Genomic DNA, 72,089 nt, shown 5'->3' on the forward strand with positions numbered 1-72,089 from the left:
TCCTATTGGACCATCAGTGTTTACAAATATTAAACACGAGTAGTGTGCTCTTATCATGTCGCTAATGTCAATGAGAGTTACATGGACCCGCGGAATTATAAAAAGTGATGGACTACTTGTACAATTGTTGATGCTCTATGACGAGTGGTGTTTTTTGGTGACATTATAATATCTCATTTGTTCTTTCACCGGTGATAATGCGAAGGAGAGGATGGGGGGCGGGGTTATTCTTGCAAAAGTCCCGTAACTCCTTGTGTAATCCTATTGGACCTTCAATGTTCATAGATATTAAACACGGGTAGTGTACTTTTGTCATTCGTGATAATGGAAGAGTATTAGAAGGGCTACTTGCATGATTGGTTTACACCATGATTACGTGATATGGTGAGTAGTGTCTTCTTCTTTTAGATGACCTTATGATATATTATTGGTTCTTTCGCGTGTGATATTGCTAAGGGTTGTTCTTGCAATGGTTATCGATGTTTTCAAAATGCACATCTACGCGGTTATTTTCTGGGATCTTTTCTTTTTCCTTAAGGGTCTATGCAAAGATGTCGATCTTTATTTATTAATGGCGTTTATCTACATTGAACCTTTGGCAGGTTGAGAGCTCGTTCTCTCTCATGTTATTCAATATGGTTGTCGACATTCCCCAAGGACATTCCTGGGTAACTTTCATTGGGTTGATTTTGCTCATTCATAGAGTGCACAGTACGATCTCTATTTTCTTGCCACTGAGAGCCAGGGTATGTTGTCATTCAGCCCCTCTGTGTCTGTCTTCAGTCTATGGACCCACCTCTGCTCCTTCTCAAAAAGAATTCGTTCCGCATTGTGGTCTTTGTTTTGTAAAGTTTCCAAGATCACCCATTGTAAATCAAGTGTCGTGTGGCCCTTTTCCAAGTAATGGGTGGCCATCTTTGTGGTGCTCTTTTTGCACTTCACGTTGCTCTTGTGCTCGCAGAGTCTCTGTTTTGCTTTCCTGCACGTCATCCCAATGTAGTTCATCTTGCACGGACATGTAATCATGTAGATCACGTGTGTGGTATTACAGTTCGTGTGACTGTTCAGGGTCCATCTGAAATTTGGCAGGAGTTGCAGTTCTTTTGTTGCTGTTGTTAGGTTGCAAACTGAGCATGAGCCACATGGATAGTGTCCTTTTACTTGTGGATTTCCCCATGGGTTGAGATTTTCTCTCAGTTTTTTTGGGGGAGGTCTTGTATGGACCAGGATATCCTTCAGGTTCCTGCTCCTTTTATTTGCAAATCGTGGTTTTTGCCAAGTGAGATCGCCAGATGTCAATATGCGCCAATTCTGGTTGATTATTTTCTTAAGATTGTTAGTCATTGGGCTGTACGTGGTGACACATGTAAGTACTTCTTCCACGGGTTCTCTTGGTGTAATCTCTAGGAGGGCTTCTCTGTTTTGGTTTATAGCACGTTTTTTACACTTGTTGATGATCTTTTTTGGGTAGTCTCTCCTCTCTAATTTTTTGCAGAGGTCACTTGCTTGTTCTTTATACTCTCTAGGGTTGCTGCAATTGCGCCGAAGCCTGAGGAACTGGCTGTAAGGTAAGTTCTCTCGTAGCGGGCGTGGATGGAAGCTGTTGTAAGATAACAGGCTGTTCTTTGAAGTTGTTTTGAAAAATGTTCGGGTATGGAGAGTGTTTTCTGCAGCATAGACAGTTATATCCAGGAAGTCGATGCTCCTATTGTTGGCACAGTGGGTAAACTGTAGGCATTCGTCCTTTTGATTCAGCCAGGTGTGAAATGATGTTAGAGTCTGGTGGTCTCCTTCCCAGATTACAAAGATGTCATCAATGTATCGTTTCCAAAAACGTATACAATGATGGTAGGGGTTGTTGCTTGCATTCAGAATGTGAGTCTCCTCAAAGGAGCTCACGTACAGCCCTGCCACGCTCGGGGCGAAGGTACTGCCCATCGATGTCCCATGACACTGTAGGTATAGTGTCTCTCTGTATTGGAAATTTTTTTCCATTAGGGCCAAACGGCAGCATTCTAGAACGAAGTGCCTGGGGGTTTTGTGTGGCCATGTAATGTTAAACAGAGTATCTTCAAGGGTGGCCATGGTCTTCTCTTGGGGGAGGCTAGTATAAAGGCTTTCCACATCGAAACCCACCAGGAGCATAGTCTCAGGTGAGTATTCGATGTTTTTTAGTTGGTTCAAGAGATCCCTTGTGTCCCGTAAGTAAGTTGGAGTGTTTTGAACCAGTGGCCGCAGGTATTGGTCGGCGAACTGGGAAAGGGGCTCAAGGATCGAACCAATCCCCGATACTATCGGGCGTCCTGGTGGTGGAGTTCGTCCTTTGTGTGTCTTGGGAAGGGAATAGAAGTAGGGGGTTCTCGGTGTTGTGGTTCTCAGGTAATCCCCCTCTTTTTTGGAGATCCAGTTGTTGGTCTCCCCTTCTTCTATCATCATGGCTATTGTGGTTTGTAGTCTTGGTGTTGGGTCTGTGGATAGAATTTTGTAGAATTTGTCGTTTGACAGTAGGTCCATACACTGTTGGTTATATCCTGTACTGGTTAGTAGGACTATCCCTCCGCCTTTGTCGGCTGGCTTGATGACTATGTTGTTGTCACTTGTCAATGAATTCAAGGCTATTTGTTCGGATCTCGTAATATTCTGGAAAGGTTTCCTAGTTTTTCGAGCCAGATCGTCAATCCCTTTGAAAATGGCTTGTTCAAAGGTCTGGATTTCGATTGGGACCTGGGAGTTGAGGGGGCAGAAGGTTGATTTATTTTTTAAGGATGTATCTCCTTCCTCTCTTCTGGGTCCTTCTCCTTTGAAAAAGGCCTTTAGTTTCAGTTTTCGGCAGAATTCCGCCATCTCACACTTGGTTTTGAAAACGTCTAATTTTGGTGTGGGGACATAGCCCAATCCCTTGTTAAGTACGCTTTCTTCATCTTTTGTTAATGCTCGATCTGTGAGGTTCACGATGAGGGATTCGTTGATGTTCCTGTTTGGGCCTTGGTTACACTCCTTGTCTGTACCTGCCTCGTCTGGTCGGACCAGGTCACTCCTCTTCTCCGCGTCCTTTCGGACGTACGGCCATTCCCTAAAAAAGGAATGCGTGGTTGGAAATTCTGTCCCCCATGGGGTTGCATTTGGTGATTCATCATCTGTGGGCCTTGAAAGTATGGGTTCATCCAACCTTGAAAATGGGGATTAAACGGCTGGAAGGGCATCCCTTGGTTATCCATTTGGAAAAAGGGTGGGCGCCAGGAGTTGCCTCCACGGCGGTTACCTCTTTTCCTTTGTCTTGGGTTGTAGTTATGGCCTCCTTGGTCAGAGTTGTTACTTGATACACTACTGTGTGACCCATTACTGGAGGCATTGTCATCTGCCTTGTAGTCCTTACTGCTGTAGGGATGTACTTTCTCTAAGGAAAACTTCTTGAGTTCCTTTGCCAATTTTTGTAGCTTGGTCTGAACCAGGTACTCATGTGAATCACTCATTTCTTTGTTGATTTCATCTAGTTTTGTTTTGTATATGGTGATGTCAACTGTGTTGTTCAGATTTGATTCTAGGAGGCGGATTTTTATTGTTAAATCCTCTGCCAATCTTGAAGCTGTTTTTATAATCAGTACCAGGTAATCTCTTGTGCATTTCCATGAAATTGCGGACCAGTCTTTTCTAAAGGCTAGGTCTTTCAGGAAAATCCTTGGAGCTGTGGTGACCCAGAGGCCTCTGGGTGCCGCATTCACTCTCAAGTACTCCGTCATGATTATGCCATGTACGGCCGTCCTGACTCTTTCTTTTTTTGTTAGAGAGAAAAATTAGAGAGGAGAGACTACCCAAAAAAGATCATCAACAAGTGTAAAAAACGTGCTATAAACCAAAACAGAGAAGCCCTCCTAGAGATTACACCAAGAGAACCCGTGGAAGAAGTACTTACATGTGTCACCACGTACAGCCCAATGACTAACAATCTTAAGAAAATAATCAACCAGAATTGGCGCATATTGACATCTGGCGATCTCACTTGGCAAAAACCACGATTTGCAAATAAAAGGAGCAGGAACCTGAAGGATATCCTGGTCCATACAAGACCTCCCCCAAAAAAACTGAGAGAAAATCTCAACCCATGGGGAAATCCACAAGTAAAAGGACACTATCCATGTGGCTCATGCTCAGTTTGCAACCTAACAACAGCAACAAAAGAACTGCAACTCCTGCCAAATTTCAGATGGACCCTGAACAGTCACACGAACTGTAATACCACACACGTGATCTACATGATTACATGTCCGTGCAAGATGAACTACATTGGGATGACGTGCAGGAAAGCAAAACAGAGACTCTGCGAGCACAAGAGCAACGTGAAGTGCAAAAAGAGCACCACAAAGATGGCCACCCATTACTTGGAAAAGGGCCACACGACACTTGATTTACAATGGGTGATCTTGGAAACTTTACAAAACAAAGACCACAATGCGGAACAAATTCTTTTTGAGAAGGAGCAGAGGTGGGTCCATAGACTGAAGACAGACACAGAGGGGCTGAATGACAACATACCCTGGCTCTCAGTGGCAAGAAAATAGAGATCGTACTGTGCACTCTATGAATGAGCAAAATCAACCCAATGAAAGTTACCCAGGAATGTCCTTGGGGAATGTCGACAACCATATTGAATAACATGAGAGAGAACGAGCTCTCAACCTGCCAAAGGTTCAATGTAGATAAACGCCATTAATAAATAAAGATCGACATCTTTGCATAGACCCTTAAGGAAAAAGAAAAGATCCCAGAAAATAACCGCGTAGATGTGCATTTTGAAAACATCGATAACCATTGCAAGAACAACCCTTAGCAATATCACACGCGAAAGAACCAATAATATATCATAAGGTCATCTAAAAGAAGAAGACACTACTCACCATATCACGTAATCATGGTGTAAACCAATCATGCAAGTAGCCCTTCTAATACTCTTCCATTATCACGAATGACAAAAGTACACTACCCGTGTTTAATATCTATGAACATTGAAGGTCCAATAGGATTACACAAGGAGTTACGGGACTTTTGCAAGAATAACCCCGCCCCCCATCCTCTCCTTCGCATTATCACCGGTGAAAGAACAAATGAGATATTATAATGTCACCAAAAAACACCACTCGTCATAGAGCATCAACAATTGTACAAGTAGTCCATCACTTTTTATAATTCCGCGGGTCCATGTAACTCTCATTGACATTAGCGACATGATAAGAGCACACTACTCGTGTTTAATATTTGTAAACACTGATGGTCCAATAGGATTACACAAGGACCTTCGGCACCGCCCACAAGGCGGCCCAAGAAAAGCGACCCGGAAGAGACAGGAACCACTTCCGGTTCGGTAAGAGCAGAGCAGCGCGCGCAATAGCGAGCTGAGGACGAGGCAAAACAGGTAGCAAGGAGATTCCCCTCACCCGGTCCACAAAAACCGCAAGTACCAACAAGCCGCTCTAACCTTAACGCTTGCTTTTGTTTAATTCCCGCCTTTAGCCCGCTCCAATATTCTTACCGGCTGAAGGAAGTGTGCATTAGCAATGCGCGAGGTAACTGCTAGCGTAAATGACTTTTGCATGCCACGCGGCGCCACTAAGACCACGGCGTCCCCAGCTCACCTAGACGCAGAGTATGACTTGCATGCCACGAATATGTGTCAGCAGATTCATTCACCCGCCCTGATAACTACAGACGAACTCACGATCATTATAGTCACGTGAATTCACAAACGAATATATTCACGATACAAAGATAGTCCCGCACTGCCCCTCTGCCAGCATGCTATAGGACGGTGCCTGAGCATGGAGAGGATGTGAGAGTTGACACTCGAATGGACACGAACGGTCTATGAAGTATTGCCATTTTTTAGTTGTTTATTGTGAAAATGACAGCGCAAATCGCTGTGGGTGTGTGTCTTTCCCTCCCTACCCCCCGACCCGGTGTGTGTGCGTTACAATTATGTGTTTACTCATTACAGGTACCATAAGACCTCCAAGACTTAGAAACAGGTCAATAACCTTTTCTTTTCACTTTTTACACTGTATGATATTTTGCACGTTATTTCACGGTCCTGAAGAATGCCCATAAGTCCTATTAGCAAGGCAACAGAGGCAGAAACATGTCGACCAACTTTTTAACTCCTTTATCACTCAAAGTGCAACTGTAACTCCTAAACAAGTACAACCGGATGCACAAAAATTGAGTTTACCAGACCCGAAATCAGACCTATTAAAGCTTTGCCCTTCTGATCTCTGGTCTTTTTATCTCTGGCTCACTACTGCACCAACCTTTGGGTAAAACCCTCCTGGTGGAGGCTGCATAACCTAAGTAGACCTGATGATTATGCACACACGTGAAATAGTAGCGGAGAACCAAGATATACCGCTCTGAGACAACACCATACCCATCACGTGCATGAGGGTCTTTATATTGGGACAGAACTCCCCCCGAAAACCATCCTGCAGACCTAAGGTTGTTCAGGACAAGTGATCCTTTCCCCTTTGATTACAAGATATTGCACAACTATACCAGGGCTCAAGTCATAAAAAAAGAAGTGAAGGGATTCACCAAGTTAGGCAGAACGTGTGTTACATCACTGCACGTGACTTCACCACTCGTGATATCACCGAGCGTGACATCACAGGGAGTGACATCATGGCATGTGATATCGCATGTGGAATTACAACCCATGACCTCACAGGAAGTGACATCAGATTTTAAGACCTCACATATGTTTAGGAGGTGTATCATGAGTACAATTTGAGTGCATTACAATATTTAACAAATTAGATTTTGCATTGGGATGTGCCAAAATATTGATGCAACAACAACACAAAATCTGGGACTCTACTTTTTTTTAAAACCCTACCACAAGGAAATTGGCAGCAAGTAGAATTATGGCAGCACATCTGTTCTGCTTAATTTGTTGCAATGTATGCATTTTAAAATATCTTATGGGGTTAAGGCACCTGCTTCAGAAATCTTTGTGTGTCAGCTAAATTTAAGGGAATAATAATAATGGTACAATAACCCTGGAGGATAACATATTTTCTGGAGAGATCTATTTTTGCCTAGTCCTAGTTTTGAATAAAAGTAGCAAAGAGTATTAATATGTCTACTGCAAAGCACAAAATATAACACACAGATGACAGATTTTTATTTTATGCAAATGGGTAAGTGGGTTACTGCTTCTAAGTCAGAGATCATTTTGTTACTTGCAGTTCATAAATTGTAATCCTTCTAATATAGCACAGTGAGGTATGAATGGCATGTGGCTCCTACACCTTGTAACCATCACTGTCTTATGTAACACATCCTTTATATTGATGTACACACATGAGATTTATTGTCAATGTATAACCTGTACGTGTGATGAAAAGAGCGCTAACACCCTGCAATGGGATGTTAGTGGCACTACTCATCCCAATGCAGGATGACAGAGAGGTTTACATCACACATACACAATTAACAATTTAAATACCACTATTTTGTTTAATTTCTTTTATAGTGTTTTAACACTGGTGTAGTGCTAAAGTGCTATAAAAGAAATAAAACAAAATAGTGGTCTTTAAATTGTTATTAGCGTACATACTGGGGCGACCTCCACAGCTGGCATTCTTACAGTGTATGCATATCTCTTATATGCAGGGACTGAAAGCCAAAAGTATTTATCTCTCAAGTATACATGTGAAGTGATAATCTTTGTGTGCCTTTGTTTCCCCTCTATTGTGCTAAAGTGTTAGGCTCATGAGAGCTCCCAGCTAGTATACTCCAACAAAAAGAGGCCCAATGGTACCTTAACGTTAGCCTTTGTTATGGGCCCAGCTGGAATCTGATAAGCCCCCTTCGCGCCTGCACATAGCTGCTTGTAACCAAGCAGACAAAGTGCAGGAGCTGCTAAAATGGGTCCTGCATCAGAAAATGACACCGGGACGCGTTCAGCATATTTCTATTAAAGTAACACTCCGCTGAAAGCGTCCAGCTTTGCAGCAGGGTAGACGGTGCCTACCCTCCGAAAATTGTGGGTAGATACTGTCTACCCGCATCTACCCTCGACTCGAGCCCTGACTAGACCAAAGTTCCTCCTGGTGTCTTTAGCCATGCACCAGGGATCATGCACAGATAAAGGCAAAGCAGCACCGTATATCTGTGTGCACACTACTAGGAGAAGATACATTGTGTCTTCCTTCCTAAGACGGCCATAATGTTGCCTCCCTCTACTGTCTGAGAAGATACTAAGTGACAGAGCAACACCATTGTTTTAACATCTACTGTATCTTATAAAGACATGTCATTATATATAGTGCAGAGCTAGAACACACAAAATATTTTTTTACACAGATTACTTCTTCTATACATCTTGTCCTCCTACTACCAGCAGGTAAATGGTTTACCAGAGAATAAAAGAAAAGAAAGTAATTTGCAAATCTAACAAAGTACCTTCGTTTAAATATAATCTGCCTCGAACAGAGGCATGGATCATTGTAGCTTCTTAGATAATTTGAAATCAATTCCACATATGATTGTTCCAATGAACATCACATTTTACCATGAGCTTTGGGAAAGTGTTCTCTTTAGCTGAACCCAGCCACATAGTTCAACTGAAAAGAATAGAAAATCATATGCTAATTCAACATGAAAAGAACATAATTTGCAAGTAGAAACATTTTATGTAGCTCGTTCAGAATGGGAGTATGCAAGCAAAAAGGCAATTAGTCACTATGAAAGATTGCCATCTGCCTGCTAATCTCCTCATATTCATTTAGCACTTCATGTAAAGTATCCAGGAGATGTACCCATTTACACTCTTCAGTACTGCGTTAGTGTCACCTCCCTGGAAAATGTGTGTGATCCCTTTTAATACCATCATCTGAGATCAGTTGCCTCAGGAACACACTGTGTTATATATTTTTTTAGTGGACTGCACGGGATGCGATGTGTATAGAAGAAATAGAGGCAGATTTACAAGGCACTTGCGCCACGTTTACGCCGCCGTTGCATGACGCAACGGTGGCGTAAATGTGGCGCATCCCTGTGACCCATTTACAACGTGACGCATCTAGGCAGATGCGTCACGTTGTAAAGCCCTGCGCCACATGTGGGCGTTCGGGCGCAGGGTGGGAGTTCCGGGGCAGGAGCGCCTCGCAAAAGTGCCTGCGTCAAATCTACAAGATTTCACGCAGGCACTTTTGCGACGCTGTTAAATCAATTCCTTACACCTGCTTGAAGCAGGAGTAAGGACTGACACAGCACGTTAAGTATAGGGCACACCCGAGCATTGCTGAAGTCGCGTCGCAAGCGCGACGCGACTCCAGCAATGCGCCGCCCTTACAACACGAGATGCGTCACGCATCTGCCTACCCTTGCGCCACGGCGCGCCGCATTGTAAATGAGGCGCATCCGCCGTGACGCAAGGGTAGTTTTGCGTCACGCATTTGTTCTGGCGCATCCCTGATGATTTGCAGAGATGCGCCAGAACTCATAAATGTGCCTAAAAGTCTTTAAGCATCTCTGATAACTAGAAGCGTAATGCAGGTCCCTTCAGCCCATGTGGTGCAGGAGGACCCCCCCCCAACCTCCAAGGGGCCCCAACACTTCAAGGGGGAGAGGATGTGGCCCTGCGGCTAGAGCGGTCGACCTCAAAGCAGGGGAATTGAGTCCGAGTCTCGGCAGGGACGTTCAACATCCTGTGACTCTGGCCAGATCACTTAATCTCCACATGCCCAACAAAAATGAATGTGTCCTTGTGTAACTTAACTAAGCATGGGCGTAAAATCCGTTCCGCTCGCGGATTTTTCGGATTTTCGGTAAATCCGCAATCCGCGAACTCTCGCGGATGTTGCGAAAATACGCAAATTCGCGCGCGGCGGATTTTTTGCTTGTGTTCGCACTGCTCGCGGTCCGCGGCGCGGGCAGCAACAATCTCGCACTCGCGAAATTACAAAAATTACAATTGGGGAGGGGTGAAGGAAGTGGCCCAGTCTCCAACTTCCTGTTCCTGTCCAGCAAGCTCCTCCCATTGCTTAGTCCATTTCCTGGCCACTTTGAATTCGATCTTGACTGGGAAGGATTACTTTTTGTGGATGCTGCTGGAGATTTGGCTTTGAGGCCTTTTAGATTACTTTTGGATTCGAAATTTGATTTCACAAGTAAGTTGATAAGTTGATGTTGTTTGTTTGTGGTGATTTTTGTGTGTGTTTTTCGACTTTCTGGGGTGGGGTTGGGGGCTGGCTATGTTGGTGGGAGGCCATTTTGAGGCATGATCCTGCAGGTCCTGGCCATGTGAATGGGGTCAAGCGGCCATTTTGAAGTCAGGCAGTGTGCTTTGTGCCCTAGGGCTACCCAGTCTGCTCTGATTTTTTTCATTATGCCCAGGCGAAAATCGGATTTAAAAAAAAAAAAATTGCCTGTGTTCGCACTGCTCGCGTCCCGCGCAGCAACAATCTCGCACTCGCAAAATTGTAAAAATTACAATTCTGCACATGAGTTGAAAACTACCAGGCTTAGTTATGGGTGCATGCATGATACAACTGTTTTGTTGAATTTTAACATGATTCTGGCCAGGGCATGGATGGCATTGGATTGTGGTGATATTTGTATGTTTTACGACTTTTTGGGGTGGTGTTGGGGGCTTGCTATGTGGGTGGGGGCCATTTTATTGCCTGGTCCCGTGTGGGTGGGGGTCTAGGGGCCATTTTTAAGGCAGTTTGTGTGCTTTAGGCCATAGGCCTGCACCCAGTGTGCTGTGATTTTATCATGCCCAGGGGGCCCAGAATCGGTCTGTTCGCGGATTTTGCTGGTTTTTCGCCACGTTCGCGTCGTGAAGCAACAACCTCGCATTCGCGAAATTGCAAAAATTGCAATTCTGCACCAGAAAACCACCAGCAGGCAGCATAAACCTTCTGAAACTTGATGGATGGCATTGGATTGTGGTGATTTGATTGGTGTTGTGTTTTTTGACTTTTTGGAGTAGGGGTTGGGGGCTGGCTATCTTGGTGGGGGCCATTTTGAGGCATGGTCCTGGCCATGTGGATGGGGGTCAAGCGGCCATTTTGAAGGCAGGCAGTGAGCTTTGTGCCATAGGCCTGCACCCATTTTGCCTTGCTTTCACCCATTGTGCCCAGGGGGAGTCAGTGGTACATGAAACTATAACCCTCTGTGTGTGTGCTATCTTGGATCAATGTTAAATTCCTGTTTCCCAAAAATTTAGCAATTCTTAATTTTGAAATTTCCATATTGTGTGGTGTGCACGTGTGTATTCATAAATGCCTACTTGCAAACTATTTATTGAAGCGCTACATATGCAACATATATTTACTGATGTTCCTCTGTCTTCGTTTGCTTTTAGGTGCACAAAGTCAATAACTCCGCATCATCGTTGAGCATCAGTGCCAAGAAGAAGTCCTGCTGCGGCCTGCTGTTCCGACATCTGAAGAAGATGGCTCCAAAAAGAGGTGCCCGTAGCTCCTCTTGCAAGAAAGATGTCTCTACTAAGGAGAAGAAGAAGCAAGTGGCACCACTTACCAAGGAGACTGGTGGCTCAACCACTAAATTTTTGTGGAAAAAACAAAGGCCCACCATGAGTGCTGCACAGGTAGCCTGTTTAGTGTTTAAATCACCAACGACCAGTGATGTTGGCTCATCGCAAGAAAGTAGCAGCACACCATCAACACAGGTTGTAACTCATCTCACAAGTACTATTCAACAACCAAAGCCGCAACAACAACTGCATGGGCTACTAGTACAAGCACAAGTACATGCGCAAGGAGCTGTCCGAGAAGGAGCTGTCCGAGAAGGAGCTGTCCGAGAAGGAGCTGGCCGAGAAGGAGCTGGCCGAGAAGGAGCTGGCCGAGAAGGAGAAGGTCGAGAAGGAGAAGGTCGAGAAGGAGAAGGTCGAGAAGGAGAAGGCCGAGAAGGAGAAGGCCGAGAAGGAGAAGGCCGAGAAGGAGAAGGCCGAGAAGGAGAAGGCCGAGAAGGAGAAGGCCGAGAAGGAGAGGGCCGAGAAGGAGAGGTCCATGGAGAGTTGCAAGTAGAGGTCAGTGAAGAGGCCCTTGTAGCAGCGCATGGAGCGGTGCAAGTGCCCACAATGGTTCTTCTTCCAGGAGTAGGGGCACAGGAGGAAATTGACTTTGGAGCCGGGGTATCATGTCAGGAAGACGAAGGCACTCCTCCTGATGATTCATTTTCTCCCAGCTCCCCAGCAAGGAAAAGATCAAGGAGTGTGTGTAGAAGTTCCTCTTCAAGCCCCGCCTCATCAGATGATCTGGATCTAGATTGGCAACCATCTCCGACGTCTGAGGGGGAGGCACACCATTCGCTGCGAAAGGTATCAAATGTTAAAAGGAAGGGCCCCGGAAAGCTCATACTTATGGATCCGAACGCCGGACTTGATGAAGTGGTGCATTCTGATGTTGATGAACAGGATGACAGCAATGACCTAGTCATCACACACGTCATTCCAGCCACACCGGCCATGCAGCAGACAGACATTTATACCCTATCCCGACGTCATGCTGAGCGTGACCCTGGCGACGTGGCACTGGTAGCACCACCAACGCAGTCAAGTAGTACAACAAGTTCAACAAAACCCACAGCTCCCATATTTTCTCCCCAGAGGGGGACTCCATCCAGCTCGACTCCCTCAAGTAGGGTTGCTGCAATAATTGCACAACCCAGTAGATGTCTGCAAGGCTCATCCACCCCTGCTTCATCTGGCATTGGCAGTATCATCTCGTGCAGCAAAACCAGAAGTTTCCAGTCCCCAGTTTGGAACTTTTTTAGTGTCCATGCAAAGTATGATAACATAGCCGTTTGTTGCATTTGTAAGACTAGAGTTAGCCATGGTAAGACTGGTACCAACTATGGAACCGGAGGCCAGATAGGTCATCTTAAAAGAAGGCATGCTGTCGAATGGTTTGCGCACCTAGCAAACATCAAGGGAAAGCAATCCCAAAGGGCAAGTGGCCAAAATATACCCATACTAGGTGTTTCATCTGAAGATGACGGGGAGGTAGAAGAAGCGTCAGACATTTGTCCGGTTGCACCCAGTACCCCTGGCAGCACCACACCCCCCCGGAACACATAGGAGGCACACTGAGAGTCTGGGAGACACACCAATGCGGAAAATGTCAACACTGAGCAGAAGTGGGTCGAAGAAGGCATCAGCATCATCCAGTAAATTTGTCCAGCGCACCATTACAAAAATGTTCTCCTCAGATGCGCAATTTCAACGCAACCACCCAATTGTACGCCTGTATAACACTAAGCTGGCTAAAATGCTAGCGGTGGACCTTCTCCCTTTTTCGTTTGTCGAAGGTGTGGGTTTTCTTGAACTCGTGGCAACACTGGCCCCTAAATGGAAGGTTCCTAGCCGGTTCTATTTTGCCAGGGTTGCTGTTCCAGCACTACATAAAGAGGTGCTTGAGTTGGTTGGGGCAGCTTTGCAGAAGAGTGCTGTTCACACTATACACCTGACAACAGACATGTGGACCAGTTGCCAAGCCCTTGATTACATGTGCATCACTGCACACTGGGTCTCTTTTTCAGGGGTTGAAAAACAGATAAATGCAGGTGGTGACTTGGTCGAGATTTTTAAGGATGCTCGTAAACATGCAACATTAGCCATGTTTGGCATGGAGAAAACTCATACTGCAGCCAACATTTTGGATGACTTTAACAAAAAGGTCTCGCAATGGCTGCCCCCAAGAAATTGCAAGGTTGGTTATGTTTCTACTGATAATGGCAGCAACGTAGTTAAGGCCATGGAGAACGGTTACTATTTCAGAGTGCCGTGTTTGGCGCACTGTATGAACCTTGTCGTGCAAAAGTTCTTGAAAAAAGAACTTGCAGTCGACAAAATACTGACCATCTGCAGAAGAATATGCACACATTTCAACCATTCTTTTAAGGCCCGGAAGGAGCTGAGGCGCCAGCAAAATGTACGTAGAATGCCAGTGAAAGCACTTATCCAGGAGGTGGCAACACATTGGAACTCAACCTTCTACAAGCTTGAGCGTCTGCATGAGCTGTTTCCAGTAGTCAATGAGTATTTCTACAACCTGGGTGGTGATACGACAGAAATGATGCTAGTGGTGGAGCAATGGCAGCTAGTTAAAAGCCTGACAGACATGCTTCGTCCTTTTGAGGTCTTCACGCGTGACGTCAGCAGGGAGGACTGTTCTTTGAGCAAAGCTATCCCATTGTTGCTGAAGCTCGAGCACCAAGTCAATGTGGTGTCTTCAGAATTAAAAGATGCTGGAAAGAATGAAGCATATGAGTTGGCGCAGAGATTATTACAACGCCTAGTTAGCAATAAACGGCTTGTAAATATCAAGAAACAACAGCACTACATTTGTGCTACTATTCTGGATCCACGTTACAAAAAGCCATTGTTTGGCAAAGTAATAATTCCTTTTGAAACATCAGATGTTACAGAGTACAAAGGTTGGCTAGCTCAGTCAGCCATTCGTTTTGAAAGAGAGCGGAAGGAAACTGTAGGAGAACTTGAAGACAGTACTACTAGTGAATCAGCAGGCCATCAGGCGTCCCAAAAAAACACTTCTGCATCTGTGCCTGTGACAGAAGTGAGTGACTTTTCCTCTGAGCCGTTAACCACACCAGCAACCGTATCATCTGCACCAGTCACAGGCGATATGTCTGAAGCGGATTGGCTAAGTGAGCTAGGGTTTCCTTGTCCCAGAAAGGACACAGAAGTGCAAAGTACAGGAATCCGGGAGAACATTGTTTCAATGGTGCAGGCCTATCTGGATGACTCAACAGCGGTCAATATTACTGAGGACCCATTGGCGTATTGGCATGGGAAAAGAAAGATATGGCGAGAGCTCACCAACCTGGCTATCAATTACTTGTCTTGCCCACTCGCAAGCGTGTCTTCAGAACGTGTTTTTAGTTCTGCTGGTGGCATTGTGACTTGCAAAAGGTCCCGCCTCTTGCCTGCAAATGTGGAGCGGCTCACCATGATAAAGATGAACCAGCACTTCATACCATCAGATTACAAAGCACGAGAATGCACGCAGGAAGAAGAGGACACCGACCTACCTGAGGGAAGTTTTCATCAGTTACCAGAAGTACTACCGACTCAATTTGCAGAGTTTGAGGACGAGCTCTGCTTCCCTGACAGCGAGTTCTGAAAATGAGTCAATGATTCATTATTTCGTCCTTATTCACTTTTATTCCTGTGTGTCTGTCTTTCTTTGTTTAGCAAGTGCTTCATCACATTCACAACAAAACTGTAATCACCCAATCAAACAACAAGCCCATCAGCAGAACTGTCTTGATTTTGATGCCGCAGCATTCCTCAGGTTCACAACAGTTAGTTGACAACTCAGTCCTGGTCGTCTATCCTCCTCCTCCAGACTCACCCTATCCATTTGTTTCCCGTAATGCTGATGCCTGGATTCTGCACAATGAAGAAACTTACGTTGACGAGTCCCCTAAAGAGGGACTGGAAGTAGTGAGTCCTCATTTAAATACATTTTGCTAAGTGTGACTTTTTTTCCCCGATTTGCTTTTTGGCTGTTTGGGGGGTGTCAAACTTGTTTGCGCTTGGGTTTACGGGTCTTGGCTGGGCCATTGCTGGCAAGGTCTATTAAGGGATGAAATTGGTTAGGCATTTACTTTGGAAAACATTTGGTCATTTACACGTGAACGTTTAGGCGTTATTATTGCTCGCTTGCCTGTCTTAGGGGTGCTGTCTGTGGAGCTTGTAGGTTTTTGGGGTCTGTGAGCACCGCTGCCACATTTATAATGTTGATTGCTTTTGTTTTGCAGAAAATCCACGCCGGGAAACTCCAGTTGGGGCCCTGCTGCAGAACGCTTTAGGACAATGTGAATTCCAGGTGGAGCCAGCCCTCAAACACAAATTACAGGTAAGATAAGCGTTTGGATGGGAGGTAGTATAATGGAGTATTAGGAGAGGCGAGAGAGTGACAGTGGTACTAGTAGTAAAGTCCTAGGACTCTTGAATTAACAAACTCTGTGAAAGGCATTTACTTTGGAAAACATTTGGCCAATTACACGTGAACCAACACGATGACAGTGTTCAGTAAAACGAACATACTGCAAACCCACCACCCACCAGGCTCAAAAGTAGTAAAAAACAAGTATGCTCAGATAAAGTTTGAAAAAGTGCATTTTTATATCCCTAACAAAATAAACTCCCGCAAGACCCTCCCTAACCCCAACAAATAAATAGTCCTTCAAAAGTCCCCAAAAACCCCAACTCCCAATTCCCACCCCCCAAAAGTCACTAAAAAAAGGGCAAGGGACACTCTAGGGATGCATGGTGTGGACTTTGGCCTCCAGGGCATCATGCCTTAGGGCCAGGGCATCGTACTGCTCCCGGAGGGTGGCGTGATCTAAGCGGAGGCCCTCCAACAAATTTTGGTATTCTTTTAATTTCCGGACCTCCGCCTCCAGGTCGCACACTCGGTGGATTGCACGGCGCAAGCGAGCCTTTACAGTACTATGAGGGGCAGCCTTTGCTGCTCGGCGGTGGCGTCTGACAGCACGGCTCTGTTTCGCCGGAGCACTGCGATGACCGGCAGAATGTGGGGTCACGGAGGAGGATGCAGATGTCCCATTCGATGTACTCGACTGCGTGTCGTCCCCCTCCAGTTCCACCAGCCGCCGATATTGGGCAACAGTAGCATCCAGCCTCCGTTGCCGGGCCAGTACAGCCTGCATACTCCTTGTAGGTTTTGATGTTCTAGTATGACCAACTATATGAAGAAAGAAAGACATAATCTGTAACCAATGCTCTTTAAGAATATGATTAACACAAAATGATTCAGCAGGAAGTTGTGTCACAGTACAACTAGCAACTAGCCAGCGCAGTACAAAACTATTCAGGCCAGTATCATGGGCGTCCGCAGGGAGGGGCATGAGTTCAACCTCATGGTCATAGTTTTTTTTGTTGCTCTAGATCCACCCCCCTCCCCCACTGACCCTGCCCCCTTCGGTGCGGCCCTTGGCCACAAACCACACTGTCAATTTGGCCCCAAGAGAAAGTTTGTGAGGACCCATGCTCTATAACCACATTCTCCTGATTTAGATTGAATTGTTTTTTTCTGGCAATTTTTTGTTTTTCCCTCTGTTTTAATGTAGTTGCCAGGTCGTCTGCTGTGGTGCCGCACAATATTTTTCTCTTCCCCCTATGGGGTTCTTTGTTTATTTAAGCTCTATGTCGTGTTAGATTTAAAAAAAAAAAATATTTAATACTTGTGCTCAATCATGTCAGGAGTAGGACTCAGGAGATGGTGATGATGTTGCACCCCCCCCTGGAAACATTTCATAGTATGTTCGTAGTTCATCCAGTGACCGTCTACTCTCTGTAGATACACATCATATGCTATCTAAGAGTCAGATAGTACCATGATCCAGCTTACCTGTACCCGCCACCACCACTGTCTGCTTCCTCACAGTCTGTTCTTGGTCCTCTTGCGCCGCCTCCTCCCCAGAGAGGTCCTCGGACTCAGAGTCGATCACCACCACCACATCAGAGCTGGCCCCGCCAACAGATGTTCCACCTACAAAGTAGATTTAAGAATGTTAGATTACACCACTCACTAGTATTTGGTCTAGGAATGAAGAATGTGAAAACAACAGAAAAAGTAATTGACTGTCTACTCTAGTCTAAAGTAAAAATGTCCCTCCTTCCAGGGAAGGCTGTTGTCTTGCTGCACTTTTTTGTCACAATTGATGAATGCTTGCTTAATTTTAACACACGCCATTTTTCTCTGAACAGACAGAAACTGGACTTCTAAGGACAAGAGCAACATCAACTTCAAACCAGGTGAAAGCTCGGCTCGACCACAAGAAATGTGTTCCATTACTCATCAACTCAGCACCAAGCACTTTTCCATTTCCAGCTAACTTTATTTTATTATATGTGTTTACTTTAACTTTTAATAAAGCTTTTAAACTTGAATAGACTCTGTGGTTTTTGGTCCTCCAGACTAGAGTGACTGAGCGAAAAGTTTTGCAATTTTTGCAAGGAGGAGTCCGTGCCGCTGACACTACCAGGTTTATACAGTGTGCCAAACACGCCACTCTGAAATATTATTACTCTGGTCTTTGGTGTCCCTAGTTCGGTTTGTGGAGAATTGTCCCTGCAACAGTAGTATTATGGATTTTGCTCCTATCTAAACACTATTTCGAAAAAATTTAATTAAGAACGCTTGGACAACAATAGGTCCTCTATATTTAAATGAAAACTTACTGGGGCCAGCAAAGGAGCACTCGCCGCCCTGGCCTGCATCCTCCTCCTTTGGAGCCACAGCATCCTCCTTTTCCGTCCGCTTGCCCCTGGGCGGATCTGACGTACAATATGAAAGAAAGAACAGAAAACATTGATGATTGCTGTTTGTCGATGTCCTTGTCAACCAAATCAAACGTTTAGAAAGAACAAGAACTAACTATTTCAGCCAAAAAGAGGGCTACAAAAGAAGGACTGCACCTGAGCCTCTACTCTAGGGGCAGATTTACAAGCCCCTTGCAGCTCTTTTGCTCCGTTCTTGCGTCACTTTTGTGACGCAGCGCTACAACAAGAGAGGCGCCATGGTGTGGCGTATATTAACAACGTGACGCATATGGGAGATGCATCCCATCCTAAAGCCCTGCGCCATAAGGGAGCGTTCCAGCGCAAGGGAGGGCGTTCCTGCGCAGGAACGCATGCTAAAAGTGGCTATGGGGAATATATAAAATTTCAATCAGTCATTTAGGACAATGATGCATCACTGAAACCCTGCGCCTGCATGAAGCAGACGTACGGCTTGACGCAGCATTGCTGGAGCTGCGCCATCGTTGCAACGCAACTCCATCAATGAGCCGCCTTTACGGCACCGATGCGTAACGCTTCGGTGACGTTTTGGGACCATAGTGTGCCGCATTGTAAATACGGCGCACCATGGGTGGTGCTGGCGTGCCGCACACTTTGCAGGGATGCGCAGGTAATTGCTAATCTGACACTTAGGGGCATACTTACGAGTTCTGGGCTGCACACCTCCAGAGGTGCACCAGAAGAAATGCTTAACGCAAAACTAACCTTGCGTCACGGCAGATGCGCTGCAATTACAATGCGGCAAACCCTCGCGCAAGGGTAGGCAGATGCGTGACGCATCTCGTGACGAAAGAGGGGCGCATCTCTAGAGTCGCGTCGCAGGCGCGATGCAACTCTAGCAATGCTCAGGGATGCCCAATACTCAACATACCGCATCAGTCCTTACGCCTGCTTCAAGCAAGCAGGCATAAAGAATTGACGTAGCAGCGTCGCGGAAGTGCCTGCGTTAAATCTTGTAGATTTCACGCAGGCACTTTTGCGAGGCGCACAGCTGCCTGACCGCCACCCAACGTGGGAACACATCCATTGTGGCGCAGGCCCAGGCCTTAACGTGGCGCATCTCCCTAGATGCATCACGTTGTACATGACTCGCAGGGATGCGGCACGTTTACGTCGCTGTGCGTCAGGTAAGGCAGCGTAAACGTGGCACAAGGGGCTTGTAAATCTGCCCCTTTGTGTCTAGCATTACGCAGTTCTGTAAAGTACACTCATACATTACTCAGCCCAATTAAATGAACACAAAATAGAAAACAAATAAGCAGTGGCACCGCCACAGAGAAGGAGAGCAGTGCACCTGAAATGCACAGAAGATTTTGAAATATTAATTTACCTCTCCTATCAATGTAATCGGCAGCATTATTGCTCTTTGTAAAAAAGTTAAAGCAAACATTTGCAATATAACACACAGAGCAGGCGAAAAAACAGAGTAGTGAGTGATTAAAAAATTGTTACTACTACTCACCAAGCCCGGGGACCTTCACTCCCAGCACGTCGAGCAGGTCGCGCTCCCGGTCCAGGATATCGGTCCAGCGGTGGGTCACCTGATTGTAGGTGCGCTGGACCCCCGAGATGTCAAACAGGGCCCGGCACACCTGCTCCCACCGCTTCCGTCGCTCCTGGCGGTTGGTGTAGCCACCAGCGATCCTGCCGCCTGCCGCGATGGTCTTGGGGAGGCGGCGCTGTACATAGAAAACGAGTGCGCCCACCTCCTCAGGGCTGAAGATCTCCCTGGGCACCACCATTTCCGCCCTCAAACGGCCACACAGGAGCCGGGCACGGGCTGCGGGGCCCGTCTTGGGCAGCTTCACAGCTGTCTTCACCATGGTCTGGGCAGGTGTTAGGAACAAGGAGACAAAATGAAAAAGAATAAAACTAGGGAAGAAGAAAATAAAAGTTTAAAAAAGTAGTTGAAAAGTAAACAAAAGTAGCCTAAAACACAAAATTTTAGACCTAGAAAACTAGAGGGATAGAAAAAAAGTTAAATAGATCAAAAAAAATATTAAAACAAGCAAAAGATGGCAGAGATATAGAGGATAGAAACACCATGCCCAGACACATAGGAATGAATGAAAAACAAGATGGCGGCCCGATCACGTGCGCGTAAGTAAGTTCGCCCGCGATTTCTCTTGCGAACTTGCATTCGCAAGGCGCTCATTCCGCGAGATTACACATAGCGGGCGGAAACGGAAATATGTCACGCAAACAAAATGGCGGCGCCCGTACTCAACCTTGGGGTAACTCGCACGAGTTCGCGTCTTCCACGGTCGAGTTCGCACGACGCCGCGCCTCGCGAATAGGGCGAAATTACCGAAGAAGGAGTTTTGCAAAAGCAAAACCAACAAGCAGGTGCAAAAGTTCGAGCTCATCATTTGTAACCATTTCCCTGTAGTGCTTCCTGAAGGGGCCCTCCAGAATCCGGTTGCCTACTTGCAACTATTGTGTGACCCTGCTCTGACAGTCACAGAATAGTTACAAGTATGCCATTGCATCCTGTTAAATTTTTTTTACATTGCAACAAAAAGGAAAGGGAGCAGACAAGCAGATGCCAGCCTTCATTAATGTCAGTTGGGGCAGGGCAGGTGTTGTTGTTTGCAAAACTTAAAGCACTTAGCAGGTGTGCTTTGCTTTGCCACAATAATGTACACTCACTTGTCAATCAGAGGGTGCTGTGATGACACCGAGGGTGGCATGGGTGTGCCAGCCAGAGGGTGGAATGGGTGAACCAGAGTGCCAGTGTTGACAGAGGATGGCAGTGCTTTGCTTTGCCCCAATAATGTACACTGGTGAACCAGAGGGTGCTGTGATGACACAGAGGGTGACATGGGTGAGCCAGAGGGTGGCATGGGTGAACAAAGAGAGTGCCAGTGGTGACAGAGGGTGGCAGTGATGAAGAAAGCCTTGCAAACAGGCTGGGCACGTAGAAACAACAAGTTCGCAAAACTGGCGACCCGACAAGTAAGTTTGCAATTTGCGAAATTGTACAAAACCCTCGCGAACTTGCAAAAACCCGTGCGAACACACACCCCAAAAAAAATCCGCAAAATCCGCGAGAATTCGCGGATTTTGCGGATTTTCGCAATCCGCAAATTCGCAAATCCGCATATTCGCGGATTGCGAATCCGCAAAATCCGCCCATGCTTAAACTTAACTGGTGCTTATGTAAAACGCTCTGATACTTTAGGGTCTAGTTGGCGCTATATAAAACTCAGCCCAAGATCAATGGATATCTGTGAGATATTGGAGGCTCGGGCCCTCATCACATTCTGCAGGGGAGCAACCACCTTTTTGTGTTATGTCAAAGCTGCTCCCGAAGGCAAGGGTGAGTTTACCCCACCATGATTCACTCTGACTTCTTTAATCTTACAAGAAATTGCTTTGAGTGGAAAATTATGATTAGTCCTGTGTAATTTTGACATCATTTCAGTGAGGCAAATTATGTGAGAAGGAAAGTGGAGTATTATATGATGTGGGGGTTAGTCTTAAACATGTAATACTATCACAATACCCCAGAGATGGTACATTCGATTCACACTAATAAATCCTTAGCTCAGTCCAGGTAGTGTGGCAAAGAGCAGTCTGGCTTTACTATAGGAACACATGTTAAGCATTTCAGAGTATCAACATGGACAATAAGCAATTGACACGACTCGAGAGATCCAAAACCAATTTGTAGATATAGAGTGTGCTTTTATTTTAATTTAGACACCAAAATAAACAGAATTGTATACATCCAACTGGAGTCATAGATTTTAGAATTAATAGAAAGTCCATGCAAAATAATACAGTGAAAATGTAACATTGGACAAACCACCAGTGACAATCGGTCACTTGCAGGTCAAGTTGCATTGTACCCTTGCAGTTTAAAAGTGATGAAGTTGCCAGGACCAAGCCATGACGGTCAGGTCAATTTTACCTGGCCCTGAAACTCGGGTGCAGAGTTGTCATGGCTGTCGCTGGTGCTGAATGGGTGCAACGGGAGAGGTGCTTTTACCGTTAAAAGGATGCTGCCGGGGAAAAATATGAAAAAAGACAAAAACAGAGTGGTTGCTGACATCATGTGAAGGCCAGATGGAGTTCCCTCTTAATACAGCATTGAGTAAAGGGGTCGGTTGCTGAACTGGTGACCACAAGCTTTTCTAGAGGTAAGTGGAGGAGAAAGTAACATTGACTCCGGTGGTCCAGGGGAGCATAGTAGCTGCCTGTCTATTTCTGGATGTCAGGACCACAGTTCCCATAATGCACTAGACCATTTGTATTTGGGCAATCCCTTGGAGGGTCCAATAGCCAGTGATTCTTCAGTTCCAGAGTATTGGTGTACCTGCAGTTTGCATGGGACTACTGCCACTAGCCCAGGGGTGTCTGAGGGTGCTGCAGGCTTCCACATGGTTCCTTCTGTTTAGGGGAACTAAGAGATAGCCTAGTCCAACCCTGAGCAGACCACATTCAAGGGTGTGCATCACCTTTTCTACGCTGACCCCTCAATTCTGCCACTTCTAAAGATGGCAGAAATTAAATGTTTGTGTACAGACCAAGATGGTCACCTGGAGGTGTGGCTAGCCTTCTGGGGATACACCTCCCCAACTACCTAATTCCCCACCTGTCCGGGTGCAAATGTACTTGGGTCAAGGGGACTGCTGTTTCCTCCACTTGGAGTCAGTCTGATGCATATCATAGGCGGTGCAGTCTTTGAAGCTCACTGAATTGATGTGCCACTACACTAGCCTCCTTGGTAGGAATGAGGCGTGACCTCCTTTCTACCCACGCTTTTGTTCCTGGCTCCTGGGAGTAATCACACTGCCTGGCAGGAGGTCAAAATCCTGTCTTGGTGGCAGCAAACACGTGAAAAGTTGGCTTGCCAGCCACAGCATAGAGAAGCTGGGGCAACAAGACCGGCAACCTCTAAGGTAGCCACCTGGGTGCATGCCACACTGCCCTCGACATGAGACTCATGTCAGAGTTGAGAAGTCACGTTGTTTGATATCAAACACAACATATTTAGGCGGCACCAAAATGGAGCTGCCAACCTTGGGTATGCCCGGGAGCCAGCCTATGTTATTCTGTGGACCGTATATCACTTATAGCATCCTTTAATGGTAAAGGGCACTATAGGGTCATATGAGCTTGCATTTAAATGTTCACATCTTTTATATAAGGCACCATGCTTGATGGGTTTTGAGAGGCCTTCCTGAGGGGTGGCTGACATATATCAAGTCATCATGTGCAACTTTGTCGCACATGATGAGGGCAAAGTTGAGTTTAAGCAATTTGCTCTGCTCTGCTCCTTAAGTCTGCAATGCAGACTTGCTGTCAGCAGTTTACTTGGGCCACTCAGAGCGGCACAAACAGTGCTGCAAGCCCTGGGAACCCTTTCACCACCCATGCCCAGGTACCATATACTAGGGACTTATAAAGGGGAGTAAAGTCTTTGTTGGGATTGCCAATTTACACACAACAGTTTTGGAAGAGAGCATAGGCTCCGGGTCAGGGCAGCAGACTCAGTGTACTATCAGAGTCATAATCATCAGCATTTAAAGCAAAAAGTCGGGGAGTGACCGTCCAAAAAGTGCACTTTCCTACAGTGTGAATTTCACACTTCTCTAATGCAAATCTGATTCTGTAATGTATCAGTGCACATTGTGATATTCATGTGCAAGAAGCATTAATATTTAAGGCAGCAGGAATACATGGTTATGTTTTCTCAGTGGGCTTGGGGTGACTTACTAAAATCTTGTCACCGCCTGTGGCAAGATACTATCTCTAACATTCCTATGCTCAAAGAGGCATACACAGCATATGTTTGGATTGTAAATGTGTGGAGGGGCTGAAATGAAATGCACCACTTACACATTTGCAATCGATAGAGCCCTAGAGTAATCTCTAGCCTCTCCTTCTGACCAACACACTTTGCACTGTCAGCACACAAGTCCCAGAAATGTAAACACAATAACAAGACCATCACTTGGCTTGTTTTTCTTTGTGCCATGCGAGTCAAGCAGCAAAGAGAAGCTTCTATTCCTATTCTGCTGTTGCTGGTGGGTATGTGTTATAGCACCTCGAATGCACCAGCCGCCTTTGATGAGTCTGGAACATTTGCACTACGGACATTTCAGTAGGATATTATGGACATAATTTAGTGTATGGTGGACAGCCTGCTAGCCTGTTGGTCACATGGGACCCTGGCATTCACCAGTCCTGGGAGAGGAACACCAGCCAGGTTTAAACATCTCCTCGTGTCTGGTAGACATTTATTTGGCAAAAGTGCATCCACCCATGTCGAAGATTCATTTTTGGCCTAGCTGAATGCTGAGTGAGCTCAGGTGTTGTTTCAGCCCACTCTGCATTTGTTTTTCACAGAAAATCCTAAAATGTGAATTTTTGATGAAAAAAAGAAGAAGAAAAAACGGTGGCTTTGACGAGCAAGGCTGGTTCTCTCTGACCATGGTACCATCCTCACAGGTTGGACCCTGGCAGGAAAAATAAGTAGTGATAGCCCCACCCTTAATATGCCAGTAGCCCTTTGGCGGATAGCCCAACCTTTTCAGGGTCTGAATAAGAGAGCCAGCTGAGGTTTAAACTGAGAATCTTAGGTGTTCCCCAACCCCATAATAAGATGAGGGAATAGTGAGTTTGATAGAGCAAGAACATCACCATTTTATTGCAGAGACCCCATTCCAAAATAATTTTAAATGGTGCCCTAAGATGTTAATATTGTGCATTTGGATGCAGGTGCATATGAATGTGTGTTTGTGTGTATTTGTAATGTAATGCAATATAAAATATGAATATGTAATGTTACAATGTGAACTAATACCATGCATGCCATTGCAATGCAGGTATTGCTATGTCAATACTTTTACAATGACCTACCATTACAATGAAAACTTTTACCACGGATATGCCTTTACCACGCATGCCGTTACAACGCAAAGGCATGTGTGGTAAAGGGATACACACTTGGTATAAGTGGTTAACCTTTTCAGTGCGACCGCGTTTCCCCCTCCGGTGCTGGGCCCTAATACAAACGGGCGTGGTCATGACGGAACGGTTCCGTCATGAGCACAGCTCAACCGTAGCTCATGACGGAACCGTTCTGTCATGAGCATGGAAGGGGTTAAGGTAGGGAAAAAAATTAATATATATATATATATATATATATATATATATATATATATATATATATATATATAGTTTTTTAATACCCTCTAAAACCCTAAAACTACCCTTCCTACCCCAATAGCCATACCCCCCTAAAATCCTAAAATGACGCTTACCGCCCCTTAATCCACACTCCCTAAACCCTAAAATTACATCTACCACTCCTTAAACCATACCCACTCTGAACCTCAAAATGACCCTTCGCACCCCAAAACCCATACCCACCCTGAACTCTAACATTTCCCTTGACACCCCAAACACCATACTCACCCTGAACTCTAACATTACCCTTGGTACCCCAAAACTCATACCCACCCGAATATTATCCTTGGTACCCCACAACCCATACCCACCCTGCCTGATCCCTAAAATTACCCTTTGCATTCCTAAACTCATACCCACCCTGAACCATGCAATTACCCTTGTCACCCCAAAACCCATACCCACCCTGAATCCTAAAATTATCCTTGCCACCCCAAACCCTATACACACCCTGAACCCTAAAATTACCCTTGGCACCCAAAAACCCATACCCACCTTGATCTCCCCAAAATTACCCTTTGCACCCCAAAGCCCATAGCCACCCTGAACCCTAAAACTACCCTTGCCACTCCAAAATGCATACCAAACTTGAACCCTAAAATTACCCTTGCCACCCAAAAACCTATATCCACCCTGAACCCTAAAATTACCCTTGCCACCCCAAACCCAATACCCACCCTGAACCCTAATACCCAATATATACTTACCTTAAACGTACATGTAAAACACGTATACCTTTACCATTCTTGCCTATACAACAAAATTTGTTGTAAAAGCATGCGCGGTAAAGGCATATCCGTTGTACTGGCATGCATTGTGATGGCAGTGCGTTGTAATAGCATTTGCGTTGTAATGGCATACTAGTTAATAGCATGCGTTGTAATGGCATGCTATCTAATAGCATGTGTTGCAATAGATTTGTTGTAATGGATGGTCCCATAAAATATACTTACAGAGCTCACTGTTGCCTATAAAAGTATTCCTGGTGGCAGTATCTACTTGGAAGTGGACTTTCATCTGAGGCTAAAAAGTCTATTGTTTGTAATCAAAGATATCATTGTGCAAGAAAAGTCAGGGGGGCGCAAACTGCTGCGTGATATTCATAAGCACACATAAAGTCACCCTGCAGGTCTTTACCTGTACTTGTGAATATCAGCCCTTTTCTACAACACTTTGTGTGTTAGGGGCATGACATGGGTGTTGCTGTGGGTGTTTCCATGCAACACCCATGTCCACTGGTGCATTTCCAGATTTACGAGGAATCGTAAACCTGGAAATGCTCAGAAGGCTATGCCACCCTTGGGGTGGCGTAGCGAGATGCCACGAAGAGAAATCTTTTCATCACTCCTCGTTTTGTTCCTCTTTCAAAGCGTGCTGAATTCTACAGCACACATTGGAAGAGAAAATCACCTTGATTGATTGTTTTTGTGCAGGAAGGTGCCCTTTCCTGCAGAAAAACAACATGGCAGCAGTTTGTGCGCCAATACAGGGGGAAGCACCAGCTTAATGTGTAAAATATTAAGTGCCAGGGCTCTGACCAGGAGGCCACTGCAGTTTGCACCACACATCGCCCTTGTCATCACTGCCAAAACAACTACTAACCATCTCTCTCGCATGTAAATGCGACAGTTCGGATTATTCAGATTATTTGGATTATTCCAGGTAAAGGAATGGCTGGGGAGGCTGGGAAGGCAGGTATTAGCACTATTTTAATGTATATTGTATTCCTAAACAATCGTTGTTCTGCTATACTCTACATTAGATGAGCAGCGCCACCATGTGGTAGACGGTCAACACCATACTTAGTTCAGTTAGGTGCCGAGCACCGGAAACGAATTAGGTACAGGTGCTGAGTACCAGAAAGCACTGGCTCAAATTAAGCACTGGGAACCACAGAGATGCAATATATTGTTGTAAATATGTCACATCCCTGTCCTTCAAAACTAATGCAGCATGGCACAGAAAAATGGCTTGAGGCACCCGCTGTGTCCGTTTCTTGTAAAAAGGGCCCTACATTTTTCCAGCCTTTTGAAATGTGAGGAGTTGAGGTATGGGACACAGATTAGGAGGTCGCAAGTTCCAGACGTTTGCAGCGTTGACAGAAAATGCAGAACTTCCTGTCCAAGGTTTTTTACATTCTGGATTGCAAGTCAGTTATCACTGCTGGACCGGAGTTATCAAATAGAACTGTAATTATGAAAGGTATTTTGTAAATAAGTGGGGCATAGTTGATTAAAAACTTTAAAATCATTCACAAAGACTTGAAAAATATCCTTTTGGGAAGAATTTAATGCAGTAGAGGCAGAAGGATGTCTGGGGAGTTGAAGGTCCAAACTGGCAGCCTTATTCTGACTGCATTGTAGATGATTTATGAGTCCCACTGAGGTTCTCAAATAGATAGAGCTACAGTAATCCTACTGCCTGAAAACTTTAATTTGGACCTCTAGAGGATGGGTATTCGCTGAAAAGTATGGGAGGAATTTTCTCAACAGCTTCAAGAAATAACAACATGTCAAGGATAGATGATTTACCTGAATGGTTAAAGACGGATTGGAGTCAAAATAAAAATTAGGGGCCTTATTAATGAGGCCTTGCCATACTTTTGTGCCGCTGTTGCACACTTTTTTGTGACGCACCGGCAGCATAAAAAATGTGCCATGTTGCACCTTTTTTAGAAAGTGACATATCTAAGTAGATGTGTCACTTTGTAAAGCCATGCGCTACATTATACCGGTGTCCGGTATATTGTATGCAGGATGGACGCTCCCCCGTATAAAGACTCATGGAAGTGGCACAGTGAAATCTATTAGATTTCACTGCGCCACTTCTAGGATGCCACTGCCTCACAGCAGGTGTAAGACTGACACAGGCACACTTAAAATGGGACTTGCCAATGTCTAATGACAGATTGCTGGAGTTGCGTCACTTTTGTGACACACTCCAGCAATGTGTCATTACTGCGCCTACTGATACGTCAGGAATACTGACGTATCTGTAACTCATTGCTGCATGGAGTGCCATACATTAAATACGTACATCCTAGTGTCGCAAGGAGGGCACAGTAAAAACTGTTGGATTGCTGTTTTCACGCAGTAATGCACAAGTTTTTAGAAATAAAGCCCTAAGACTTCGAACCACCGGACGGGGAGAAGGTGTTGCAGTTGCACCCAAACCATTGGGCCAGAAACCATCAGGAAGAGGAGTGAACCTATTCCAGTTAGAAACAATCATTACTTCCGTCTTGTTGGAATCAAATTTGAAAAAATGTAGCTAGCAACTCATCCACTACTATCGTACAGTTATGAAAGCTGTAAACAGGGTTGTCATTGTACGGGGATCACAATCTGTGTATCCTCGGCATTATTCATAAATCTGAGTCCAGAGCAAAAAGACCAGGTGTGCATGCAGTCAAATAGTCACATAACATAATGTATGAGTGAGAGAGGTCCCTAGCAGAACCCCTTGTACCCACGATTTAAATTCAGATCAGTATGGATCAAAATACACTGCTTGCTCTCTATCTGTAAGCTAGGTGTTCACCAGTTCTATGACAGAACCACTAAGTACTTTCTTTAACCTATTCATCAGTATTTCAGGGGGTAAAATATCAAAAGCAGTCAAGACCAGGGTCGAAGTTTGGTCTTAGTCTGCTAGCCTTCTGCGCTCATCTAACACGAAAGCTAGTGCGCTTTCGATGCTATAACCTGGCCAGACAGTGCAGCTTGCAAAATAGCTTACCTGTTCATCTAGGCCATGGGTACTCACAAACATTTTCCCCGGGGCCACGAAGTTTGATCTTTGATGTGACCCATGGCCGCACCGATGCCAAAGGGGGAGTGGGGTGTAAAGTGGGTGTAGGGCTGAACTCAATTGCGCAATATGAAACCAAAAAACCTGGGATGAATTCCGGCTTCTCCACTTGACCAAATTGTGTGACCTTAGGTAACTATTTTATTTCAATTTCTCCTTTTTCTTCATTATCACATATAAGAAGGCCTCCCATAACATGATTTCAGGATTTGAACTGTACAAACCATCTCCTGTGCTTGGATGTAATCACTAATGGCATTGTTGTCAGGGTGGGGCTGGGATTGAATGTTTCTAAATTCATGTTTCAAAACCATCACTTAAAAAAAATACTTCTGAATGCACTACTATAATTTGATTTTCTAAGGAGAAATGGTTCTCAATGAAAAACACTTTTTGAATTTTGAAAAGACTATCCTATTTTTACATGTTAGCTGTCTTTAAAAAATATGATGCTCCTAAAGTTAAGGGCCTACTTACTTCTTTTTTTTAACTGCAATTAACCTGCAAATAAGTGTTTGCTGTATATTTTACCTTCTTTTAATGTTAGTGTTGATTTAACTAAACAGCAGCCCAGTGCTGCTGCTGCTGCTGCTGCTGCTCAGGGGCCCCATGTAAAAGTCAGGAAGGTCACATGCGTCCCCCCGCCATACTTTGAGTATCACTGCTCTAGGCTATGAGCTGATAATTCACTAATCTCCTTTTTCAGTATTTCTACTAGAAAAGGAAGTTGAGAGATGGGACAGAAATAATTGGAAAACACAGGATTCTCCGTAATTTTTTTCAGTATAGGAACGAGTGTGGGTTTCAAAACTTTAGGCACCATTGCATCACGGATGGATTTGTAACAAAAATCTAGGGAAAACTATTGCAAAACAGGGAAATCAATACACCACAAAAGTGGTGAACAAGAAGAAATTACAAATTTCGTTTCTACTAGCTCCTTTCAAGCAAAAAAAAAAGACAAAATGATCCAAGACAGGATAAGTAGGAGGGAATTAAGTCCTGGATTTCAGGACTCCAACGGTTAGTAGGAATTTCTGCAGGGGAATAAAGGCCATATGTATCAAGCACTAATGCGTTCGCAAATGCATAAATTCGCAGAATTTCGGCATTTGAGAATGCAGTAGTGCAAAATGGTATGTATAACAGAAATCTGCATGCAAAATAAGGAATCGCAATATTTGCGATTCCTTATTTTGCGATTGTATTTAAGGAATCGCAAATTTTGCGATTCCATAAATGCAATGTATGAAGCATAAAAAAATGCAAATTGGCCTTAAGAAATCGGAAATTACCACCAACTTCAAGTTGGTGGTAATTTGCGAATTCCTTGAAAAATTGCATTTTTCAAAGGGCAATGTGAGGCACATACATGCCCTTAGGGCATGTATGTGTGCCACATGTGCACCCATGCTGATTTCAGGGGTGCAACAGGGTGTCCTTTGGACACCCCTGCACCCTTGAAATTATTCTCAATTTGCGATTCTCAAATTGCGAATCGCAACGTGAGAATAACTTCCCATTCATTCCTATGGGCCTCCTGGCCCATAGAAATGAATGGGAAAGTATTCCTTAATTGCGATTCGCAATTTGCTAATCGCAATTAAGGAATACTAAGAAATCGCAAAAAAATTGTGATTTTGTACTAACATCCCTATTTGCGATTCTCAAGTAGCGTTTTCTAAAAAATCGCTATTGGAGAATCGAAAATCAGGTTGATGATACATATGGCCCTAACTGATCCTTTTTTTACTTTTTTAGAGAAGTAGTTGGACAAGAGGAAGAAGTTAAGGAACTTAGTACCTGCTTTTAGAATCTTCCCGTATTAATGTGCTTTTGTGGCTAAGACTAACTTTTTATACGACATAAGAGCTGACTTCAATGTGTCTGTGGCCTCTGAAACATATTCATTTTCTTTTATTTTCTGGGACCTTTATTAATATTTGCAAAGAAAATACAGCGGTATACACCAATGAGAAACAAGCAATGGCATAGCCAATAGGTCTCGCCTTAGGGACCTTATGTGTTTAGCCAGAACTTTTGGCTATGTTGTAGAGCATTGTGGCTGCCGTGCATCATATTGAACAGTTATAATAAAAAGTGTTAGGCATTTTTGCTACCTTTAAAAAAAAACAAGAAGACATTATATACAACTGAAGAACCTGATTAAAAAATGATTTTAACATAAACTTATGTGGTACTTAGTGGTATTATGTGGTATTATGTGGAGTGTATTTATGTTGCATTGAGTAGAGTAATTATGTGGCATGTTATTACGTATGACTGAGTGGTATAATGTGGAGTGTATTTATATTGGATTGAGTAGAGTAATTATGTGGCGTGTTATTACATTGCACTGAGTGGTATTATGTGGAGTGTATTTATGTTGTATTGAGTAGAGTGTAATTATGTGGTGTGTAATTGTTGGAAATGGGATCCCTGGCTGGCCAGGGCTTTCGCCAAAGTCAGTCAGAGACCACCACTCCCAAGTCAGGGCAAGGGAGTTACACGCCAAGATAACCCCTACTCACCCTCTAGGTAACGTGGCGCGAGCAGCAAGGCTAAACTTGGAGGCAATGTAGGCTAAGTATTTGCGCACGCACCCCAGCAACAACAACCAGAGGCCCACCACAAAGGAAAACTCCACACAAGGTTATATAAAAATAGCCTTTGTATTATAATAAATATACATCAGATAAAACACACATCTTGTTACACTGTGCCAACAGGCACGGGCGGAATTTACAAGGGATATTGCACAGGACAGGGCCACTTGGACCACTGTCAGGGGTATCAGCACTTTTAGAAATAATACTTTCAGAAATAGCACTTTAGAAAGTAAAATAAGTGTAGCACACAATATAAAAATAGAGCACACAACCAGTAATCACTGGTAACAGGACCTCACTAGCACCCACCTGTACTAGGGAGAAAAACAACCACCTACATGTCACACTACCTGTAGGGGTGTAAAAACAACACACATGATGCATTAACATTCAGAGGTGTAACCATAACATTGCGCAAAACTTAGATCAGTCACCACCTGTGACAGTCCCTGTGTCCCAATGTCAGGGGCCTAAACGTAGCAGTTGCCCACAAAGTGCTGGGCAACTGGGGCAGGGAAAGTTAGGGCAACGTTGGAGCCTCTCTGGGCTCAAGAACCACCACTGTAGCACTTTGGGACCTCACTGGGCTCCTGGACAAGAAATGGCGCCCTGAGCCTCTCTCAGGCGCTTCTTTCCAGAACTACTGGGCCCCAGAGCCTCTCAGGGCTCGTAAAGCAAATGCAGGCTGGAGCCTCTCTCAGGCTCATCACGCAAAAGGGCTGGAGCCTCTCTGGGCTCCTACACGAGGGAATGGCACCCTCAGAGCCTCTCTGGGCTCAAAGAACAAAATGGCCCCCAGGAGCCTCTCCGGGCTCCTCAACAATGATGTGGGCGTCGGGGCCCCTCACGGGGGACCCTCGAACACGTGGGGGCGCTTCGGTGGAGTCCCCCCTCTGGGGACTCAGGACGACAAATGGCAGCAAGAGCCTCTCTGGCTCGGGTTGGAGTCCCCCTCTTGGGGACTCGAATTGCCCAAAAATGCCCCCTAAGAGCCTCTCTGGCTCTGAACACAAGGGCGCGAGGTCGCGCTACCGGGGGAGGGGCGGACACCGACAATGTGTCCCGACGCCCCTCTCCCTTTTCAGGCACTCACCGGCTGTCTCGTGGCGGGCGGCGGCTCTGCGCGAGAGCTCCCGCTCCTCGGGGGCTCTCTCCACCCTTCTCCTGCTCCTCGCTGGGCTCCGGGGCCCTCCCTCGTCCTCGGGAGCCCCGGGGGCGGGACGCTGGGAGCAAGGCGGGACTTCCGGTCGGCCTTTCTCGGGCCGCGCTGTGAGTGGTCGGCCTCACAACCACTTCCGGGTCGCCGTGGGCAGCGCGGCGGCTCGCTTTTAGGCAGGCAGGCGGGCTCCCAGGTGATCCGAGGAGTGGGCTCCCTCGTGATTCACAAATTCACGGGCAAAACAAAGCGGCAATGAGCGGGGTGGCACCCGCGCCGCTAACTCGCCGCACGGGGCAGTCAGATGCCGGGTGGGCACCGGCTGTGCACACCCAGCGCTAGCAGCGCTAGTAACGAAGGGCAGGCGCTTCCAAGCGCCTCCAGGACAGAATACAGCACTCACAGCGCTATGGCCAAAATCAAGCGCTTTCAAGCGCTAGGCAGGCGATTTCAGCGCTCCCCAGCGCTGAAGGGCAGAGAGCAGCGCTCTCAGGCTGCAGGCAAGGAGTCCTCAGTGCTCCCCAGCACTGGAGGACAGGACAAGGCTCCAGCAGGGGCTGGAGGCAGGCAGGGGGGCAAGGCTGGGCCAGAGCCAGCACACTGGGTCTCCAGGCAGGGAGACACCCCAAGTGGCGGTCCTCCTGGCCCCAGCAGCAGCAACAGCCCCCTCTGGCAGGATCCAAAAGCAGAACATTTTCCAAGGGGACACAGCCCCTTCTTATAGTAACAAATCCTTTGTTTCAAGGTGCAGGGTGGGGGGAAAACCAGTTTCAGCTGGCTCTGGAGCACTCTTGATGGCCCAACCACCCATTTCTTTCACTGGGGAGGCTAGGGTCGTTAGACACACCACAGGGGGGCGGAGCCAGCATTGTGTGGGGAAAACCCAGCCCATCCAGGACACAGGTACACTCCTCCCACACATCACTCATGCTAATCTCCCACTCACCACCGGGCAGACCCATCCAGACTTCCTGGAGCCTGGCATGCCAGCCAGCTCCAGCCAATCACGCTCCAGCACCCTCACAGCACATGCACACATATCTCAATGTCCAGAAGTAGCACTTCCCAACTAGACACACACATGCCGCAGACACCATCTTGCAGCATTCACTCTCACGAGTTCAGACATACTAAACTCGAGCCTGCACTCCCCACGCATCAGGAACTACCAGGGACACACACATTCCCCATGCATTCCTATGGGAGGGCAGGCCAGCCATACCACACGCACGCACTTTCACTCTGGGACCCAGGGGAAAGTGCGCAGAGACCCAGAAATCACTGACACAGGGTCACACATAAGGCAAAAAGTTTAGGGGTGAACCTGCCCTGCGGGCCAAGTCCCACAGTAATTATGTGGCACTGAGTTGTATTATGTGGAGTGTATGTTGCACTCAGTAGAGTGTAATTATGTGGCGTGTAATTGTGTGGCACTGGGCCCGATTCACAGAATGAACTTAAGACAAAATCCTAAACTTACTACAATTTGGTATTCACAGAATGCACTTACTACAATTTGGTATTCACAGAATGCACTTACTACTTTCGGAATTCACAGAATAAACTTACTACTTTCGGGATTCACAGAATAAACTTACTACTTTCGGTATTCACAGATTTGACTTAAGACTACTAACTTTACGTCCGCCGCCGGAGAGTAATTTACGGCCCGTAATCGTAATTTACGCCACCGTGCCGTAATGTACGGTTACGGGGCGTATTGTACGATTACGGGGCGTATTTTCCGATTACGGGCTGTATTTTACGATTACGGGCCGTATTTTACGATTTTGGGCCGTTGGACATGTTAGCCAAGGGGAAACACCTGGCCAAGGTCCACCCATCCCCCAACATGGATCAGCTGACACACAGCAGCCAATCCCTGCCCTGCTGCATGTATGAAAGCAGAGCAGACACAAACAATCCCTTTTCAGGATGTCACTGAACGTGTTTGAAGCACTACCCCTTGCCATGCGGCAAAACTACTTGCGGAGGAGGAGAAGAGCAGAGAGGATCTACAGGCAGAGGGTCAACATATTTGGAATGTCTAGCCAGGATGTAAGGGCCAGGTACCGTTTCCCACCTGAAGTCATCTTAGAAATGATATGTGAGTGGGAGCGGGAACTTGACTCTGTGACCTGCTGCTCACATGCAATACCAGCATACCTCAAGATCCTTTCTGCCCTCCACTTCTTTGCTACGGGGTCCTTCCAAAGGGTCACCAGTGACCATGTGGGCATTTTCCAGGCGAGCCAGTCGCGGTGCCTGCATCAGGTACTGAAATGCATCACTGATAGAGCCCCCAACTACATCAAAATGCCATATACTTTGGCCATGAGACAAAGGGCAGCAAGAGATTTTTATCTCCGTGCACAATTCCCACGTGTGCTGGGTGAAATTGATTGCACCCATGTGGCCCTTCAGCCACCCCGCCACATTGCACACATCTTCTGCAACAGACACAGATGGTATTCCATCAATGTTCAAGCAGTCTGTGATGCCAGTGGAAGGTTCATCAATGTGCATGCAGTGTTCCCAGGCAGTACACATGACAGCTTCATATTCCGCATGTCACCTCTTGCTCGGCGTATGGCTGCTGGAGAATTTGGTAACATGTGGCTACTGGGTAAGTACCAAGCAATGAAATTGAGTGATATGCGTCATTGAAATGTCTGAATGCCCCCCAATAGTAATGATTGTACAATAAGATACATGGCCCAACAGACACTGCATGTATGAACGTATAGATCATGTCCTGTGAAAGTCAAAGAGTGAAATGTTAACAACTGCCCTTTCTTCCCTCCTCAGGTGACGCTGGGTATGCACTCTCTCCACATCTCCTCACCCCTTACAGGCGTGCTAACACTGTACCTCAGCGTAGGTACAATAGGGCACACATACGTACTCGAGCCATCATCGAGCACACTTTTGGACTGTTGAAGTCGCGATTCAGATGTCTCGACCGTACAGGGGGTGTGCTTCTGTACTCCCCAGTAGTCGTGTGCAAGATCATACTAGCCTGTTGTGTTTTGCACAACATTGCTCTAATGCATGGCTTACACATGCCTCTCGAACCTCGACTAGCTCTGAATGTGGGAGACCGGGCTATTGCACATGACCGACGTCAGGGCATGCAAGTCCGTGATCAGCTCGTTGCCACGTATTTTGCATGAGCAACCTGTAGAGTCACGGCCAACATGTGGTTTGCTGTCTGTTGTCAATGATGAAATGTGGACAGACACAACAGTGTCCATAAATGCCACCCTGAGACTACTTTGCAAACCACACTAACTGCATGCAAATCACAGCTGCTGACAGAAGTCAAAAGGTGGATTGTGCCTCAGGTCATGTGCCCATGTCAGCAAGCAGCGTAGTGGACAGCCCTAAAACAAACTATTCACGCTGATGACAAACAATACATGTCCTGACAGACATACCTGGACCTCATAAGGATGGGTCACCAAATCACAAAAGGTTTTATACTCAGGCCTATTGCCACTACATATTTGACTCCCCCACAAATGATGGGCACAGAATGTGAGTGATGATGTCATGGGAGATTCATGCACCATGGGTCAGGTTCACAATAACAGTTGCATCTCTGCCTATCAGCAGGGATGCCCCAGTAAGTGTGCCTCACAGCAGACATCCCTTGCGCCATCATGGATGTGCCGCATTTACAAAGCTGTGCGCTGTGGGCCAAGTACAGACAGAAGCGTGAAGCATATGCTGTCATAAAGGTGAAGCACCACTGGAGTTGGGTCGCAAGCGCAATGCAGCTCCAGCAAGGCAAGTGGCGAGCCGATGCCTAACATGCTGCATCAATTCTTAGGCCTCATACAAGCAGGCGCAGGGTTGTGACGCAGCATGGCCATGAAAATGACTGAGTGTAAATGTGTAAATTTCACCCTGCCACTGCTCGGAGGTGTTTGTGTGCTGGAAGGCTCCGCCATGCAGGAATGCACAACTGCGGTGCAGGGCCTTAGAATATGACACATTTCACAGATGCGTCATGTTGAAGATACCCCACAGCATGGAGGTGGCGTAGCGCTGCTGCGCCGCCAAAGTGACGCTACTGTGGCGCAATTGGTGCACACAGGGCTCTATAGCTGCCCCCATATGTATCTGACATATCCACACCAATGTTACATAACACATCATTCAACTCTGATTCTGAGTACTCAATATGAACTACATGTCCCATAATGCAAAGTATGATATTAGGAAAGTGGGATGGATGTTCTCAGCCCCCTACCCCCTGTCACTGCATAAATGACTTGAAAGGACCTGTTCCCCCTTTTCATACATATTCATTATACACACCTGCATTGTCATTTCACTTTCCCCTACATCAGATCAACAGGATGGCAGTGTATTTGTTTACTGAATGTGGATGGTCCAGGATGAATACAAAATGGCAGCAAAATACTTCCTGTGATGTATTTTCTGTCTCCCACTACCTGTATAACATTTCCTGTATGATATAATGTGTTCCGGGTCATTTTCGTAATTTACGGCACAAAATCGTAGTTTCCGGCGCCGCATCGTAATGCGCGTGTGCGAAAACTACGCCCCGGAACCGGAAACTACGATTTTGGGCCGTAAATTACGAAAATAAACTAGAACACATAATTTCATACAGGCAAGGCAATACATGAAGTGGGAGACAGGAAATACATCACAGGAAGTAGTTGGCAGCCATTTTGTGGTCATTCTGAGTCATCCTCTATCACTGATCAGATCCTCAGGCATCCTGCTGCTCTCATCTGACCTCATTCTCTATAATGGCTGAGGAATATGAGGAGAGATGAGGTTCCGTGACAATTGTAAGTGATGTTTTCGACTCGCACGAATATGGTCGAGTCTGGTATCTAAGAACCGCAAATGACGAGTTTAGTAAGTATGCACAGTTTCGCTGTGCTAACTTAAACCGTTCGTTTAATATGTGGGTTTTTCATCTGTACCCACGGGTTCCATCTTAGATACGGCATCCATTTTGTCTCTTGCCCTCAAGTAGCCAGCGAACGGACACTGTCCGCTTCGTTACCCTGGGACTCTCAAGATATTTGTGGAAGACACATGTTCTTTGTAAATATCTTTTACGATGAGGGGGATGATACTGTAAGGCAGATGGCCCCGCTTGAGGCTCATCTTGCCGTGCCGGTTTATTGTCTCAGCCGTGCATCTCATTAGGCACGTCCCTTTGATGCCTGTATCTCATGTTTCCCGATACCTCCCCTTTTACACCCTTTTCGATCTCCCCACTGTCTCCATCTTCCTCTGCACCTGTCTTTGTCCCTATTTCGATCTGTTTTACTGCCGATTGGAATTCACTAATGTTGGGAAGATGGGTTTTTACAGTTGGGAACCGCCAAATGTTTCCGCACTTATGTTCCGGACCTTATGTGTATCAAAGTGACCAAAGCGACCCCTCTGAGGGATAATTATGGGAACCAGGTTGTAAACTTTTGTGTACCATGTTGTCCTATGAGTAAATTCTGTATAAAAGGAGCGCTCCACAGAACCAATTTGAAGCAGTCTCCCCAAGTTGCACGTGTTGTACTTGTTGTGACTTCTGTGTTCCCTGCAGTAAATAAACCTTGAATCTTTGACGCCGAAGGAAGTGTCCCGTGTCTCTGTAAATTGTGCGCCGAAACAGGTATCCCATGAAGGTTATAGGTGTTGTTCCCTGGCACCGCTGGTACTGTTAAAAGTCCAGTCCTTCAGTTGGCGCCCAACGTGGGGCGACTTCAGCGGTACCGGTCCAAAGCCTGATGATCGTGAGGAACTTCGTGTGAAATTTCCGAGGGAAGGTGCACCCCGCTTCATCGATCCTGTTGTCGAAATAGGTGGCCCGAAGTTTTTCCCTGCGAAGATTCCCGCCTCCTGACGGCTGCGACGGACCGATGCCCTGACTGTCGACCTGTCTTCGACGCCCGGCGTAGACCTTATGTACAAGCGAGACGATAGACGGGCCTTCCTGGTGACGCCATTGAAGTTCTGAGTTAAGTATTTGTGGGTCGCTCCCAGTCCTTAGTGGTTGTTCTAGCTTTTGAAAGCTTTGTGGTTAGCCTTTAAGGCTTTGTGGTAATAGCTCACTGAGCTTTGTAATAGCCTCCTCAGGCTTTGTGGTTAGCTCTCCGAGCTTTGTGATAGCCTTAAGGCTTTGTTGTATTGCATGGTTCCATTGCATTTGTGGTTCTTAGTATTGGTCCTTAGTATTATTTGACAGTTGCAATTGCCAAAAACCGAGGGTTTTGACTTACACGAGGTTTTATTGCTTCGGTAATCCTTGAAGTTTGATACTAGGTTAGTGTGCACGATGCCTAGCCATAGTGATTTGTTTCGTATTTTCAAATGTTGCGCAATGGATTCCCGGTTGGAGGACTCATGTCCGATACCTCCAGTTGGAACTCCGATACATGATCTTTATAGTCGACATGGGGTGGGTCCTATAATATATAATGATTACTGGGTCCGTTATACAAAGAAAGACAGTGATCTTAGATGGCCACCACATGGAACTTTTGAACTTTCGATTTTAGATAATCTTGAGGCTAAATTATTTTTAAAGAAAGCTAGGCCAGCTATGTTTGATTCCTTTCGGATATGGCGTAAAGAGGCCAAGCAGAAAGAAATCAAACAACTTAAAAAGAATCAAAAACAAGAGTTCGTTCCCGTAATGCAAACTATAAAAGAATGTAGACAAGACAAAGAAGAAAAAGACATGGAAATCGCTACTAGATTGCATCACATGAAAATAGATAAATGTTACCCAGTTTTACCGAATAATCTAGAAAAGAAAGAAGAAGATTTGAAGGAGGATTGCTTGCTGTCATATTTGATGAAATCACCACCTCCTTATGTACAGGGTGCTACTGCTCCTGTAGTTGCTCCTGTAGTACCTCCTGTTGTACCTCTTGTTGCTCCAGCGGCTGCGGGTCAGCCCGCTGTTAACCCTACGTTTGTTTCACCACCTGTTCTTGTTCCTACTGCTCCTGTACCTGTACCTTCGCAGACTGTTGTTTCTGCTACTCCAACTACCTTGTCCGTTTCTACTATGCCTTCTTTCACCTCCAGTGTTGTTGCCCCTGTTTTTCTTTCCCCTTCTGTTCGTAAGCATGTTCCTAACTCTGTTGCTACTCTTTATTCACCTCTTTCTGGTCCGTTATTTTCGTCTGATTCGTCTGAAACTCCTCAGAGACGGAGTCAGATCCCTAGTGGTAGGGAGAAAGAGACGTTAGTAACAATGGCACATAGGTGGATAAGACATCCTGCTAATTACACTCCACGTGTAGTCTTTGATACGTTTTCTCAGTTTAATGAGCCTACGCAGAGATTCGTATTTGAGGAGATGTGTAACTTTTTGAGGGAAGAATGGTATAATGATGATATAGATAATGTACCGTCCGACATAATTGAACTTCAGAGTCACTTTTCGAACGGTATGATTATAGGAGACGATGTACGACGTGCCGTGGAACGCTTATTAGCATTCAGACCCACAGCACATTCTCGGGTATCATTAGATGATACCACTGAGAACTGGAAAGCGGTTCCTGGTCAGTATCCTATGAGAGAGGTTCCGCCACTGTGGGTGCCTGGTGATCCTAATGCAAACCCTGTGGTGCTACCGCATTTTCGAAGAGTGTGGATACATCTTCCATGGAAACGATCAGAAGTTTTGCAAGTGAAGCAATCCTTACCCAATCCGCGTAAAAATCCGGCTGGTTATTATAAGGAGTTATCACAACTGGTGGAAGCTACTATTATGAATATTGCCGACATCGACATGTTGTTTGGCAATGTTGTACCGCAACCAGTTTGGGCTAAAATTCGTCAAGCCAATCACGCAGTTGAATTAGGGGGTGATTGGGCTGCACTGCTAGCAGCTGATGCCTTACAAGTTGGTGGGGCCAAGCCTGAACAGTTGATCTTGGATTTGCCTCAGAAAATAATTACGCTCATGAAAACTCTCATGCCAGCGATGAAGGTGAACTGGGATAAGTTATCAGCTTGTAAGCAAAAGAAAGACGAGAGTGTCTCAGATTTCTTTACAAGGTTTGAGGAAGCGTTTGTCGACCACAGCGGCCAGGACATGGGCGCTGAGGGAGGCCAGCGGTTATTCGTTGACAAATTCGTGTCGAATTTGTTGCCTGAACTAAGCAACAAATTAAAGAATTCAGAAAGTGCGTGGGCAGTTTCAACCCCTGCGCAAATACTAGCAACGGCCCAGTATTATGAGAATAGGGAAAAGGAAGAAAGTGATCGTGTAGAAAAGAAAACGAAAGAACTCAAAACGAAGGTTTTGTTGCAGCAAGCATACCCTCCACGATCAAACCAAAATGATTCGCAACAGCAGTATCGACCACGAGCACAGCCCGATAGGACACAGTCGCGCTCTGACAACTTTGATTCCAGATCTTCACTTGGGTATAATCAGTGCGCATATTGTAGGAAAGAGGGACACCTAAAATATGATTGTCTTGCCTTACGAGACCGTCTGAATGGTGTATCGACACGTGGAAACCGTGGTGGTGGTCCTCAACAGGCACCACGTGGTAGAGGTCGTGGTTCATTCCACAATCAGATTGATCGTCATCAAAATCAATCGGATGTAAATAACTATTTTGACCAGCGAAATGCGGGGTCAGTTCGATCTGCACAGTATAATGTTGATGATTATTATGCAGAGCATGAAACTGTTGTAAATGACCATTACTAGGACAGCCAACGACAAAGAGAGGGAGTAGTGTCAGTTCCGGTCGATCAGAGTGGGCCTTACGTTGCAGTGGCTACATCAGGTGTAGTTGAGCCTTTTCTGTTAGACACTGGTGCGACGAAAAGTTCCATCATGCATTCAAAACTCCCTGGCGCACCTTTGTCTGGCTTAACGAATGTTTCCGTTGGATTCTCTGGCGCTCCTGTTAGTAACCCAGTCTCTAATCCTTTGCCTCTTATGATTGGACCCCGTGAGCTAACCGCTCCACTGATTCTATCTACAGGTTGTGGTGAAAATCTTTTGGGCCTGGATTTGTTGAAACGATTATATGCAACATTGTATTGTTCCCCCGAAGGAGTGGAGCTTACATTGGGACGGAGAGTGATCTCTCCCATGTATTTATCGGTCGATAAATTCCCACCGGAATTGAGTTCCCTCCCTGCGTCCTTATGGGCCACAGGTCCCAATGACGTGGGCCTGTTAGACATTCCACCCTATGTGATTCAATTGAAACAAAATGCGCGATTACCGCGTTTACCTCAATATCGTATTTCTCTTGAGGGCGAACGAGCGCTGTTAGCAATTGTTTATGATCTCATTGGAAAGGGTGTTGTTGAAGAAACTCGTGGAAATGTATGTAATAGCCCTGTATTGCCAATTCTGAAACGAACTGACCCAACCAAACCTCCTGTATATCGTTTCGTTATAGATTTGAGAGAGGTAAATAAAATAGTGGTTCCACAATTTCCCGTGGTCCCTGACATTACGGCTTTATTAACAATGATTCCGGCATCTGCTTCCTGGTTCACAGTGATCGATCTAAAGAATGCTTTCTTTAGCATCCCGATTGCAGAAGAAAGCAGAGACCTATTCGGATTTTCATTGGGAGGTCGCAGTTTTAGGCTAAAACGCGCTCCACAGGGCTACTGTGAGAGTCCGTCAATCTACAGCCAAGCACTTAAAGGTCAGCTTGATGCCTTTGTATTACCTAAAGGTGCAGCTTTGATTCAATACGTTGACGATCTTTTAGTGGCAGCTGATACGGAGGCCATTTGCAAAACGGCTACAGTATCATTATTGCATTATCTACATGACTTTCACCACAAGGTATCGCCTTCAAAACTACAGTATTGTTGTCAAGAAGTTACCTATCTAGGTCACTTATTGTCAAAAGAAGGGAGAAGGTTGACCCCAGAAAGAATTGCAGCGATTTCCCGAATGACTGTGCCAAAAACCCAAAGAGATGTTCGCGCCTTTTTAGGTATTACGTCCTACTGCAGACAATGGATTCCAAATTTTTCATTGTTGGCGAAACCATTGATAGCCCTTACATGCAAAGACGTTTCATCCCCAGTACCTTGGTCTGAAGAATGTCAGAAAAGTTTTTCTGAATTGCGTGATGCGTTGTGTTCGGCTCCTGTGTTGGGCACTCCTGACTACAGTAAGCCGTTTACACTATACGTTCACGAGAGGGATGGTTGCGCGTTGAGTGTTTTGACACAACCTTTTGGTGGTAAGCAACGCCCATGTGCCTATTTTTCTTCGACTTTAGACCCAGTAGCAAGAGCCTTGCCAAGTTGTTTAAGGGCAACAGCGGCAGCTGCGGCGTCCATTCGACAGTCCGCAGGTCTAGTCATGGATAATATGCTCACGGTAATGGTTCCGCATGCAGTCGACACTCTATTGAATCGAACGAAAACTCAACATCTAACGAGTGCAAGATTGTCTGGTTATGAATTGACGTTGCTGGCCAGTCATATACGGATAAAACGATGTAATGTGTTGAATCCAGCAACATTGCTGCCGATCGACACAGAATCAAGTGATGAAGCAGTGCATGACTGCTATCTCAAAACTGAAGAGGAAACTAAGGGTCGTATTGACCTAAAAGATACTCCATTGACAGATCCCGATGGTACTTTATATGTGGATGGTTCCTGTTTCAAGTTACCGAATGGTGATGTAACAACTGCGTATGCTGTAGTTACATTGAGAACGATTGTGGAAAATGCAAGGTTAAGTCAGAATTCGGCTCAGGCTGCTGAGTTAATTGCTTTGACGAGAGCGTGTGTGTTGTCTAAAGATAAACGGGTGAATGTGTTTACAGATAGTCAGTATGCGTTTGGTGTGGCACATAGTTTTGGACGACTGTGGAGAGAGAGAGGATTCCTTACGTCACATGGTACGAAGATTCAGCATGGCCAGCTCGTGAATGATCTTTTGGATGCACTTACGTTGCCTAAGCAAGTGGCGATTGTTAAATGTAGTGCGCATCGTAAGGTGACGGATGATGTTGGTCGTGGTAATGCGTTTGCGGATGAGACTGCTAAGGAGACTGCCTGGAACCTTAGCACTCGAATGTATGTGACGAGTTCGGTTAGGTGGCCTGCAGAATCAAGTATGTGTGAAAACACTATCGAGAGTGTGAAAGCAATTCAGAATAAGGCCACCGAGACTGAAAAGGCGAAGTGGAAAGAAAGTACGGGAAAGTTGGATGCGAATGGTTGTTGGATTGACTTATCGGAACAGAAAAGATGGATGTTGCCTGATGCGTATGTGCTGGCTGTTGTGACTATGGCACATGGGTTAGCACATATTAGCGCGAAAGGTATCTGTAAATTGCTGTTTCCTGTGTGGAAGAATGATGGTATTACGAAATGTGCTGAACGTTTGGTTAAGAATTGTATGGTATGTATGTTGTACAATCCTGGTAAGGGAACCCCAACTCCTCCTGGTAGTTTTGCTCCCCCTTCATGTCCCTTTGAGGTGATCCAATTGGACTTCATCCATATGGAGTGATGCAATAACTTGAAATACGTTTTAGTTGTTGTTTGCGCATTCTCCCGATGGATTGAGGCCTATCCTCTCAAAGACAATACTGCTTTATCCACTGCGAAAATCCTACTGAAGGAATACTTTCCTCGGTATGGAATGCCTAGAATTGTGTGGTCAGACAACGGAAGTGAGTTTGTGGGGAGTGTGATGAAGAGTGTGTGCAAGGGCCTTGGAATTAATCAGAAATTCCATAGTGCCAATCATCCTCAGTCAGCTGGTTTGGTTGAAGGGTACAATGGCACCCTTAAACTAAAACTAGCAAAGATTCAGGCTACGACAGGTCTTTCATGGCCTGACGCTTTACCCTTAGCATTGCTGTCAACAAGGGCAACTGTACACTCCCGAGTAGGGCTCAGCCCCTATGAAATAGTGTTCGGTCGTCCTGCCAATGTTTGGGGGGTCCCTAGACCGGGTGCCTTTTGTGATCTTGAGTATCCAATGTTGATCGATTATCTTCATGACTTGACTGCTAAACTGAGGTTAATTCACCAACAGGTTCACGAAGCATTGCCGACGCAGACGGAGGGTCCAGGCCACCCGCTCCAGCCCGGAGATTGGGTGGTAACACGAAACTTTTCGCGCAAGAACAATTTGGATCCCAGGTTCACTGGACCCTATCAGGTCCTCCTTGCCACGAGAACTGCAGTTCGTCTCGAGGGGCGGAAGAATTGGGTGCATGCCACCCATACCAAGAAAGTCCCCATCCCGTTGCCAGCAGACTCGTGGGTGAGGAAAGGCATTGCATCAACTGAAACCGAAGGATTGCCGACGTTTGTACCTTTCAGCGACGCACAACCTGTCGGAGAATCCTCAGTGCAGCAAAAAGGCATTGTTGAACACTTGTCATCAGAAGACTCAAGACCAGAACATTCAGCTGATCAACAGGGCGTTGTCCCTTCGACGGATCTTTTGTTCAACGAACAGACACGTCCTGGGAAAACCCGATATTTTTTGCGATCCAGCACTAAAGACTAATAAAAAACCCCGTTCTGTCCCTTGACAAGTGCATTATCCCGTTTTCCATGATCAGTTTGAACACTCATACTATTGTAATTATTTTGTACATATTCATTGAGCTTCGTTCCTTACACTTTTTGTTTCCACAGCTGAGAGACATTGATTTCGCATATATACATATATTTGTGAAATAAAGGCCGTAGGGCCGCACGCGTACTTCCTCCTGGTTAGTAGGTCTTGACGCTAGGTTAAAGACCGTCGGTTCCTGGGAACTCCTAGGAATTGACTATTGCTACACAGAACGAAGTGCGTCAAGAAACGTTGCGGACGGTCATAGGGAATGGCATTTTCAAAGCTGATGGACTTGGAAAGAGCTCAAGCACAAAGATTCAAGCTGCAGCAACTCAGTCGTACCAAATGTTTTGTGTTCCAAATATTCGTACTATTTGTGACTGTTTCTGCGTTATTGGTGGGTGGAGTATATTACACGATGTCTTACTTCTTGCCTTCTACCATACCTACTCCTACCCCTGACCTTAAACTCACCTCCACTGTTTCTCCTCATTCTTTTCACATTTTACCTGAACACGAGCAGGCTAGACGTGCAGAATTCAGCAACAATTCCTTTATTCAGCTCCTTCATCAGCATCAGTTAGTGGTTAACACTACTAATTGTTGGGTGTGTGGGTTGATGCCGCATACTACGGATAAGGGAATTCCATATCTGGTGTTACCGTATAGCTCCCAAGGGTCTGCTCGAGCATTTCAAACAATGTTTCAAAGCGCACTGGGTTTCCACCCCATTCGAGAACCACGTTCCCCCTACTCTGGTCCTACCTCGTACCAAAAACCTTTGTCTATAGCAATAGAGGATTTAGATAGTGATATCTATGATCCCTCGCTTATCCCTGAAGAAGAGGTACAAGCCTATAGGGTCCTAAGTAGAGGCGAATATAGTGTGTTCACTGGTGAAAAACAGCTTAAAAGCTCGCCTCCGATATGGGTCGTACCCCACATTGGTAATTTTTGTTTAATAGGTCGCGGCCGTAGATCGAAAGCCCGACTTGGAGAGAGTGCTTGCACTGAAAATTATATTTTGCCAATGGTCTCGTCCCCTGTGTTTTTGGCTGCCAAGGGTACATACTTTATTTGTCATGATCGTGCGTATGCATGGTTGCCCTCTGACTTCATGGGCTCATGTTTTATCGCAAACTTGTTGCCTCCGACGTTTACTGTAGATGCAGATTATCACAAAACTAGAGTTGTGAGAGGCGTAATTAGCGAAGAGGATACTGCCGGTCAAGAGGCAGGAGACTTTTTCAAGGGTTTCCTCCCATTTTGGGGACCTATGGTTAATAGTAGGAACCTGAGACAGTTGACTCGAGTGGTAGAATCGACAGCTAATATTACTGCCAGTGCCCTTGGTAATATCACCACAGAACTTCAGGCGGATAGACTTATGACGTTACAAAACCGTATGGTTTTAGACGTGATCTTAGCAGATCGAGGTGGGGTATGTAAGGTGATCCATTCGAGCTGCTGTATTTTCATTCCTGATAACGCTCCGACTGTCTATCAAGCCATCTCGAAGTTGCATAAGATCTCCGAATCCATACACGTGGATGTAGGGGATTGGACGCTACTTGGATGGATTTGGGGCCTGATGTCGACTTGGGGTTGGAAGATTCTGATGATCATTGGAGTTGTTGTAGCGTTCCTGTTCACGTGTTGCCTTTGCGTGCAGTGTGGTCCTGCCTTATGTGGCCTCTGTGCTACAACGTGTATGAGACAGCCACCTGTTACCAAGGGGTCTCGATTGGACAGAGCTATGCTACAGCAACATCTCGAGGGTCTGATGAATATCGAATATGATTCCGACTAGTGCTTGCCTACATGAGGGCAAAAGGAGCGTCTGAGGTTCCGTGACAATTGTAAGTGATGTTTTCGACTCGCACGAATATGGTCGAGTCTGGTATCTAAGAACCGCAAATGACGAGTTTAGTAAGTATGCGCAGTTTCGCTGTGCTAACTTAAACCGTTCGTTTAATATGTGGGTTTTTCATCTGTACCCACGGGTTCCATCTTAGATACGGCATCCATTTTGTCTCTTGCCCTCAAGTAGCCAGCGAACGGACACTGTCCGCTTCGTTACCCTGGGACTCTCAAGATATTTGTGGAAGACACATGTTCTTTGTAAATATCTTTTACGATGAGGGGGATGATACTGTAAGGCAGATGGCCCCGCTTGAGGCTCATCTTGCCGTGCCGGTTTATTGTCTCAGCCGTGCATCTCATTAGGCACGTCCCTTTGATGCCTGTATCTCATGTTTCCCGATACCTCCCCTTTTACACCCTTTTCGATCTCCCCACTGTCTCCATCTTCCTCTGCACCTGTCTTTGTCCCTATTTCGATCTGTTTTACTGCCGATTGGAATTCACTAATGTTGGGAAGATGGGTTTTTACAGTTGGGAACCGCCAAATGTTTCCGCACTTATGTTCCGGACCTTATGTGTATCAAAGTGACCAAAGCGACCCCTCTGAGGGATAATTATGGGAACCAGGTTGTAAACTTTTGTGTACCATGTTGTCCTATGAGTAAATTCTGTATAAAAGGAGCGCTCCACAGAACCAATTTGAAGCAGTCTCCCCAAGTTGCACGTGTTGTACTTGTTGTGACTTCTGTGTTCCCTGCAGTAAATAAACCTTGAATCTTTGACGCCGAAGGAAGTGTCCCGTGTCTCTGTAAATTGTGCGCCGAAACAGGTATCCCATGAAGGTTATAGGTGTTGTTCCCTGGCACCGCTGGTACTGTTAAAAGTCCAGTCCTTCAGAGAGCCCCCCCTTTCACAGACAGGGAATTGGACATCTTGGTGGAGGGGGTGCTGGAGAAATTCCCTCAGTTATATGGGGACCCTGAGCACCAGCTGAGCACTGCAGCCCGGGGCAGGCTATGGGCCAACATCGCCGAGCGCTGCAGTGCAGTGGGAGTGGCCAGGAGGAGGCCTAGGGCGTGCCGCAAGCGCTGGGAGGACCTGAAGCGGTGGGCCCGTACCAAGGCTACCGAGCTGGCTGGCCTGTCCTCCCAGCACCATGTATATCGTCCTCGCCTGTCACCACTGTACAGGAGGGTCCTGCGAGCAGCTTGGCCGACCCTCCATGCTCAGCTGGAGGAGCACGAGCAGCATGGACCTAGTAAGTGCATCATATGTAATATGAGTCTGGGAGTATGATGTGAGTGAAACAGTGCTGTACCATTGTGCTGTTGGGTGACTTTAATCTTTGGTTGAACTCTACTACGCTGGACACCCAGGCAGCCGCGTTGAAAGAGATCTTATTAGATCTGAACTTGATCCAACAGATTCACTCACCCACCCATGAAAAAGGGCACAGCCTCGATCAAATATGGTCACAGAATATCCCCTTGACTATCAGTTCCATTACTCCTTGTATGTGGACAGACCATTTTCTGATACACTTCACCGTCACCATTGTGAAAAGTAGAAAGCAGCCTTTTCAGAAGGGTGGGAAAGTTAGAATTTGGAAGAATATAGACACTTCAGCCTTTATCGACACTTTGACTTCATCCCTCCCCTCATTGGATCAGGACATTGATGGGATTGAAGAAGCCTTTACCAACTGGCTACGTCAAGCAGCTGACGTCCATGCCCCCTGTTCTAATATTCCCCGCTCCCGCCCCAATGACGCCCACAGGTGGTTTACACCTCACCTGAAGGTTTTAAAACTTGAAGTTCGTCAAAAGGAGCGGAAGTGGCGAACGGAGTACTCGGCACTAGACAAAGCCAATTACTGCAGGGCCCGAAAGGATTATCTGAATCTTGTCCAAGAACATAAAACAGATTACTTTTCGGAAACAATTCTGAATTCCGGCAACAAATCAAAGGAATTATTCAATATCGTGGAAGGTCTCAGTGGAAGTGATAGAACAACTCATTCTGTGGCTCCTACTCAGGACCTTTGTAATTCACTTAATTCCTTTTTTTTGGATAAAATCTGTACTATAAAACAAAGTATCTCCACTACTCTGTCCTCCCCTCTTTTTTCCGATGTGTATTATAATTCCTCGACCTTGGAATTATTTCCCCTCATTGATGGTGCCACTCTATCTAGGCTGCTCATTAGGGTGAAATCAGGATCTCCCGACGACACCTGCCCTCCACACATCTTCAGAGAGGTGGGAACTGCTATTCCTGAGAGCATGCTCTCTGTGTTGAATGGTTCTCTCTCACAGGGAAAAGTCCCCAATAACCTCAAAAAGGCTTTACTCATTCCCCTCATTAAGAAGGCCGGAGCAAACCCGCTCGACCCGCACAATTACAGGCCTATATCTCTGCTGCCGTATTGTGCTAAACTTCTGGAGGCTTTTGTCTGTGACAATTTGTCCAAATTTATTGAAGAAAGTGAATACCTCGAACCCAACCAAGCAGGCTTTCGCCCATGCCATTCGACTGAGGCAGTTATCCTTGCGGTACAAAATACCCTGAGGCGGAACGCGGATAACGGGATCCATCAGGCTCTGGTGCTTTTGGACCTCTCGGCCGCGTTCGACACGGTTGACTATACCATCTTGGTCAACCGTGTCGAGCAAGCTGGTCTCAGGGGCCCTGCGTTGAGCTGGATTCCTTCATTCATTTCTGGCCGCACTCAAGCTGTAAGATTGGGCTCTTTCACAGCTCCCACTATCTCCACTACTTGTGGAGTCCCCCAGGGCTCATCATTATCTCCTTTACTTTTTAATTTATACCTACGCCCCCTACTGTACTCCTTACGAAAAGCGAAAGTTACCATCTTTAATTATGCAGACGATTTGCAACTCATCTTCCCTTTGAACACCAAGGACTCAGTGGAGGCATTTCAAAATACCATGTCTCACATCCAGGGTTGGATGAGTTGCAATCATTTGAAACTTAACCCCGGCAAGACCGAATTGGTCTTGCCTGGGCAGAGTGTACTTAGCTGGAACCCAGGCTTCTGGCCACCCAGCTTGGGGGCGCCCCCCTCCAAGTCATCCTCAGTAAAAAGTCTGGGAGTACATATTAGCGAGGATCTGTCCCTGAAAAAACAGGTAGGCGCGGTGGTGTCATCCAGTTTTTTCCAACTAAAGAAAATCAAGAAAATTGCTTGTTTCTTTTCCTTGGATGCCCTCACCCAGATCATCATTGCCTTGGTCCTGTCGCGACTGGATTTTTCTAACAGCATCTATCTCGGGCTCCAAATTGGAGAGCTAAAACGCCTTCAGCTGGTCCAAAATCAGGCCGCCAGACTTATCCTGAACCTCTCTAAAAGGCAGTCTATTAGATCAGGGTTGAAACAGCTACATTGGCTGCCTGTTGAGCAACGAGTTGCTTTTAAAACAGGGTGTATCTTATTTAAGTCCCTACATGATGTTGGCCCTAAGTTTGTCAGAGATCTGTTCATCAGATATGATCCTTCTCGCAATCTTCGCTCCGCTCACAAATCCCTCTTGAGTGTCCCTTCTTACAAGAGGAAGCGTCTAGGCGGTTGCTGCTTTGATCATCTTGCAGCTTCCTTCTGGAACTCTCTTCCTCTTCAATTGAAACTGAGAGGTAACATTCTGAGTTTTAGACACTCTCTCAAAACCTGGCTTTTCTCCCAGGCTTACTGCTGAGTTGTTTTGTTTCTACCTTTAACTGCTCTGTTGAGTTCCTTCCTATAGCGCCATGAAGCCCTTGGGCGTACGAGCGCTTAATAAATGAATATTAACATTAACATTGTGTGTTCCATGCCTCCATTAGCCAATTGCATGTCCAAGCAGCAGGCACCAGGTTTCAAGAGGCACACTGTGGCATATGTACTATACAGGCCAGGGTGCATTTTGGGAGTTGTAGTTTTCTCATGACAACTGGGTAAATGCGCCACACTCATGCATCCATATTGAATTCTGCTCTGCCAGCACCACTACAATTGAACCAAGTCAATCATAACAGATGTGTGCATTGGATGAGCGATGGTACAGAGACTGTTCAGTCTGCACATGGCAGGCCATAGGGGATTGGATGTTGTGATTAGCATTGCACCTGTAGCGTTGTGTTCCAATTGAAACAGATAATCATGTGCTTTGGAGTCATGACAGATTTTGAGATCCTTGCATCACTCACAAGTTTACATAGTTTGGCAAGGTGTGTCCACTGACAGACGTCTCACCCTCAGTGGCCTATATGACATTTCACATGTACAGGTAGCTGTCACAACCGCCCACCACTGTTCAGCGGTGTACTGCACTACCTTGTAAGTCAAGTAAGGCACTATGTGGCACTGGATTGTCCGAAGATGTGTGGGGACATCAAAAGGCCAGACACACAATGTAGCTAGAGGAGTACTCCAGACCCCACGTGGATGTGTGACCCACATTTGTCTTGTCCCATACAATGCTACAAAGCAGATGACACTTGTCCAGACGTTAAATAGCTGCTAATCCATATCAATGGCAAATATCTATTATATCTGGACTCTTCATGTTCTCCTATGGTGGACTTGTAGTTGAACTGGCACATGCAGCAGTGACACGACACACAGATCACAACAATGCCAAGGTTGAGGTTTGGATAATGCAGTTGCGCAAGCCACAATAATACACATGAGATGTCCATGTAAAACTCAAATCAGTATATGACAGTGTGCATACATGTAATGTACGTGCATGGACAGAATGGGGGTTGGGAGCACACTGCCTCACAGTCCCAGCACGGTTTGTCCCTTTGCATCCTGGTAAATGCAGTACACAGTTCAAACTTACTTTGGAATAATCTGGAGCCATACACCAATTTTGCAGCTGACTTTGCTGTATATCTCTAGACACGTGTTCCTGGAATGAGCGCTTCATCAGTAGAGAACAGCAGTTTCAGAGAGCAAAGTAAATCATCTGGGTTTGCTGTGTGCCTGTGAGTGTTACTGTGATCTGAGAGGAACTTGGCAGCATTCCCTGCAAACACAGATGATTCAGGAGTAAGTTAGTACTGTAAACAGCATTTACCCGGATGCAAAGGGGCAAACTGTGCTGGGACTGTGAGGCAGTGTGCCCCCAACCACCATTGAGTCCATAAGGACTGATGGGCAGATCAACAAGGCACCTGCGCCTCTGTGCACCGCCATAGGGTCACTTTAGTGACGCAGCGGCGGAGCACACAAAGCGCCATGCTGCAGGATTATTACAACGTGACGCATACGGTGCAGGATCGCATCCTAAAAGTGGCTGATTGAAACTACAAGATTTCACTCAGTTACTATTATGGCCAAGCAGATTAAAATCTACGCACCCGCTTGAAGCAGGTGTAAGGATTGCCGCAGCATGTCAGCACTCCAGCAAAGCCCGGCTATTCCACCGGGGATGCATCACACATCTGCCACCCAAGCGCCACGCTTTGCCGCTTTGTACATGCGGGCCATCAGGGGTGACGCACGGGTGGGCTGATGCATTGCAACTCTTCAGACACACCTCTGCTGATTAGCGAGATGTGCCAGTAGTTGTAAATCGGCCCCTGATAACTATACAGTGTGATCAGAGGCAAACAAATTCGGACCTAGGCTATTCAATGTATGTGTAGCGTCATGCATGGAACAACCACCACTTCAGGATTTTGCTTAAATTTCTGCAGGCACGGCTGGTGAGACAGGAGATCCGCAGGAACAAGTCCGGAGAAAGAGACCATCAGTTCGGCGGCGGCTAAACCCTCTTTCCACCAGCGATGAAGGAGAGGAGGAGGAAGAGGAGGAGGAGGAGGGGCCCTCAACATCTGCAGGCCAGGGGGTTTCACCCACCCGGGATGAAGAAGAACATGACACTGGTACTATGTCCCGGGTGGAGGCTGTAGACATTGAAGGGGGGGGGTGAAGAACCGGACACCTCCGACCATGATGTGGGGGATGGCCACTCAGCCACACATACCTCACCAGTGGGTCAGGAAGAGGTGTCCCTGGGGCAGGCTAATGTTCAACCTGGGCCTGGCATCAGCCCCTCCCTACCTCTAGCGTCCCCCATGCCATCGGGAGCTCCAGCTCAATCCCCTGATACCTGTCCCCCTCCTCATAGCCGCCAAGCCGTACCCATCCGCTCCGGACCTGAGGCACCACATCCCTTCTGTGTCCCCCCCCGTGCCGGTGCTGTTCCTCCCGTGGCTGTGCCAGGGGACTTGAGTTGGATGGTCGAGGGTGAATCGGACATGTCCGCTCACATCTTGCTACAGGTGTGTCTGGAGATACGCTCGATGCAAGCGCACATAGTCCGATCATTGGACAACCTCACCACCCAAGTCCAGTCCCTGAACACAGCCATTACGTCTTTCATCTCCCAAGTGCCTTCCCATACCACCGTCAATGTGTCCCCCTGTCCGTTGCCCCACACTGTTTCCCCCCATACTCCTCGTTTGTCACGTTCCCGTGTGGTGCCTGGTCCTGCATCAACCAGCCGTGTGGATGTGTCCGACCCAGAGGATCTAGACATTGTGGTCCTGGAGGATGACCAGAAAGACACTTGACTGTTGGACGGAGACATTGTTTCGGACGGACATTTCTTTTTCCCCTTGTGAATAGACTGGTTCCCATGACGCTACCTGACGTATTATATTTGTTTTGCCCCACCCAAATCCAAGTTCCATTCTCCTTCTGCATTAAGATCATCATTTGTTTTCCTTTCTCCCTTCCAAACGGACTGTTTGTTTGTGTTCCTACATAAATAACTTGCAGAATTTGACTTTGTCTGACTAGTTTGACTTCATTTTGAATGTCTATCCCCAAATATAGACACATATTTAGTAAGTCACATTCTATGCACATGGCAACGTGTTGCTATGATGTGTTACACTTGTACCTGTCACACACACACACACACATACACATGCCTACATTGTCAGAATGGACATGGTACACAACAGGATATTACTTTGGTAGATATTTATTGTAAAAATACTCCTAAGGAGCCCAAAACAAATTGGCAATGTCAATGGCGGTCATGTTTGCGTTTCCGCAATAGTGGGGGGGAGGAACGCGGTGAGGGGTGAGGTTGAGGTTGTCGCCTTCGTGTCTGTGGGTGTTGTCCAGGCTGATCAAGAGGTGCAGGTGCCAATGGTGTCTGCACATTAGGTGTCTGTGGCTGGAAAAGGGCTTGTTGTTCAGGTGGTTGAAGTGACTGTGCAGAGGTTGGTGGTGTTTGGGCAGGTAGTGGGGGTGGTGGGAGTGACTGTGCAGAGGTTGGTGGTGTTTGGGCAGGTAGTGGGGGTGGTGGGAGTGACTGTGCAGAGGTCGGTGGTGTTTGGGCAGGTAGTGGGGGTGGTGGGAGTGACTGTGCAGAGGTTTGTGGTGTTTGGGCAGGTAGTGGGGGTGGTGGGAGTGACTGTGCAGAGGTTTGTGGTGTTTTGGCAGGTAGTGGGGGTGTTGGGAGTGACTGTGCACGGTGCGGGTGTGTTTGGGTACCTTGGCTGTGGTGCTGTGCAGTTGGTATTACAGGTGTGGGGATGTGCTGTCCTACAGGCCGACATGATTGTTCCCCTCCCTGCGTTGGCCGTGAAGGTAGACTTTGGATCACTCTCACCATGCCCTCCATCATCTTCATGGCCAAGGCATGGTGTCTTGCACTGTCTTCCCTTTGGATGGATATCTGGTCTCTCATATTTCTTGACATTTCCTGCCAAGTGCTATCCATCCTATCCAAAGCTTGGGCCATCCTGTCCACCACCTGAGGGAATTGGGCCATGTCCTGCAGGGACCCAGAAATGTCGGACAGGGTAGCCCCTATGGCCCGAATGTCCTGCCTCACATCTGCCTGCTGTCGGAAGAAGTCCTGCTCCCACTGGCCACCATCGCCACGTGCAGACCCCCTCTGCTGGTGTCTGCCAGGGATGAGATGAGCAGGTCCAACAACAGGGGGGGGCAGGTAGAAGTCTGTGGGCAGGAGTAGGGTGCCCAGGGGATACCTGGTCCACAACAGGGCTGGTACTTCCCACAGTTGTTGGAGAGAATGGCTGGGATAAACTGCGTAGGGAAGAGTGGGTAGGGGAACCACCATGTCGGTCACGGACATGAGGGCTGTGAGTGAGTGATATCTGTGAGTGGATGTGTGGGAGCCGTGGATAGTTTGATGTATGTCGTGTTGTTGATGGTTTGAGAGGAGGCAGACGGGTGTGGCTTGTCAGAGGATGTGAGTCCAGGACGTCAGTATTGTCATCCCCGGAGTCAATAGAAATGTACTCATCATCCTCTAAGTCTACGTCCTCTTGATCTTGATCATCCTCCTCTTGGGCATGAGTTGCAGCCGACATTGCTGCCTGGAGGATCAGAGGATTCTCCCCTCGGATTGCCCGTCGGCCACCACTGGTTGTCGGGCTGTCTGCCTCTCCCTCAGCATCACCTGAAACACAGAGGTTGCAACTGTATTAGTGATTGACCAGGTATTACATGTGCAGCACCACCAGGGTTGTATTTACTGCACTTTGCATCAGCAGATGAGGATCATGTGATCATGTTAGGGTACCACCACAAATGGCCGCTCACACCGTAGCACTGAGGTGTTACACGGAGATCTACATGATACTAGCAAACTCACCAGCTCCAGCCCCAACTCTCTGTCCCTTTGCGTTCCCTCCTGGTGTATCCTGCTGCATCTGTCTCATCATAGTTGTAGTAGAAATACCTGTAGAGGGTAGAAACAACATTCTCAACGATCTGCCTCACCAAATGACAGACCTGCATATGTGTCACTCCTGGTCTGTATTTCACTTTGTAATCAACAACTGTTGATTCCATGGAGAAGGGGATCTCGATCTCTGTAATGGCTTCGAAATCTAAGCTGTTGACACTCCTCATGCCCGATTTACCTGTGGGACAGGTGCGTGACGGTTTCACAGCTGCAGCCAGGATGTCATGCAACCCCCGGGATGGTGTCCGTTGCAGTTGTCTCATCCTGTCAGCACCTGTGATGAGAAATACATGTCCATATTTTAGTACAACTGATTGTGGCTATGAGATCAAATTAAATTCTCATTAGCCATTTGTGGATAATCAAGGACGATGTGCAGCATGTGTAGCTCATTGACATAACATGTGGGCACCTGCTCACAAGCAGCATTTGCTAGCTTACAGCCATGCAGCACTGACATCAATAAGATGACACATCAACTGACGAACTTGTATGAGAAGGTTACTGATTTCACCCTTAACATTTTTCCATGGGTGTAATGTTGTCTGTTGACAAGTCAGAAAGGAGTTCATGTGTGAGATTTGCAGTTGTCAGGGGCCTGATGTTGCCCATTTGTGCTTCCCTACCCATGAGGTCACACAGCTCATTTTTGAATGAGCAAACACAGATTACTAATGTCCATCCTTTGAGTGTTCTCTGTTCCCATGCTCCATTTCCAACATCATGGTACTACTTACATGACAACAGATGGTGTCTTGTGCAGCAGACATCCAAACCTCATATTTCATACACTCACCTATACATTTGAATATGGTAGAAGGGAGGCAAGCAGAAGACAACATTTGGTTTAGATCACACATTGCAGATGAGGTGAGTAGCTTTGAATCTTCCCACCTGCAGAGGATTATCCTGTTGCCCTTCAGCCAAATCATTTAGCAGGTGTAACTGCATGAAGATTCATCTTAGCAGCCCCTACACCCATCTTACAGGTACACAACTGGCACCAGTGTGTGCCTCAGCCATACCAATTTCATGTTGATTTGACCATGTTAATTTTGCTAGGGATTTAGCATATCATTGAATAGCAAGCCTGTTGTGTTGTGGACGTTTCTTATGACACATTGTGCTATTGTATGTCCATTGTGCACACACTTGGCATACATTTTGTGTCCACCCTAACCGTGGAAGGGTATACTCAGATGTGAGTTCCTTGCTCATTGCACCATCAGGATTCAAGCAAGCCGGGCCGAAGACGGCTGAAATGCCAGAAACCGGTCCCCGGAAGCTTGTTTCCTTCCCAGTGTAAGAATTGGCTTTTGTAGTCTGGTCTGCCCTGTTCCCATGATGCACTGGGCCAGGGACAGACTAATTTGCATACAGCCAGGTTCTGAAACTGGGATGGTGCAATGAGCTAAAAAACGGTGTTGGATCTAGCCCTGATCTCTTGACTGGGTGAGAGTATTCTGCTTAATTCAGAGACTCTGTCCATCACCACCCCTTGTTGTAAATATTTTTGTCCACCCTAAGCGTGGAAGGGTATACTCAGATGTGAGTTCCTTGCTCATTGCACCATCAGGATTCAAGCAAGCCGGGCCGAAGACGGCTGAAATGCCAGAAACCGGTCCCCGGAAGCTTGTTTCCTTCCCAGTGTAAGAATTGGCTTTTGTAGTCTGGTCTGCCCTGTTCCCATGATGCACTGGGCCAGGGACAGACTAATTTGCATACAGCCAGGTTCTGAAACTGGGATGGTGCAATGAGCTAAAAAACGGTGTTGGATCTAGCCCTGATCTCTTGACTGGGTGAGAGTATTCTGCTTAATTCAGAGACTCTGTCCATCACCACCCCTTGTTGTAAATATTTTTGTCCATCCTAAGCGTGGAAGGGTATACTCAGATGTGAGTTCCTTGCTCATTGCACCATCAGGATTCAAGCAAGCCGGGCCGAAGACGGCTGAAATGCCAGAAACCGGTCCCCGGAAGCTTGTTTCCTTCCCAGTGTAAGAATTGGCTTTTGTAGTCTGGTCTGCCCTGTTCCCATGATGCACTGGGCCAGGGACAGACTAATTTGCATACAGCCAGTTCTGAAACTGGGATGGTGCAATGAGCTAAAAAACGGTGTTGGATCTAGCCCTGATCTCTTGACTGGGTGAGAGTATTCTGCTTAATTCAGAGACTCTGTCCATCACCACCCCTTGTTGTAAATATTTTTGTCCACCCTAAGCGTGGAAGGGTATACTCAGATGTGAGTTCCTTGCTCATTGCACCATCAGGATTCAAGCAAGCCGGGCCGAAGACGGCTGAAATGCCAGAAACCGGTCCCCGGAAGCTTGTTTCCTTCCCAGTGTAAGAATTGGCTTTTGTAGTCTGGTCTGCCCTGTTCCCATGATGCACTGGGCCAGGGACAGACTAATTTGCATACAGCCAGGTTCTGAAACTGGGATGGTGCAATGAGCTAAAAAACGGTGTTGGATCTAGCCCTGATCTCTTGACTGGGTGAGAGTATTCTGCTTAATTCAGAGACTCTGTCCATCACCACCCCTTGTTGTAAATATTTTTGTCCACCCTAAGCGTGGAAGGGTATACTCAGATGTGAGTTCCTTGCTCACTGCACCATCAGGATTCAAGCAAGCCGGGCCGAAGACGGCTGAAATGCCAGAAACCGGTCCCCGGAAGCTTGTTTCCTTCCCAGTGTAAGAATTGGCTTTTGTAGTCTGGTCTGCCCTGTTCCCATGATGCACTGGGCCAGGGACAGACTAATTTGCATACAGCCAGGTTCTGAAACTGGGATGGTGCAATGAGCTAAAAAACGGTGTTGGATCTAGCCCTGATCTCTTGACTGGGTGAGAGTATTCTGCTTAATTCAGAGACTCTGTCCATCACCACCCATTGTTGTAAATATTTTTGTCCACCCTAAGCGTGGAAGGGTATACTCAGATGTGAGTTCCTTGCACATTGCACCATCAGGATTCAAGCAAGCCGGGCCGAAGACGGCTGAAATGCCAGAAACCGGTCCCCGGAAGCTTGTTTCCTTCCCAGTGTAAGAATTGGCTTTTGTAGTCTGGTCTGCCCTGTTCCCATGATGCACTGGGCCAGTGACAGACTAATTTGCATACAGCCAGGTTCTGAAACTGGGATGGTGCAATGAGCTAAAAAACGGTGTTGGATCTAGCCCTGATCTCTTGACTGGGTGAGAGTATTCTGCTTAATTCAGAGACTCTGTCCATCACCACCCCTTGTTGTAAATATTTTTGTCCACCCTAAGCGTGGAAGGGTATACTCAGATGTGAGTTCCTTGCTCATTGCACCATCAGGATTCAAGCAAGCCGGGCCGAAGACGGCTGAAATGCCAGAAACCGGTCCCCGGAAGCTTGTTTCCTTCCCAGTGTAAGAATTGGCTTTTGTAGTCTGGTCTGCCCTGTTCCCATGATGCACTGGGCCAGGGACAGACTAATTTGCATACAGCCAGGTTCTGAAACTGGGATGGTGCAATGAGCTAAAAAACGGTGTTGGATCTAGCCCTGATCTCTTGACTGGGTGAGAGTATTCTGCTTAATTCAGAGACTCTGTCCATCACCACCCCTTGTTGTAAATATACATTTTGTGTCAGCATCTCATTTGCCACCAGGGTCTGATTGGCCATGTGTTCAAATGCCCTATGTGAGCATATTGTGATGCAGGATAACAAAGTTGTACAACACATACGGTGGAGGTGAAAGGCACAATTGATAAGCATTCAGCAAGCATGACTTACCGTGGCCCTGCACCGGAGCTGTAGGTGGTCCTTGGACAGATGTCAAGTCCAACCTAGTGGCAGAAGTCAGTGGGCGTCTGGGGTTCTGGGAGGACAACATTGTACCTACAATGATAAGTTTGTTTAGCAACTTTACATTCCTGCTGCCACATGTGATGCATTCAATTTCTGGCACAGGACGGGCACAAGCAGTCATGTTCACCACCGTTGCAGAAGTGTATCATACATTATGTAATGAGTGATCCCACATATAACTTAGATTGGGCCCACTACCTTGATGCTACCTATGTCACAATGACATGCCTACGAATCCATAGGTAAAGTCCACTATCGTGTTTTGTTGATGTCCGGAAATTATCCATCCAATGTACGCAGTACATGATCAGCTGTGTGGACTGTGCTGAATGAAGTATGTATGACAGATTAGAAGTTGGACAGTGTATGCATTGTCAATACTACAGAGACTGCTATCTCACTGTTTGGTCTTCATTTCCGTATTGGTGCAAATGCTATTTCTTGATAAGGTCTACATACACTATTACTATATGGTGTGTACACCCTTTTGACTTGTTGTGGCCCTCGATTACAGGATTGCTTTCCCCGTTCTGGGTTTGTTGGTGTAATACATGTTGGGTACCACATTTACAAAGGTATGATGAGCCTAGACATTTTATGATTTGTCTTTCGCTGTTCACAAATGTCATATGTTAAAGGTGAATGTCCATTGACAACTCCAATTGTAATGCAGCAAATGTAGCATAAATGGTTGACTCACATAGCTGGGCACTATTTGTCCCTCTGTCGTCTTCTGACGATATATGCATTTTGACCATCTCCTGTCCACTTTGACTTACCAGTTTGTGTGGTTGACATGCCTTCCTCGGTACGTTGCCCATTCCTCCTATGCGATGCGGTGACCTCTGCTACTGCAGTTGTCTGTGATCTGGCTGGATGTGTCAATGGGTGAGAAGAGAGAAAAGTTGACAGATGGGAAATGTGCTTGTGTAACGTTTCGGGGATTTGCCCATATCTTCTGTGTGATAACAGTACTGTGCGGAACTGCCGCAGATGGGGCAGGTAGGAGCAGTGGTGTGTTGGGGATGTAATGGCGTGGCAGAGTGGAAATTGGACTACAGGATATGTGTTGGACATATTTACATCAGAGGATACTCTCACCATCTGCTTTGTGATTTAGGCTGGCACAGGGTGAAGTACTTTTTGGATATTTTGTGGCAGGTTTACGACCCCCTAGAAAAATGATTTACACTGTTGTTGCATCACTTCTGTGACACGACAGTGGTTTACAACAGAAAACACATTTAGGATTATTTGCAACGTGACGCTACTAGGGTGAATCGTCATGATGAGGCCCTGCGCAACGTCAGCTTGGAGGTAGGCAGGGTGTACACTCCTTTGAGATATGCCGCGTCCAAGTGAGTCAGTGTAATCTACGTGATTTCACAGTATCACTTATCAGAGGCCGCTGCGACGCAACTTTACGCCTGCTTGAAGCAGACGTAAGGAGTGGCACAGAACGTTAGGTATGGGCAGTGCATGGACATTGTTGGAGTTGCAACGCTCTTGCGACACAACTTCAGCAAAGCCCCCCTAGACACCATCAGATTCAACACACATCTCTTTATCCCTGCACCACAGTGCACCACCATATGTACACGACACATCCGTGTTTGCGCAAGGCTTGAATTGCATGTCACATTGGTACTGGCGCTTCCCTGCTAATGTTTGTCTTTAGCTAATTTATTTATTTAACGTAATTTTAAATTTCCATTTGTCATTGCACATTTTCAGTCAATATGTACAGTTATTGAATTAGTTGGGTTGTGTATGTATGGCATCAGTACTGTGCACATGTTTTTAATAGGGTGGTGGGTATTAGCCTTTTCTGATACAAAGTTTTCTGGGACTTGTGGTGCTACGTAGTGGGTGACACATGAGTCTCTGACTAACCATATATATTTATGCATTTTGGACAATTACCATGATCACTATGACAGTGTAACACAGACAATCTCTTCATGCACTTTTTCTTTTCATTCCAATTACCTGGTACCACATAGCGGACGTCACTAACAGGCAGCCCATGGACCAAGTGGGGGTGTATAGTGGTTAGAATATCCTCCTCCAGTGGGGTGAGCTGGATGCGGGGTCCTGGGCATGCAGCAGGGAGGACTCTCCTCAGTTCTATCCTGGAGTTCTTTTCCTTTACTCTCTGCTTTTCGTCCTGCCACTTTTTTTTAATGTCCTGTACAGTTCGCCTCTCCACCCCCAGGGCTGAGACAGCAGTGGCTATCTGCTGCCATAGTTCTTGCTTCTGTGCACCACTGGTGCAATATGGTGGTAGCCCATATAGGCGCTTGTGGTGCCTTACTATGTATTCCACGAGCATGGTGGTCTCCTCTGCTGTGAAATTTCTTTTTCTGCGCATCTCCATGGTCTCTGGCACTGGAAGTTTTGTCGTAACAGTCTCTCTGTGGCCAAAACTGTTCCTTCACTGTGTGCTGCTTTTATGTGTGTTGTGGTACTGGTCAATTAGTGTTAATTGGCTTTAGCTGGAGTGTGGTGGGGATCTTAGGCAGTGGCAGCATACACCATGGCAAAATGGAGCTGTTGGCTGGGATTGGCTGCTGTGTGTCAGCTGATCCATGTTGGGGGATGGGTGGACCTTGGCCAGGTGTTTTCCCTTGGCTAACATGCCCAACGGCCCAAAATCGTAATTTACGGCCCGTAATCGTAAAATACGGCCCGTAATCGTGAAATACGCCCCGTAATCGTATAATACGCCCCGTAATCGTAACTTACGGCACGGTGGCGTAAATTACGATTACGGGCCGTAAATTACTCCCCGGCGGCGGGCGTAAAGTTAGTAGTCTTAAGTCAAATCTGTGAATACCGAAAGTAGTACGTTTATTCTGTGAATCCCGAAAGTAGTAAGTTTATTCTGTGAATTCCGAAAGTAGTAAGTGCATTCTGTGAATACCAAATTGTAGTAAGTTTAGGATTTTGTCTTAAGTTCATTCTGTGAATCGGGCCCGCAGTGTGGTGTGTAGAGTATTGGTGTAGTGGCATTATGTGCTGTGGTAAATAGATAGGGATGAGAGCTGTATAAAATAAATGGAAGGAAAATTGAGAGGGATAGGTAGTTTGTGTGTGGAGTGGTGAAGGAACTGTAGACAGAGTAGGTTGGCAAGCACGCCGTCCCTGCTGACCAAAATAAACTTTAAAACAAACCGTGACTAATATTGCTCAATCCTGGGAGTAGTCCATTCAACTGAATTCTATGTTGGGAATTTGCACGCTCCCGGCGTGACCCCATGACCGCTAGTTTGATAACGAAAAACCAGTTTTAGAGCACTCATAGACAGGTAAACTCAGTCAGACAGCTTTCTGCCATATTGCAAATCCCACAGGACTCCGTGACTGAGTCCGTACTTGTTGCGCTGGTGCGCTGCGGGAAAGGTTAGGTATCGGTAGACTTGGTTTTGCTAATAAATGATGCATGACAAGGGGTTTGTGTCAGTTCTCTAACTTCTTCCACATATTGCTTCAGTCATTCTGTGAAAGGTATGTGATTCATATGTGACACATTATGTGATCTGCAAAATGAATGTACTTTCTTCTGTAGCATGTCATAAGTAACTTTCTTACAACCGATAGTTCGCGATCACAGCAGACAGGTAGGTGTATGGTTGCAACATCTGCCCTGCCCCACTGCAGCTGTACAAACATCAGAAAAGGGAAAGACCAGATGATTATCCTCCGGACGTCTAAATATCCAAACGCACACGGACACGTTCAGCAGTCATTTTCTGCAGCGCCGTGTGTTCTTTTCTTTTCGAAAATCTTTAATGAATCACGTGAAGCGAGTGGAAGGACCGGTATATTACTTTCCCGTTTTTGAAGTATCCAACACTACAGACATCTTCGTTTTCGGTTTGGCGTTCTGATCCAATTGCAACAAATTATAATTACATAGATCAGACGTGAAGCAAATAACTAAGGGCAACGTATTGATCCCAGTTGAACCCCACATTATAACGGATGTTCTGGGTTTACTCATAGTAACGTAGTGCTATATCATATACAACACCAAACCATGAACTGTTGAAAAATGAGAGGTTTACACTAGCCAATGTGATGAACATTTAAGAATTTATTTGTGGCTCCTGAAGAAGGTGTTTTTCAGAAACGCCGAAACGCGCGTCGAGAATATTGATTGCCACTTTTTTGTCTTCTTTATATTTTATGATAATATTGTATTAATTGTGTATATTTTGTTTATGTATGTCAATTTTATAGAATTTTGGTGCATACTATGTTTGTTTTTAACATGAATACTTATTAAAAAGATTAGAATTTTTATATTGGAATTATTCTGAAGCCTTTCTCTTTGCGAATAACCTTCCTTTCTATTTGATAGGATTGCTTTTTATATACACATAATTGTTTTTCCCTGTCTCAAGAATTATTGATTCTAATCAGGGGGTCCTTGTTGTTTACATTATACAAACATCAGAACATAGCAGCTGATCAAGAAAGTGCTTGACATTTTCCATAAACCTGATTGCCTACCCCCTATTCCAGCCAGATCACTGTATCATTCCCTGCGCAAGGAACATTCTATGGACGTCAACATGTGGAAGTGACATCACATACAAGAACTAATAGTAGATGACTACCCCTGTGGGGAATGTATAGCCAACTTAGACCTAGTTTCTACTGCTATTGATCGTCATTTTGTGCCAAAAAATCTTCTCTATTGATTTCAACCACTAGGATTTCAATGTTCTGCCCTCAACTGTCTGGCAGCTCATTAGTGAATATTCTAAATACCGCGTGCCACAAATTGACCCATTTGGTAACAGGACAACGAGAATTTTTTTGTGCGCAGAGGGGAATGCCAATGCCAAATTGGTGACATTTTATTGGTAAAACAGGTTAGACGGGTTAAAAATACAAAGTGCACAGAGAGGACTGAGCTGGTTCACTGTCAGTGCTGTTTGTGCCATGGTTACATGCAGAGGCATATTTTGTTTTGGGGCAAAGAAACATATATTGTTTGAAGTTTACTTTTGTTAACCACTTCTGTTGAACAGTATTTATATGACATAAAGAAACACAAAAACATACATAAGTAAAACATCTGTGCTCAGCATAGCGTGCCGCCTGGCTGGTATTTTGCTGCTTCTGTCATTGCATCCAGGTATATCATTCGACAAGTAACGTTACACCTACAACATGCTGGAACTGTTGGCTTTGTCACTGGGTGTTCTGTGCAGATAGCACCATGGAGAGAGGTGTATGTAGGAGAGCGTGCAAAGGTGGCCGGGTGACCCACTGCCAGGGACAGCATGTGGGTGAGAGCAGGACTGCTCGGCCTGGCTGCTGAATGGAAGAAGGTGACTGGTCTTTGAGTGAGTTTGAAACCCTCCCTCTCTGACCAGCCGGGCCTGCCTCCCAGCTGTGGCATCGGTGCCTCGGCCCCTGTGTGCCAGAGACCAGCCCTCGCATGGGGGTAGGAGGGTGGAAGTCAACTTATCCAACCCGGCCACAAAGTTCCTCCGGGGAGCGGGGCATGACAAACGCACACTTTGTCTCAGGGGACACACTGCCGCCCCCTTCCAGAGGCTCCTGCTTCTCTAAGTCCCCAGAGAGTCTGAGCAACTTTAGCCAGAAACCCTCTCATGGACTAAAAATACTCCGGAGTATTTACAGAACCCGAACTTCCAGACGAGGTCAACGCGTGAAAAGCGCCTCTTTCACGCTGCACGGTTTTCCCCGACTTAGTAATTACGCAAGCCTCTTTCCTTTTTTTATGTCTAGGAAGACGAGACAGTAAAAACATAAACAATAACCATTAGCTGATGTCAAGAGTACAATCATAGCGTTGCATATCAGCAGCAAAAACATTCCGAGGGGGCATCCGAGGTCAGCGGTATGTCAAGGCAGGAGCCTCGTGTTATTCCATCACCTAGGGCAGAAGCTGCAAAACAACCAGACCGCAGACTAGACTGCAGCTCCTCGGCACCTACGCAGCTTGATGAATTCATTAGTGCTGCCTCCTGGTGGGGGGCCAGTCACCGCGCCAGAGGTGCCGAGGTGCTCCATCCCAAGTGCGCCTGCCGTGCCCCTTACAAACAAGCATTGGCTGCGCGGCAGTAAAGCTGTGCAGCAGTGAAAGTGAGAGCAGGGGGAGGGGGCATGGGCGATTTCCTTGCGGGAGCATGCAACCATATGGCGTCACCATATGGCACTGCGTGCTCCCGAAAGGAAATCGCCAAGATGTGCACGCGTTGCAATGCAAGCAATGCAACGCGTGCACTTCTTTGCTTAAAAAGCTCTGCCGATGGCATTAGGTCCCCTCCTATGCAACACATGCGCGTTGCGTAGGACGAGACCTAAAAAGGAAAGGACTACAAATGCCACCAATAACAAGGGACAGCTGAAAAGAGATAAAAGAAAAAAGGAGTCGGGTCCTTTACCTCAAGTAAAGTAGAGTAAAGAAGCAAGACTTTTCCGGGAGATAGTGTCTTGAGGGCTGCCGTTGGCAGAGTTCCGCTATGGCGGACAACATTCCTGTTGGAGGCGGCCTTCTATGGAAAGACTCTGCAATGGCATGGGAAAGTGAGCCCTGAGAAGATGAGGTGGCAGTCAATGACAACAGTCACAGAAGAACTTCCAGCCATAACTATTATAAAGAAAGGGAGGGGGAATATGGAGTAGGGAGGGGAGATCAGAGCCGACAGGGAGGAGTAAGTAAAAGAAGTCGAAACTCAGAGTCACCAAGGGAGGAGTGCACTGCAGGACAACACAATGAGTAGAGTAAATAGAAGATGCCCTAGTGACATGCTGATGTTGTGGGTTGCAAAGACTTGTAATACTGTTGGGGGTGACAATGCAGCAAGGCACCAGTCCTGTACGTCAGTGGGAGGGATGGAACAGTTCCCAGGTGCTTCCAGTGGCAAGGGGTCCCCTGAGGAAGAAGCATGCATAGATATGAAGGTGTAGGGGTGGGGGTGGGAATGCGAGGATAGTGGTGCTCAACTGGCACAATATTAATCAGTTTCTTCTATGCAAGCACCCCATGACCTTTTAAAGACATCCAGTTTGTCATCATGTGTATATATAAGTTGCTCTTGAAGGGCTAGTCTACGAAGTTCCATAACCCACTCCATCAGGGTGGGGCATGTGGGTTGGCACTAATGGCGGAGAATACATGTCTTGGCTACTACCAGCAAAGCAGTCACTCTCAGAATGGAAGTTGGAGTCCATATCAGGAGAATCAGCAATATCATGGAGAAGAGTGAGGTGCGCTGAGGGGCGGATGAGTTGGGTGGAACCGCTGAAGGTATGCCCAAATCTGACACGACTGTATAGGCTGACAGCTCCACAAGACATGGAACAGGCCACAGTCAGCCGCTGGGCAACACCAACAGTGACTATGGGGTAACAGACCCGCCCAACATAATTTCTTAGGAGACCAGCACCAGTCATGCAGCACTTTTAAGTATAGTAATTTAAGGCAGGACTCCCGGAGGACTCGATCATGTGAACTGAGCGGCTCTGACCAGTACGCTGGGGCATGTTACGGGACTAAGAAAGTTTGCCAATTGGTTCTGGCCAGAACCATGGTGGGTTTCAAATGAGCCTCGACTATAAACACCAGAGACTAAGTGGCTGTACCGACTCCAAAGGCGAAGATAACATTGGATGGGGGAGGGTGAGAGGTTAGTTGATAAAGGGCAGAGGACAGAACAGAGGCAATGGGTGAGGTGGCAATGTTTCCCAAATTCTGCTTGGATAAGATCAAACTTCCTCTTAAGCAAAGGGAAGGGCTTGAGATGTCCTCAGCAAAGAGATGCTCAATCTGTGTCACACCGTGAGCATACCACATCGTCCAGTAAAAGGGGGCGCCGGCAATGCAGAAGTTGGGCTGTGCCACACTGGGGTGGCTTCATGGAGAAAGGGATCAATCTCAATAGGGTATGGGCCGTTTTTCAAGCTGTGGCCTTAAATGTTGGGTTATTCTTCTAGGGCTTCAGGGATGGTAAGAGGTAGCATGGAGGAGTATGGCAGGTTGAGCCAGTGATGTCTCGTTCCATGGCTACCCACACTGACGCTTTCTCGGGAACGCCTGAGTTGGGGGCTACCTGGGACAACTGGAAGGCCAAATATTAATAAGATATACGCGGAAGATGAATACTGCTGGCTACTGTGTCAACCCAAAGCTTTGTGGCTTGGAGCCTTGGTCACCTAACACTCCAGATATAGAAACCAACGCCTACCTCAATCCCCAGCTGGAGCACTAGGGGTACTCTTGGGGACAACATGGCAAAGATGTTGCTGTAACTAGATGCCCCGTCATCTTCATAGTTTGTATCCATCCCCATAGGGAGAGGTTCAAATGGTCTCATTTAAGGAAAGCCTGCCAAGTCCGTTCTCATAGTGTTATAAGGTCTTTCTCCACCATCGTTTGGAAATCAGTGGTGATCTAAATACCCAGATACTTCAGGCCTGTGTGGACCCACCAAACGTCATCAATCTGCAGACAGGCTCTGGTCGTCTCTATTGAGCAGGGTAGGGACTTGCTTTTCATCCAGGTAATCTTGTAACCCGAAAGACGGGATAAATAGGCAACAACAGACATGAGCAAGGCCAAAGAGGAACGTGGGTGGGACAGGAGAAAAATAGGAGGTTTTCAATTCTATGGGGCACAAGGAGATCCCTTGCAGTTTCCTCAGTTAATTGCAGAGCAGCTGAGAGGGGTTTGATTGCGATGAGGAACAGTACTAGGGAGAGGGAGGCACCTCTGTTACATTCCCCTACAGTTGGAGGTGTCTGAACACAAATCCCCCACAATGTACTCTGGCATGCGGAATGTCTTAAAGAAGGCAAACGTTTGGAGATGAAACCATCTCCAAGGCCAATCTGCGCCAATATGTGAAAGATTTAAGACAGTTCCACCGGATGACATGCCTCCTCCTCATCGAGAGAATTTGCTATTCTTTCTTCTGGATCATCCTTGACATTTCACAAGACATGAGTGAGGGTGCGGGAGTTGCACAATGTTTGACCTGGGAAAAACCCGGCTTAAGAAGGGTGAATCAGTTGTCGGTTGACCCTCCCAGCCTGGTGGCTAAGATTTTAGCAAGTATCTTGAGGTTGACATTAATCAGGGAGATGGGGTGGTAACTCGAGCATTCAGGCAGGTCCTTACCCTCTTTAGGAATGATTGTGACAGTGGCCATGTTGGAGATCAGTCCAACAGAACATGGATCTCTGGCTTCCTTATAGGCTTGGGTTGCGGGTAGAAGGACCCCTTTGCCAATCTTAGAAAACTCACCAGGGAGCCCTTCTTCACGAAGGCCGGTTACAGGTGGAGAGGGAGTAGATGGTTTCTGCAACTTTTTCCTTGTGGTGCCCCCCCAGGAGGGTCTGCCCATGTCTGTGAGGGAGGATAGCAGAGGGGTTTGAAAAAGGCATCAATCTGTTCTAAGGCGTGGGTAGCCTCCGAGCAGTAGAGTTAACGATGTCACAGGACTGTGTCAGGAGTATACCAAAAGCATCCCGGATTGCTGGAACTGCGAGCTGCTATTCTCACTGGCGCAGTTGGCTCGCCAGTAAGCTGCCCGCCTTCTCACCTTGATTGTATTTTTTCCACTGCAGTTGAACCAGCACCTTTCTGCTGCAGTCGTGAAGAGTGCATTTACGTGGAGTTTGGTGGCGCTGATTGCTCTATAGTGGTCTTGTGACGAAGGAATAGCTAACATTACGTGACGAAACGCCGTAAACTCAAGACGGAGCCCTAACAAGAGATTGGTAAAACTCCATTACCACGGATGGCAAAACCTACGACATTTGGTGTAATAAGTGAAAGACACCCCATCAAGTAAAAGGCCCGGTAAAGGAAATCATTGAATTTCATTGTTTTACCTACAATTGAGACAAATATCTTTATAGGGATTCTCTATACGATTGTAGAGATTCTCATATTTATAAATAAGGACTACCAGCTAAACCAGACGGGAGAGCCCGGAATGTGTATGATGTTGATTTTCATATGCACACAATGAGAGTTATTGTTATGGTCCTGATAAAGATGGTGTAAACCAGGACAAATCCATCGAAACACATCAACAATTGCGATTCCTAATCTGTAACGTGGGTTGGCACAACAGTTGACACATTCTCAGTTCATCAGGTCCCAGCCTAAACTAAATACTATCACGGATAGGTTGGGTCAATGACAAAGTGCATTGTCTTGTGGATACTCTATTTCCCTTTTCTTTCTTCATTTTCTGTCTTATTTTTATCTGATATATCTTTGTGTACAACATTTATATTTTGTTGTAATAACTATGTGAGTGCATTTCTAATGATTGTCTTTTTAATGATTGATAATCTTTTTTATACACATTGAAATCAAAGACGTCAAAAGCAAAAATTATTTCTTTTTTACATAAAACGTTTTTTATAATTCTATATGTGCATCAGCGTAGTGGCACACTGTATCTAAAAAAAGTATACGGTTTGAGTTTCTCTTGCTTGTTGCAGAGGGATATGGTGCTTGAATGATAGCTGTGTGGGGGTTAGTAAAATTGACTCTATTATGAAAGGATAAATGGTCTACCTAAGGAAAAAACTATTTTCTAAGTAACTTCAAACTCCTCATCCCGTAGCCTGTCCTCTGCTTTGAACTTGCCCTCTGCTGAGTCCCCTCATCATAACACCCCTCAGCATGGTCTTTCCGGCATGCTATGATCTGAAATCGCAGCCTCAAGGATAGTGCAGTCAGTAACAAAAGAAGAAACTCACTATGAGGCCACATTTAAGATCTCAGCAATGAAGATGGGTTGGCAGTGCCAGAATTTCTTATGTTTGATGTTGGTGACCAGAGGATAGTCTGCAGCACAGGTAATGCAGTGGCCCTCATAGAGCAGCAGTATTGGTGTTTGCTTTACCCTTGCAGTATGGTTCGGGCATGCTGGTGGCGCAGGAAGCAGGCAGTAATCAGGCAGGGAGGTTTATGCTGTATTATAGTTCCCTTTGAAACTCCAGGGGTTCAGAGAAGTGGACACCCAGAATCTTGGCTATGAAGTCTTTCATGGAAGCCAGCATATGTACCCCCTCCATGCCGTCTGGGGCCCCAAAGATACAGATAAAAGTCCCTAGGAGACCTATCTCCCAAATCTGTAACTTAGTTGCAGAGAAAATCAATGTCCTTGCCCCAATCTGGTAGGGCATTGTACTGCGAGTCCAATTGGTCCACCAGCGCATCCAGGTTGTCCAAACAAGTGTGAAAGGCAGTCACCTCAGTCGAAAAGGACTTCACCTCCGCAGTGAGGGCTGTCATTTTGTTAGTCGTGGTGGAGAAGGTGATGTCAGTGTCAGAGATCAAATGATTAACAATAGGGACCCCCTCCAAATATACTTTCAGGTCAGGGAGTGGAGGGGAAAACAACCAGAATTAGCAAAAAAAGCTCCCTCTTGACCTATAACTACTTTACTGTTGGGAAACCTCTAATGTGACAGGCATACATAAACTACATATACATCTTTTTTTGATTTATTTATTCATTTTTATTTTAGAGATCTTATCATAATTCATTAAGTCATTTTTTCTTTTTTTCTGAAAAACAGATAATCATTAGCTGTATTTCATATAATTTCTTTTAAAATACATGTACAAAAATTCATTCTAACAATTTCATTGTCTACACATAGATTTTTCTTTTCTTTAAAAACAAAACATTACTGATAAACCAGGCCGAGAACCACAAACACATATACTCATTCACACATCCTATTCATACACAACTCAGCTACAACCAAAAGCACACCATGTTGTTTTACACCAGTTGTCCACTAAAACCAAGAGGTTAGAGATCTTCTTCATCAAAGAATCTATGGTCTTCGAGGTGAGAGGATGCTGCTCTGGTGGTGAAATGCAGGTGGGCTGAGACTTAGTGCTTGCTACTGTCTCTGAGAAAACCAA

This window comes from Lissotriton helveticus, chromosome 3_1, assembly GCF_964261635.1.
Source record: "Lissotriton helveticus chromosome 3_1, aLisHel1.1, whole genome shotgun sequence".
Lineage (NCBI taxonomy): Eukaryota > Metazoa > Chordata > Amphibia > Caudata > Salamandridae > Lissotriton > Lissotriton helveticus.